Genomic DNA, 70880 nt, shown 5'->3' on the forward strand with positions numbered 1-70880 from the left:
GACAAGTGCCAGTGGTTTTCCACGGTTGCCCGAGCCCCTCCAGTCGAACTAAAGATGATCTTGTCCCCGTGGCCGTTCGCGGTCTGGGGAATTGATTTAGTTGGTACCCTGCCCACGGGCAAAGGAGGAGTTCTCTATACGGTGGTGGCTATTGACTACTTCATGAAATGGGCAGAAGCAGAGCCCCTGGCAACGATTACATCAAAGAGGGTCCTCGACTTTGTGGTTAAGAATATTGTCTGTCGATTCGGGTTGCCAAAGAAGATCGTGTCAGATAACGGAACCCAGTTCGATAGCGACCTCTTCACCAAATTCTGAGAGAGGCACGACATAATTAAAAGTTTTTCCTCCGTGGCCTACCCCCAGGCTAATGGACATGTCGAGGTTGTGAACAAGACACTAAAAGCGAGCCTTAAGAAGAGGTTGGATGAAGTAGCTCCCCCAGGTGTTGTGGGCGTACCGGACCTTGCACCGAACTTTGACGGGTCACACCCCTTTCTCCCTGACTTTCGGGAGCGAGGCCGTCCTTCTTGTCGAAACAAAGATATCCTCGCATAGAGTCCGAGCGTTTAACCAAGACCAGAACGACAAATTGCTCAGCGCGTCCCTCCACCTAATTGACGAAAAACGAGAAGCTTCGCAGCTGCACCTCGCGCATTATCAACAAAAGATCACTCGTTATTTCAACTCAAAGGTCAAGAGACGCGTCTTTAACTTAGGCGACCTGGTGCTCCGAAGAGTCTTCTTAGCCGGTAATTTTGGGACCAAACTGGGAATGACCCTATCAGATAATAGAGGTTGTGAAGGAAGGGACCTTTAAACTAGCTCAGCCTAATGGAGAAGCAGTCCCACAGACATGGAACGCTATACACCTAAAGAAATATTATCAATAGTCATACTTTTGTAAGGCTTAATTATGAAAGCCACCTTGTTTTATTAAAAAATGAGAAGTACTTTTGTATATCGTTGTATGTTTCCGTGTGCATGTAGTATTAGAAGAACGTGTTCCAAGTAACCAAGAAAGATCCCTTTCTGTTTACTTGGGGGGCATATATCCTGGATACAACCAGGTCCTAAAACTTATAAGTTAGTTAAATTAACTAACCAGTGTTTTTCCTAAAGAACACGAGGTGTCGATAAAACTAACGCGAACTAAGTTTTTAAATAAATGTCCTGGATACGACCAGGTCCTAAAACTTAGAAGTTAGTTCAAATGACTAACCAGTGTTTTTGCTAAAGAACATGAGGTGTCGATAAAACTAACGCAAACTAAGTTTTTAAATAAATGTCCTGGATACAACCAGGTCCTAAAACTTAGAAGTTAGTTAAATTGACTAACCAGTGTTTTTCCTAAAGAACGCGAGGTGTCGATAAAACTAACGCGAATTAAGTTTTTAAATAAATGTCCTGGATACGACCAGGTCCTAAAACTTAGAAGTTAGTTCAATTGACTAACCAGTGTTTTTCCTAAAAGAACACAAGGTGTCGATAAAACTAACACGAACTAAGTTTTTAAATAAATGTCCTGGATACGACCAGGTCCTAAAACTTAGAAGTTAGTTAAATTAACTAACCAGTGTTTTTCCTAAAGGAACACAAGGTGTCGATAAAACTAACGCGAACTAAGTTTTTCAATAAATGTCCTGGATACAACCAGGTCCTAAAACTTAGAAGTTAGTCAAATTGACTAACCAATGTTTTTCCTAAAGAACACGGGGTGTTGATAAAACTAACGCGAACTAAGTTTTTTAAAAATTAATGTCCTGGGTACGACCAGGTCCTAAAACTTAGAAGTTGATTAAAATTGACTGGCAATGCTTTATAGTTTCGAAGAAAAAGTCAATAAACTAACGCGAACTAGGTATTTACCAATCACATCATATTAAAAAGAAAAATAAATGATGAAATTCAGGGTAACTGAAATCAATTGTCTCGAGGAGGAAAAACCTCGTGGTAAATTATTACAGAAAAATAAACGAAAAATACAAAAGTACTAGGCCCCCCTAGGCCACTCCGACGAGGTCACCCCTTCGGTCTCTTGCTCGCCAGCAGTGGAAGTCTCCTCAGTCTTAGAAGGCGACTCCTGTTGAAGACGGGCTTTGAACTTCTCAAGGAATGGCTCCCACACCTCGGGCGCCAGGAAGGAGAAGTCGCCATCCTGGTTCAAGGCCCAACAATGGTAGAGCATGGCCTCCATGGAGGAGCTGGAAGACGCCCTCTCTGCCACGGTGGCGGCCTTGGCCTCCAACTGCTTAGCCTTGGCCTCCTCGAGCTCGATCTTCGCAGCGGCCAAGGCGACCTGTACGGCCTTTTTGCTTTCTTTGGCAGCCGTCAAGGCAACCTTGGCACTTTGCTCTTGCTGTTAGGAAGACGCGAGAGCGGCATGAGCAGTTTGGAGCTCACCCCTGAGCTCGTCAATCCTGGCCCTGGACCGAGCTATGCTGCGGTGTAGAGCCAAAGCCGCCTGTAAAGACATAGATAGTAAGTGATAACTCTAGGAATTAGAGTTATTTTTATGCGCTTAAACTTGTAATTTTATCAAGAAAAAGTGGGTTAGAGTGTTTTATAGAGTCTTTATCCTTGTTTTGTGAAATATTAAAATATAATAAAATAATATTATATAATAGTAATTTGCTGGAAAAATATATCCTTAAGTGTGAAATTCTTATTTTGGCAGGTGGTGGTGAAATTTTGGTCATTTGGAAAGAGATTCAAGTGTTCAATGTTTTCAGCAGGAGGAAATGCTGCAGCATTTCAGCAGCATGACGTACAGCCAGCCAGCCTATTTGGATGGCCCACGTGGACACCACTTATCAGCTCACTTTGGGGATTATTTAAATTGGGCTGCTTGGTGAGGACTTAAGTGCTTATTGGGCTTCATTTTGCCTTGGACCCATTTATGGTAAAGAGGACAAAAAGACAAAAAAAAGGAAAAAAAGAATGAGGCCCACGTGACATGAAAGGAGGGAAGTGACCTAGCCCAAGGGGTATCATCTTTTCCAATTAGGGATACACAGCTGAAGAAAAAAAAAAAGAAACCCAGCCGCCTGAAAGAAAGAACACACCCATTTTTGGCAGCCATTAAAGAGTTTAAGGAAGGAGAGAGAGAGAGGATTTTGGAAGGAAGAAGACTAGGAGAGAAGAGCTATTTGGAAGACACTCCATCATACTCTTGGCTTGTTTTTCTTCCCCTTCTTATTGAACTCAACTCTTTCTTGGATTTATTTTGATTTATGGCTGATTATAAGCTGGTTTATTTTGTGTTTAAAGTTATGAACTAATTTTCTTAAAGTTAGGATAATTAAGGAACCTTGTTATGCAATTGTGAAACTTTGCTATTGATGCTTAATGCTAATTGAGGTTTATTCATTCAAGTCATTTTCATGCTTAATATTTACTATTGTTTGATCACCTTTAGTAAATGATTGAAATAATTAAGATTGCTGAAAAGGATTTTAATCATTAGACAAAAGACTTGAATGGTGCATGATTAAGTTCTTAGATCTTAATTTTGTGAGGGTATAGACATATATCTTTACCTTGCATAATCTAATGGAATTGGGGCTTGATAGGAAATTCTCAAAATTAAATTAACTTAGACATAAGTAATTTAATTAGAGAGTTAAACCCATTTGATTTCGACAGAAACTTATGGACTTGATTAGAATTCTTGATTAGTAAACTGTCAGGAATGCCACAGCATTTTCATAGCATTGCTTCCAGGAATTGCAAAACAGGGGGAATTAATTATCCTAGCTTACCATTTTATTGTCAACTGATTTTACATATTGCATCCCATTAGTTTAGGCTTTAATTTCAGCTGTTAGTTATTTTTAATTGCATATAAAAAAAATCAACTTCCAATTTAATTTGAGTTTGGTTCTTTTATTTTTAATCATTTTGCTAAACTTTAATTTCACAATTTTAAGCTTAAAAACAATCCTTGTGGATACGATATTGGGTTCTTATCACCTTATTACTTGTTGACAGTGTACACTTGTACTTAGTATCTATTTTGCACAACAAGTTTTTGGCGCCGTTGCCGGGGATTGTTTAAAGTCATTTATTGTGAAATTAAGTATATCGCAATTTGGTTTCAACTATTTTTTTTTACTAACTTGGGTGATTCTCGTGCGATTTCAAGTTTATACAGTGTATGAATGAGAATCAAGACCCTGAACTACTTCCCATTGATCTAGAAATCGAGCGTACCTTTAGAAGAAGGCGAAGAATACAAAAGTCGAAAAGGGAAGTAGTAGTGATGGATGCTAAGCAAGGGGCTCAACAGGGAGTTGGCCAAAGGGCAGCAAATCTATCAGGAGTTGCTCATGATCCACCAGTGAATATAGCAGAAGTTGCTCAAGATCGAGTAGCTCAAGGGGGAGTGGCTCAAGGGGAAGTGGCTGCCAACAATGGGCAAAATGCAGTTATTGTGGCTGATGACAGAGATCGTGCTATCAGACAATATGCTCTTCCCCTCTTCAATGAGCTCAATCCAGGCATCGTCAGACCAGAAATTCAGGCAACCCAGTTTGAATTGAAGCCAGTCATGTTCCAAATGCTTCAAACTATGGGTCAGTTTAGTGGGATGCCAACAGAGGATCCTCACCTTCACCTTTGCTTGTTCATTGAAGTAAGTGACTCTTTCAAGCTGCCTGGAGTGACAGAGGATGCATTGAGACTAAAGTTGTTCCTATACTCCTTGAGAGACAGAGCCAGAGCTTGGTTGAACTCTTTGCCTTCTGATTCTGTGAGTACTTGGCAAGAGTTGGCTGAGCGGTTTTTGATGAAGTATTTTCCTCCCACTAAGAATGCCAAGCTCCACAATGAGATTACTTCATTTCAGAAACTTGATGAAGAATCTTTATATGAGGCATGGGAGCGGTTCAAGGAGTTGTTGCGCAAATGCCCTCATCATGGCATTCCTCATTGTATCCAGATGGAGACATTTTATAATGGTCTGAATGCCCACACTAGAATGGTGGTTGATGCTTCAGCGAATGGGGCTCTTCTTGCTAAGTCCTATAATGAGGCATATGAAATACTTGAGAGGATATCCAACAACAACTATCAGTGGCCTACTTCTAGATTGTCTACAAGCAGGAAGGTGGCTGGTATTCATGATGTAGATGCCATCACTTCTTTGGCAGCCCAAGTATCCTCTATTTCTAATATGCTCAAGACAATGAATATGGGGATGAATCAATCAGTGGGACAGCCTATGGGGACATAGTTTGGGCAGATGGAGAACATTTCTTGTGTGTATTGTGTGAGGGTCATACGTTTGACAACTGTCCTTCCAATCCAGCAGCTGTGTGTTACATGGGGAACCAAAATAGGAATAGCCCTTATTCAAATTCCTACAACCCATCATGGAGGCAACATCCCAACTTCTCGTGGAGTAATCAAGGGGCTGGGCCTAGCAACTCTTCTATGCCTCCAAGACCAAATTTCCTACCGGGTTATCCCCCACAAGCACCACAACAAAGGCCACAACAACAAGCAGTGCAATCTAGCTCTCTTGAGAACATGTTGAAGGAGTATATAGTGAAGAATGAAGCCATGATCCAAAGCCAAGCTGCATCATTGAGAAACTTAGAAAACCAAGTTGGGCAGCTAGCTAATGAGCTTAGAAATAGACCCCATGGGACATTACCAAGTGACACTGAGAATCCAAGAAATGGGAGCAAAGAACATTGTAAAGTCGTCACTTTGAGAAGTGGGAAGGAGTTGGAGAATTCCAAGGCCAATTCTGGGCATGAGGGTGAGCCCTCTTCAATCCAAATAAATGAGGAAATTAAAAAAGACACTGAAATTCCTAGTGTAGAAAAATCTGCCTCTGGCCAGAATGATGCAGGAATGCCACAGCATCAGTTCCCAGACAGCTCGAGTACAAGACAACCACCTCCATTTCTCCAGCGTTTTCAAAAGCAAAAGTTGAACTCTCAATTTAAAAATTTCCTAGACATTTTGAGGCAGCTACATATTAACATTCCCCTTGTTGAAGCCCTTGAGCAAATGCCCAACTATGTAAAGTTCATGAAAGACATCCTTACAAAGAAGAGAAGATTGGGGGAATTTGAGACAGTGGCTCTCACTAAGGAGTGTAGCTCATTCTTGCAAAAGAAGCTGCCACCACAGATGAAAGATCCTAGGAGTTTCACCATTCCATGCACCATTGGTAATTCTTATTGTGGCATGGCTTTATGCGATTTAGGTGCAAGCATTAACTTGATGCCAATGTCTATTTTCAAGCAATTGGGGATTGAAGAAGTTAGGCCTACTACAGTTACTCTTCAGTTAGCAGATAGATCCCTTGCTCATCCGGATGGGAAGATTGAAGATGTATTGGTAAGGGTAGACAAGTTCATATTCCCTGCTGATTTTATTGTGTTAGACTATGAGGCAGATAGAGAGGTGCCCATTATCTTGGGGAGGCCGTTCCTTGCGACAGGAAGAACCTTAATAGATGTGCAAAAGGGGGAGCTAACTATGAGGGTCCAAGATGAAAAGGTGACTTTCAATGTTTTTAAAGCTATGAGATTTCCTGATGAGGTGGAGGAATGCTCAGTGGTTTCAGTGGTAGATTCTTTGGCATCAAGGGAATTTGAGACGAGTAATGTCGGTGATCCATTAGAGAGGGTATTGGTGTTTGATTCACACAATGAGGAAGACGAGGAGGAGTACTTAGCTTGGTTGGAAGCTAATTCGCAAGGGTCAAGAACAAGAAACCGATTTGATTCATTGGAGTTGTCGGCTAGGGAGTTCAAAGCTCCTAAACCATCCATTGAAGAGCCACCTGAGTTGGAGCTGAAATTTTTGCCATCTCACTTTGCGATATGCCTATTTGGGTCCATCATCCACTTTACCTGTAATTATTTCAGCGGAGTTGAGTCATGATCAAGAAGAAAAGTTGCTCGAAGTATTGAGATAGTTCAAAAAGGCCATTGGGTGGACTATTGTAGACATAAAGGGTATTAGTCCTTTTCTATGTATGCATAAGATTCTGTTAGAAAACAATGAAAAAGGGTCTATTGAAGGGCAAAGAAGGCTAAATCCTATCATGAAAGAAGTAGTGAAGAAAGAAATCATCAAGTGGCTGGATGCTGGCTTTATTTATCCTATCTCTGACAGTTCATGGGTGAGTCCTGTGCAGTGTGTACCCAAGAAGGATGGGATCACAGTGGTGAAGAATGAAGATAATGAGTTGATTCCTACGAGAACAGTAACTGGATGGAGAATTTGCATGGATTACAGGAAGTTAAACAAGGCCACTAGGAAGGATCATTTCCCTCTTCCTTTCATTGATCAGATGCTAGATAGACTTGTTGGGAGAGAGTACTATTGCTTCCTTGATGGGTACTCTGGTTACAATTAGATAGCAGTGGCCCCAGAAGATCAGCACAAGACTACATTCACTTGCCCCTATGGTACCTTTGCATTTAGAAGAATGCCCTTCGGTTTATGCAATGCTTCCGCGACATTTCAGCGATGTATGATGGTGAACTTTACTGATATGGTTGAGCAATTTCTAGAGGTGTTCATGGATGACTTTTTAGTCTTCGGTGATTCTTATGATGATTGTCTGAGTAACTTGTCTAAGGTGTTGGATTTAATTTGATTAGAATTCTTGATTAGTAAACTGTCAGGAATGCCGCAGCATTTTCATAGCATTACTTCTAGGAATTGCAAAACAGGGGGAATTAATTATCCTAGCTTACCATTTTATTGTCAACTAATTTTACATATTGCATCCCATTAATTTAGGCTTTCATTTCAGCTGTTAGTTATTTTTAATTGCATATAAAAAAAATCAACTTCCAATTTAATTTGAGTTTGGTTCTTTTATTTTTAATCATTTTGCTAAACTTTAATTTCACAATTTTAAGCTTAAAAACAATCCTTGTGGATACGATATTGGGTTCTTATCACCTTATTACTTGTTGACAATGTACACTTTCACTTAGTATCTATTTTGCACAACAGTAAGGCACGTGCTGGGAAGAAAGCAAAGAAATTTAACTAAGTAAACTTACCGTGAGGGTCATCCCAGTGAAGACTCCATGACATTCTCGGGGCTCCTCGTCTCGATCTCCCTCAAGTCCCTCGGGGTGGCATTGTAATAATGCTCCACCGTATAGCTTGCAATCTCGTAGACCGTCCCTCGGAAGGCCTCGGGGATTTTCTCAAGGGCCTGGGCATTAACGGGGATGCGCACGGTGGGAGGGAGAACTGGCGGGGTTCCAGTTGGTGCCTCCTGTTCCCGAGTAGGGGATGGAGGTCACGGGGGAGGTGGGGGCATGTTCTCTGTGGTTGCAGGGACCTGGCCCCTCCCCTTGGCGGGAGACTTGGAGGTGGTCACAGAAGGAGGAGTCTTCTTGGCCAGCCGGGGTTTCTTGACCAGTGGCCCGAACGGTCTGGAGGGAGGATTCCCCCCCCCCCCCCTGGAAGATGGATCACAGGACGTTGTCTCCGGGCTATGCCATCTCTTCGCCTGAAACAAAAAGAAGGGAACGTCAATATACATGTAAGGTTACTTTATTACAAGAAAAATCTAAAGGTGTATTGAAAAGGTCCTACCCTCCGAGCTAGAGGAGGAATCTATTGCCACGATCTCCGGCCTCGGAGCTCCTATAGGGGAGTCCAAGTTTATCACTTCACGGATGAGAGGGGGCTCCGGGCCTGGATCCGCCTCAGGACTGGACTCCTCTACATATTGCCTAAGCCTTGGAGCGACTACGCCCTCCAGAAGGGAGGGCCACGACCTAAGGTTGGTCCCGTACTCCTCAAAGAAGGCCGACCTAAAGGACAAGGTGTTGTCTACTACTACGGTGCCCCCAGGACGACCCATATCATGGCGCAACACTAGTTGATCTACACACTGGAGTAGGGTTATGTTAAGGTCTGGGTCATCTCGATGACGATGTACGAGCTAGCTTGGGTTAAACCTAGCAAGCCTTAGGTCTGCGGCAGCCCTGTCTAAGTTCCTAAACAGGTATGGGTTACCTTGGCCGGAGCGGCCGGCTGCTGCCCTGGACTGAAACCGACCCATGTCAAGGCCCTGAGCAGCCTCGGGAGCTTGCTTTCGTCCCACGAGCAACACCTCATCTTCTTCGTCCTGCTCGTCGTCGTCACCGTCTACAGCATCCCCCTCGGGGATAGGCACCAGCTCGCGGGCTACTAGGTGGTTAGCCCGCGTCCTCCTCAAGGCCAGAGTCTGGCCCGGAGAAATTAACTTACACGCCAGCATCGTCTCATCAGATACGAGCTGGCGGTAGTCTTTTTCACTTGGTGGAAGCCCTGCCAAGGTATCGTATTGACCCCCAAGGGTCATTGATTTGGTCATCCTCGCAAAGATGGTTGGACGATGATGTTCAAATTAGTACGCGTGAAAAGAAATAATGCAATATGGTGGTTTCACGAGCTGAGAATAGAGAGAACTTACGAGGATGGTTGAAGTAGTGGTACTCGCAGTTGCAAAACCCCGACGACATGAAGAACTAGTCCTTGAAGTTGTTGGGGTGGCTGGGCAGCTCGATGACTGCAGGAGAGTTGGGAAAATGGGTTAAATAGTAGAACCCGTTGCCTCGCCCCCACTGATCCAAGCTGGCTTTGAGGCAGAAGAAGTAAAGGATGTCCGCTGATGTAGGGACCTCCCACTCGTGCCTCAGGAAGAGGTACCTCAGCCCTGCCGGGCAGTTGGAAGGAAGCCTGCTTCACATAATTCAGGAAATCTGCAAAGTACTGGTCCAGAGGTAGGAAGGCCCCGGCCTTGAGGTGTTCGTCGCTCCAAGCCGCAAACTCCTCATCAAGAGGCGTGCAGCTCCTCTCGCCCTCGAGGGGAGGTCGAGCAACAAGAGCACCTGTCCCAACTTCGATGTTATGGGACAGCAGGATCTTGTTGACCCTCCCTTGGGTCGTAATCTTCGAGACTATCCTCTCTGCCTTGAAGAAGGCGTCAGGTCCCACCTCGACCTCTTTCTCCACCGTGGGACCGAATTGGGGGATGGGAGACTCCGCTGCAATCTCTTTCCCCTTACTTGACTGCTGGGATGACGAGCCAGCTGTGCTCTTCTTGGGTATGTTCTTCCTGGGTCCCATATGGTCGCCAAGCGAACAAGAATGAAGAAAAGTTTAAATAGGCAACCTAAAAATAGAAAAGGGAATATAGCGCGAGAAATGATTTTCGTACACAAGCTGAGGTAATCTCAGCCCGCGCTATGTGAAGCCACGCGTTGCCATGGTCACACGCCCAAGTTTCAAACGAATCCCCGATTGCTCGGGATTTGTGTGTCAGGAGGGTCAGGATAGGCTTGCCTTAGAGGGAAAGTTTTAAAAAGCAAAACCGCCTAGGAAGCGTGACCCCTAAGCTACCTGGTTTTGTACCCTAGAAACCTCTCACCTTCCCTTTTTCCAAACAGGCATTCCCTAAAGCTACCCAGAAATTATCTTGTCATAAACATCGCATTCCTAGACATGTTCTCAAATAGTCGATATGCCTAGAATCAAAACCTATGCACCAAAAACAACCTACAGTGTGCGACTAAGAAAGAGGTTTACCTAACAGAGAAACGAAAAGATCAAAACATGCAACAGGCAGAGGACTTACAGTGTATTTTCCGTGCGAAAGTCACAAAAAGTGTAGGAATCGGAGTCCTGGTGGAATCCTTAAAGCTGGACTGATGAAGAAACTCTTGTGACGAGAGTGTAGGGATTTCTGGGATGATAACCAGAAGAAGAAAAGCTTCTGAGACTAAAAAGAGAGAAAATGAGGAAAAAAATTCAAATGAAGGGTGGCTAATACGGAAGATGGCCAACCTTATATATACGTAAGAGGCATAAAGAAATGAGGACCGTTCGATCAAATTAATGCGAGATACAAGGGTCATAACTCGAGAGGAAAAACGATGGCCGAAGGCAGGCTAGGCCATTTAATGCAATTCTCGGAAACTGAACAGTCGCCAACCACGGCGCTCCACGTGTCCGATACCCACGCAGTGGGCGGGACATGAAGAGTCGAAAGGGAAACTTAAAAGCCCCCACTGTGAAGATTACAGATGACGTCATGGGTCACGAGCAGGGGCTTGGGGGGCAAATGTACGCCCCAAATATCCGCACACTATTGGCGAGCTAGAAAATGACCTAATTCGATCTGTCACGTGTAAATCGTCCACCCGGAGCTGTTTGTTACGGGCCTCCATCTATCTAGCCCGAGCTGATTAGAGATGTTATCCCCAAAATTTGAAAATGATGATGTGGCAATAGAAATGACAAGTGGCAAGGAATAGTGGGGTGATCTGGCTTACAAGTAGCCCAGTACATCAATGAAGAGTTTTGACTGCTTGAGAAGTGTCATGACCGACCAGGTAAGTTGTATCCGACCAGGAGTGACTTTACTGCCTAACACTGGCATGACCGAGCCAAGTGCATCCGAGGAGCACTCCAAGGGGTGTGGTCGGACTTTGGTCCGAGGAGCAGTCCAAGGGGTGTGGTCGAAGTTTGGTCCGAGGAGCAGTCCAAGGGCGTGGTCAGACTTTGGTCCGAGGAGCAGTCCAAGGGTGTGGTCGGATGCATGTCCGAGGTGAGACAAAGGCCTGGTCCGTATGCATGTGTCCAGCATGCATATGTCCGACTAGCACTTGCGTGTGTCCAACATGCATGTGTTCGACCAGAAGACGATATTCATCAACCAAATAGACCAGACTACGTCAAATTCCCAGAAACGGCTTCAACAAGAATCGGTCTGGGCATACGCAGGAATCTCTCATTCTTCACTCAAATTGGGGATTCTGTTGCATTTTGAATATCTTTTGTAATTTAAATATAATACGAATAATAAAATATCCCGATCCTAGGGGGATATCAGTGTATGATCCCAAGCCTATAAATAGATGGCTGATGGGATCAGAAAAGGACTTTTGGCAATTTAAAGTTTTGGTCTGAGTTTTCTAGAGAGAGAAAGTGCATTTTCTTGAGAGAGAACTCTTTTGTATTCTGAGAATTTACACTGAAGAAACTCAGTTGACACTGGTTCATCTGATCTTGAGTGTAGATAAAATAATCAAATCTCTAAGTGGATTAGGCTATTACCAATATATTGGGGCTGAACCACTATAAAAATCGTGTGTGTTATTTATTTTCTTTATTAAACCGTCTGTGTCGTTTGAATTCTCTTGAAGGTTTGTCGTTTTTGACGTTCTCACGTCGTTGGCCAAAAATGAGGTCAACATTTTGGTGCTTTCATTGAGAGCCTGAAGAGAAGAACAGACGGTCCCTGAAGCAATATGGCGCCTAAGAACACCAATGCAGCCTCCAAGAAGACGAGCTCCTTTAAAGAGCATGCTAGATCAGAGGGTCCTAGCGTTCAAGATCGTGAAACTGAGCCTAGAGTCGTGCTCGAGGACGTAGCACCAGAAGTTGAAGAGCTCCAGGAAGCCATGAGCGCCTTTCAGGAGGAGATGGCTCAGTTCAACGCCAGGCAGGAGGCGTTCTCTGAGGAAATGGCTAGGCAGAATGCCGCATTCGAGCAGCAGAAATGGGAGATGGACACTAGGAGTGAGGAGATCCGTTGACAGCAGGAGGAGGCCGACAAGCGACATCGCGAAGCTGCACTCGCTCTGGAGGCAGCTACGCAGCTGACCCGAGCCAATGCCCAGGTTGCACCTGGGGTGGCAGCCACCCTAGAGGCAAGGACCACAGAAGCTGGTCGTAAGAAAACTGATAGACCAGGCAGAGGTGGTAGTAACCCACCTGGTCAGGAGGAGGATGGAGTCCGATCGCGCATTGCCTCAACTCAAAGGGGGAACTCCAAAACCCCCTCAAGGAGCCACCGATCAGAGACTTCCAGGTCAGGGATTCATAAGTCAGGCAGCAAGAAAACACCTCCTGAGCAGGAGCACAATAGAGCTCCTCGTGGCAATGAGACTTCCCACTTCAAAGATGGGCATGGGCGTAATGAGGCTGACAGTCATCACACTAACCATTCGAAGGAGAAGAATAATAATAACCATCGAGGAGGAGAGGATCGACCAGCCCAGACAGGAAGGCCACCACAGTATCCAAACTAGCGCAGTGGCAAGGAGCACGTTCCACCCAGCAAACCTTCCAAGAAGACTCAAAGTACAGTGTTCGATAGGTTGGGAAAGCACACTGCTCAGAAGGACTTGAGGGACGTCATTGATGATAGAAGGAGGACCGTCCCGGTCGAAGGGCAAGAGCCAATCCGTCCTGCCAATTGAGTAGAAATACTCGATGATGGTTTGCCGGATAGGAACACCCGACCGGGCGGTCCCGAAAGTGAGTCCCCAGTAGTGGCCCCAGGCATCCAAGCCTAGCTTGATGCTTTGACAGCAGCAGTCCAGAGTTTGTCAAAACAACCAACTGCGATTGATCCAGTAGACCACAGAAGTGGCAGCCCTTTTTGTGCTCGAATTAGAGCAGCTCAACCACCAGCGAAATACAAAGCACCGGTACTGCAGTTTATACAGAAAAGGCAGACCCAGTAAGACACGTTGGAAAGTATGAAGATCAGATGGAGTTGCTCGGGGTGAGTGATGACTATCGCTGTAGAGTCTTCCCCACCACATTGTCAGACACTACCCAGGAGTGGTACTGGAAATTTAAACCAGACTCCATCACTTCTTGGGAAAGTTTTAGGAAGGAGTTTTGCAGGCAGTTTAGTACTGCTCGAACCCATCCTGTTTATGCCAATCACTTGGTGGATATTAGGCAGGGAAAAGATGAGTCTCTCAAGAACTACATTCAAAGGTTCATGAGAGAAGCTAACCGAGCTACTGCGGTTGGAGATGAGGGGAAGATGGTGGCGATCTCTTCCGGCATTATCTATCGAAGTCCTTTGTGGGACAGCATCCATCGTCATCCAATTTCAACATTACAACAATTTTTAGACCGGGCAGATAAGTATATGAAGTTGGATGATGCAATTGAGAAGGGAGAAAATGGATTGAACAATCCGAGCGGGTCGAATGATCCCCCCAATAATGGTGGGAATGATCAAGGTGGTGGTAAGAAACGTGGGAATAACGGGTCTGACCGCCACAATGAGAAGAAGGCTAAGTCGGGACCAAACGACAAGCCAACTAAGTATGAACCTCGATTCACCAACTACACCACTCTTTCGGCGAGTCGAGCAGAGATCTACTTGGCCAGTCATCAAGAGGTCCCTTACCGGAAACCCCCACCAATCAAGAAGGAGATGAGTAAGAGAGATATGAACAAGTTCTGTCGCTTCCATGGAGACTATGGTCATGACACAAATGAGTGTAATCATCTCAAAGATGAGATAAAGTTTCTCCTCCGGTCGGGGAAGCTAAAAAAGTATCGAGCAGAGAAGACCCAAGGAGAGGGGAGCAACAACAATCCTGGGTTCAAGCGGTAACGATCCCCACCTTTGCAACCTGAACCTGTGGACTTCACACTAGATACTATATGTGGAGGACCACATCTTGCTGGAGATAGCAACAAGGCGAGGGAGAGGTATGCTCGCACCCTTCGTCATGAGTTGGGTGCGGCATCCACCTCCGAAATTATGACAGTAGAGGAGCGACCACCAAAGGACCCAAGATATGAAAGTGAGTCCCTCACTTTCATTGAAGAAGATGCTCGACACGTGAGGTATCCTCACAATGATCCTCTTGTTGTGACAGTCCAAATAGCTAATATGAAAGTGAAGAGATGTCTGGTCGATACAGGGAGCTCTGTAAACATTATTTATAAAACATCCTTCGAGAGGATGAAGCTATCTATCAATGACTTGAAGCCATGCTCTCAAGTCATTTATGGTTTTACTGGAGAAGGATTGTCACCAGCTGGGACAATCAAGTTGCCAGTCACGACGGGGGAAGCTCCCAAACATGAAACCGTAATGACCGAGTTTTTAATTGTTGACTACCCGTCCGCCTACAATGTGGTTATTGGTTGACCACTGCTCACAAACTTACATGCGTTAGTTTCAATCTGGCACCTTTCCATGAAGTTCCCGACCAGTGCTGGCATAGGTTGTGTCCAAGGAGACCAGAGGGAGGCTAGGGAGTGCTATAATGCCTCGGTAGCTAAGGCAAAGAAGGGGGCCAAGGAGAGCAATATGATTGTATGTGTTGAGAGAGAGGAGGTGGACGAGATGGATGTCGACCAGAGTCCTACAGTTGTAATCGATGAAGAGATGTTAGAAGAGTCTGGCCAAGAGAGCACTCTTGGTTTAAAAAAGCAGAAGACCCCATCCGGTGATGAAGTCACCAAATAGGGCGTTGCCCAAAGCGAGGGAAGGGACTTTGATCCTTGCGTTGGGGATTATGAAAGTGATGTGGGACTGTCTGAAGAGTTAGAGGAGGTCCTTATAGATGATAATGACCCGACGAGAGGGGTCAAAATTGGAAAAAAGTTGAAAGCAGAGGTGAGAGCACAACTGATAGAATTTTTGCGAAGGAATCAAGATGTCTTCACCTGGTCTCACAAGGTTATGGTGGGTATCTCACCAACTGTGATCAGCCACATGCTCAACTTGGATGAAAGCTATCCAGCAGTGCAGTAGAAGAGGAGATTGCTTGACAAGGATTGAGCAAAAGCTCTTAAGGAGGAAGTAGAGCGGTTAAAGGAGAATAGGTTTATCGGGGAAGCATACTACCCTGCCTGGGTTTCAAACCCAGTGTTGGTGCCCAAACCCAATGGAAAGTGGAGGACTTGTGTAGATTTTACTGATCTGAACAAAGCATGCCCAAAGGATTGCTTTCCTTTACCAAGAATAGACCAGTTGGTAGATGCAACCTCTAGTCATGAGACATTGTCCTTCATGGATGCATATTCGGGGTACAACCAGATCAGCATGCATCCTCCTGATGAAGAGCATACCAGCTTCCGAACAGATATAGGACTATATTGCTATAGGGTCATGCCCTTCGGACTGAAGAATGCAGGGGCTACCTATCAGCGTTTAGTGAACGGTATGTTTCGCGACTTAATCGGAAAAAGCATGGAGGTGTACGTAGACGATATGCTGGTGAAGTCAAAGGAAGCTGAAGGGCACGTGCGAGACTTAGAGGAGTGCTTTGCAATACTGAGAAAGTACAGCATGAAGTTGAACCCCCTCAAGTGCTCATTTGGAGTGGGTTCTGGAAAATTTCTTGGGTTTATTGTGAACTCCCGAGGAATAGAGGCAAACCTAGAAAAGATAAAGGCTCTCAAAGAAATGAAGTCTCCAGCTAGAATAAAGGATGTACAAAGCTTGACTGGGCGGATTGCAGCTCTAAGTAGGTTCGTTTCGAAATCAACGGACAAGTGTGTCCCGTTTTTTAACCTGCTTAGAGGAGGCAAGAAGTTTGAGTGGACGGCAGAATGTGAACAAGCTTTCCAGGCCATAAAGGAGCATTTGGCCCAACCTCCTGTCCTTTCTAAGCCAGTTGATGGAGAAGACCTCTTTTTGTACCTAGCAGTCACGGAGCATGCTGTTAGTGCTGCCTTAGTACGAGAGGAGGATAGAGTGCAGCACCCGGTGTACTATGTCAGCAAGCGATTGATAGGAGCAGAGTCCCGGTATCCCGTGATCGAGAAGTTGGCTTACTGCCTGGTACTCGCATCACGAAAATTGCGGCCATACTTCCAAGCACACCCCATTAAGGTCCTTACTGACCAGCCTCTACGCCAAGTCTTACAAAAGCCGGAGTCATCTGGTCGGCTACTTAAATGGGCAGTTGAGTTAGGCCAATTCAAAATTAAGTACCAGCTGAGGACTGCTATTAAGGGCCAAGCTTTGGCAGATTTCATCGCTGAATGTACCGGGATCGCTGATGTTCCCGACCAGCAAGAGAGTGTCACTGGGCACAAAGAAGAACTTCCTACTTGGCAACTTTTTGTTGATGGGTCGTCGAATGAGCATCATTCAAGGGCTGGAATTATATTAGTCACACCAGAGAAACACCGAATTCATTGTGCACTGAGATTCGGATTCAATGCTTCTAACAATGAGGCGGAGTATGAAGCCCTCCTAGCAGGCTTGCGACTGGCCAGAGATGTACGTGCCCGGTCAGTGGAAATAAATAGTGATTCCCAATTGGTGGTCTACCAAGTCTTGGGGGAATACCAGGCAAGGGGCCTACGCATGGTGGCATACTTAAATAAGACCAAAGATCTGCTAGCACAGTTCGAGGAGTATACCATCAAACTAGTACCACGGGAGCAGAACTCTAATGCAGATGCTCTAGAAAAGCTAGCTAGTGCAAAAGATGCCGAAACTCTGAATATAATATCGATAGAATACTTGGCGGAGCCGAGCATTGATGAACAAGAGGCCATGCCGATCACGATAGCTGACACCTGGATGACCCCCATCATCACTTATCTTGAGCAAGGGACCCTCCCAGAGGAACGTAATGAAGCAAGGAAGATTATGAGGCATGTTGCTAGGTACATCATGATGGATGGGGTGTTGTATAGAAGAGGGTATTCCTTACCTCTACTCAGGTGCATAACACCCGACCAGTCAAAGAATTTATTAGCTGAGGTGCATGAAGGGTTCTGTGGAGATCATGCTGGGGGGCAGAGTCTATCTAAAAAGATCTTGCGGCAAGGATTTTTCTGGCCTACCATGAACGAGGACTCTATGGAATATGTGAAGAGGTGTGACAAATGCCAAAGATTTTCTAAAGTGCCCAGAGCGCCCCCTAACGTCTTGAAGCAAATGCAAAGTCCATGGCCTTTTGCAGTGTGGGGTATTGATCTGATCGGGAAGTTGCCCAAAGGGAAAGGAGGAGTGCAGTTCGCGGTGGTTGCAGTAGATTATTTCACTAAGTGGACTGAGGTCGAACCATTAGCCACGATCACATCGAAGAAAGTGTTGGACTTTGTGGTTAGGAACATAATATGTCGCTATGGTCTGCCTAAGAAGATAGTGTCTGACAACGGCACCCAATTTGACAGCGACATATTTACCGATTTTTGCACTCGGCATGGCATCACAAAAAGTTTCTCCTCGGTAGCCCATCCACAGGCCAATGGGCAGGTTGAAGCGGTAAACAAGACACTGAAGGACACTCTGAAAAATCCCTGGAGCGAGCTAAGGGTGCTTGGGCCGAAGAATTACCAGAAGTCCTTTGGTCATACAGGGCTAGTGCTTGGACAACAACTGGACATACCCCATTTTCTTTGGCATATGGGTATGAAGCCATGTTACCTGTGAAGATAGACCCACCATCTCATAGAAGGACCATGTACAACCAAGAGGAGAATCATCAATTGTTAGCAAAATCCTTGGACTTCCTCAAGGAGAGAAGAAAGGAGGCAAACCTAAGAGTTGCTGCTCACCAGCAAAAAGTGGCGCGCTACTTCAATTCCAAAGTCCGAGATCGAAAGTTCCAGGTTGGAGATTTGGTCCTCAGAAAGGTGTTTGTCAGAGACCCAGCAGCTGGTGTGCTAGGACCAAACTGGGAAGGACCATATCAAATTGAGCAAGTCTTGCCACCCGGCACCTACAAGCTGGCTCGGTTAAATGGAGAGCTGATCAGGAATTACTGGAACGGTGAGCACTTGAGGAAATATTATCAATAAATACTGCTTACAGAGTAGTAGCTTTGTATCAAGTGCTTAACTTGTTATTTAAGTTTTTTGTTTGTGAACTGGCTATTTGCTAACCAGTCATGTTATTTTGTTTGAAACTCGTTGTTAGACACGTTTTGTCATTTATTATTACGAGTAATAAAAGAGATCACGCGCAGCGTGGTCGAATCTTGCTACAAATTTTGCATGTGTTGATTATTCTTGCTTGGCAGTGTTCAACTGTCATTATGATTTAAACAAAACAGGTCTTCTAAAACTAAATATACATATATACCGGACAATGTTCAACTGGTCGGTATCATGAGATGAATGACCAACGTTTAAATAGTTGCATGTTTTTGTAGTGGTTAACTGCTGAAATATGTTTGTATATTCTATGTGTTTCACGAGTAGTCACTGCTCGGACAAATTCGATCAAGTAGCAAGTGATCAAGGATTTTTTAACCCTCAATCACTTGGGGGGCACATAGAGTATACTGGCGTGCACTTCAACACAGGCAATAAAAGCACGAGCAAAGATATCTGTTTTTGGGCTGACTTGTAAATTTGGAAGTCTAAAAAAGCCATTAAGCTAACTTGTTTGACAAAGCTTAAGTAACTTGGAATTTTAAAAATTTTAAGTTAGAAACAGATATTCGTGTGATAATAAAAGTTATGCTCATAAAATGTTAGAGCAATAAGAGCATGAGGAAGTATATTTAGTATGGACTTATGAAATGTTTAGAATTTCTAAGTTAGAAAACTAAATACTCATGTGAAGGTTTAAGGCATATAGAAACTTTACTATTCATAATAAACTTGTAACGTCTTAAATGTAAAAAGACTTAAAAATTTCAAGCTACCCAAAAAAGAAAAGTAAAGTGCAAGTGCCAAAAAGCTCAATCATACGAGCAAAAGTATAAAAAATAAAACAAACTATGATAAAAACTGGTAGGATTACAATTGGTCGTGCAGGAGCTCTCTGGTAGGATGAGGAGTCACTGGCGTGCTGCTCTGGTAGGCTGATCAACCCCCTCCTCGGCCTCAGCTTCTCCTCTCGCTCGGAATGATAGTGTAGAGGAGGCGGGTGTAGGGCCAGTAGGATTAGCAGCTTCCTCAGCAACCCTGGCCTCACATCTGGCGAGCTCCTCTGCCTGGATCTCGTCGGTCAGAAAATCGAGCTTGAGGGGTTTATTTAGCTTCCACACCTGGTAGAAGCAGTTGAAGCAGGTCTCCTCGTAGTGGGTTAGATCGGCCTCCTTCTCTTGCTTCAGCTCTTCGTTCTCGCTAATTATTCCCTCGTTCTCGCGAGCTAACCCCTTGTTCTCACGAGTCAGACTATCTAGCCGATCAGTCAAGGATTTGTTGGCTTGGGTTAGCTGATCATTCCCATCAGCCAACCCCTTGAGAGACTCCTTTTGCTCAGTTACGGTCGTCTCCGCCTGTTCCAGCTTGGACTGAAGAGCGTCCGTTTTCGCTCGATCCTCCACGAGTTGATCATTTAGGACCTTGATCAACTCCTTGTAATCGAGTGATCGCTGCTGGGCGTGACAGAAGGTCATAAGCGTCTGCATGAAAAACAAAAAGTTACTACAAAGCATTAACGTAGGTAACAATCTATCTTGTGGTAGAGTACTTACATTTGTCATCTGAGCAATCCCTCTATCTAGGACAACATCAACACTAAGTCGAGGAAAAGATTCAAAGCCTTGAATCATTGATGCGTCATGGAGGGTCTGATCAGCTGCCCCCCTGAGTTTGGTCTCAGCAGCTCGGAGTGCCTCGCTTAGGCCGGACGGGCCTGGGGGAGTTAGGCTCGCTGATGGAGGAAGTGACGAAGGGGTCAATTGCGGGATCGTGACTGACCCCTCAGGTTGTCTCCCCTGGTTCGGTGGCACTGCCCTCGGTACCTTCCTCGGGGGAGTGAGACCACTTCCTTCGCCAGACTTCCTTTTTGGAGCAGGAGGAACGATGCAATGTCTGAACATCTCTGAGTCTGCAAAAGAGGAAAACATAAGATTCGTTAGAAAAAATATATATGTATATAATAATATGTAGATAAGTATACTACTACTACAATTTTATTAATCTCGAATCACCAAGTTATTAAACATATTCCTATGACTACTAGACCTGAGTTGAGAATCTGATCAATGAAGTCATCCTCGTCATCCAAAGATGAGCTAAGTTCTCTCTCAATCTGGATGGCTTTTCCTTTCCTGGACCGAGCAGGAATAGCAGATCTGTGATGAGACTCAGTCTGAGGCTCCCTAATGACAAGGTCGCCAGGTCTATGAGAAAGCGGAGATGGCCCAGGAGAAAACTGGTCAGTCACTACCTCCGTGCCCGCATTGGATTGATCAGTCGTGTTGTTCTCCCCAGTGGTACATTCCACCGCCACATTTTGGTCACACGGTATCAGGCCCACCATCTGAAGGTAGTCTGCAGTGACCAATCTTTTCACGTCTTTCTCCTCGGTACTCATGCTAGCCAACGCCTCCGCTCGATTGAACATCCCTTCAGTAGGCAAGGGTTGCTGGAACGGACCCGCATGTGTAAAGGCCAAGTTGTTGGCCTTGATATCTAATGTGAGGAAATATTCTCTGTAATATTTCCCGGGGTTCGACTTGTGGGCGATACCGCTAAGGTATGTAATCCCCTTTTGCCTGTGATAGAGGTGAAAGAAGCCCGTGTTCTTGTGGGTGGGGTTAGTCCTGAAGTCGAACAAATAGTGTACCTCATGAGGGGTGGGCTCGTCCTAACCTTGCAGAAAGTAAAGAATATGCAGTGCGGACAATGCCTGGATCCCATTCAGTGCGATCTGGAATGGGGAGACATTGAAATAATCCGCTATAGACCGGAAATAAGGGTGTAGTGGGAGTTTCGCTCCTGCGTGGATATGGTACCTGGATCAGGCTCAGTATGCTCCACTGGGCCTATTGGCTCTCTGGTGAGGGCCCGGGCATATCACGTTCACCCCACTCAAACCCAAAGCCTGGATGTGTTTGTGGAATGACCCGGGATTAAGTTTTGAAGGGTGGGCAGTGAACCAGGAAGGTTCTTCTTCTCTCCCCTTCCGTGGCTTTTGAATGGCCAAGTTCTGGACCATAGTGGCAAACTTCTGAGAGGGTGATCCTGAAGGAGTTGCAGTGCGGGCATCACTGCGTTCCACCACCTTCTGCACCGCTCTATGGGCAACTTGTGGATCTTGGTCCTGGGGAAGTCTATTAGATTTCTTCACCCTCATCGTCGACTGTGAAGCTTGTTGAAGAAACTGTTCCTCGTGGAGGAAATACAGGGCTGAGCAGGGAAGGATCCGCTTGAAGCGACGAAGGTGGTCCTCTGGAGTACGACTGGTGGACGATTTTGATGAGGAATCGCTGTTTAGAGGAGTCTCGATTGACTACGGGGTAGATGTATCGGAGTCCGTATGGTTGTCACCTCCCCTATAATCAGAGCGATTCATCTACAAAAATAAATAAAAAATGGGGAGGTGAGTAACCATACAGATAAAATCCAAGAAGAACAAAATTTATGTTTATACTTAGAAAAATTTATCTAAGTGGTAAAAATATAGCATGCATGGAAAAAAGATTTTTAGTGCTTAAAGGTGCCTAAGAAATATTTAAAAAGCATGGCATGTAGAATGCCATGCTTGGTCCGGTCGGGTGCCTAAGACGCCCTAGGAGAAGCATCCGAGGAGCCAAGGGGTGCCTAAAGTCGAGTGGTGCGTCTAGTGCCTAGAGCGTGTGGGTCCGAGCGGAGAAGCGTCCGAGCAGCAAGGCTCATGTCCGAGCGGAGACGCATCCGAGCAGCAAGGCTCGTGTCCGAGCGGAGAGGCGTCCGAGCAGCGAGGCTCGTGTCCGAGCGGAGAGGCGTCCGAGCAGCGAGGCTCGTGTCCGAGCGGAGGGGCGTCCGAGTAGCCGCGCATCTGGAGTCTGTCCATCCGAGCGGCTGTGCTGGCATGACTCCTATCTGAGGAGTGTCGGGCGACCGTGCCTAGCCTGTGTCCGAGCCATGCACTTCCGAGGAGCGCCTATGAAGTCTGAGGAGTGCACATGTGGTCCGAGGTCCGATCGGACCACATGTTTGCCCAGAAAAAATAGTGGCCGAACGGCCATATCCCTAAACTTACCCATTTTTCATGCCCAAAACCTCACCAAAAATTCCACTATTTTCCTTGGACCGAAAACAAGACCCAAACCGAAAGGGAAAAGTTCTATATTCCCTATCATAAACATGATATCTCATCCAAACATACAAACACAAGATCAAAATAGGGAAGTGGAAAAGTTTTTCATGTTCTTGAAACCCTCTATGCTATCAAAAACCTCAAAACCCACAATCATGGTTTATGCTAAATTAACCTATTTTTCTTGAAATTCCTATGAAATTGAGGATAATGTTGGGTTACCCATAGTACAAACATCCTCAAACAGCCACCCAACACATTATACAAACATTCTTATGAGATTCATGAACAAATTCAACTAAAAAACTCTCAATGGGGTTTCGGCCACAACATGGTTTTTTCATGAAATTTTTTGAAAAATAACAACAATGTAAAGGCATGGAGAAGAAGACTTACTCAACTTTGGAGAACCTTTGACTTGCTTGGAGATTGCTTGAAGAAATGAAGAGCTTCCCTTGAAGTCCCTTCAAGATTCGGCCAAAGGAAGGAGAAGACAAGGGGTTTCGGCCAAGAGAGAAGAAAGAAAGAGAAGGGTTTTTAAAATGTGATTTTCTTGTGTAAAGAAGAATGTGTAAGTGTAGGGGTTATTTAAAGGAAAAAAAAAGTGGGAGTTATTACTTATTTTTGGACCCTTGGTATTCCTGGGCTATTTTTTCTCTCCACGATCATGGACAGTTATTTGCAGTGATCGTGGTCTGTAAGTTGTGGTCTGCTGCATGGCGGGAAGATGAACAGTTATTTTTTATAATGCCGTCAGCTGTGAAGGAAAAAAGTTTATTATGTGAAGTATCATATAATAAACTTGGGGGGCAAATGTTATCCCCAAAATTTGAAAATGATGATGTGGCAATAGAAATGACAAGTGGCAAGGAATAGTGGGGTGATCTGGCTTACAAGTAGCCCAGTACATCAATGAAGAGTTTTGACTACTTGAGAAGTGTCATGACCGACCGGGTAAGTTGTATCCGACCAGGAGTGACTTTACTGCCTAACACTGGCATGACCGAGCCAAGTGCATCCGAGGAGCACTCCAAGGGGTGTGGTCGGACTTTGGTCCGAGGAGCAGTCCAAAGGTGTGGTCGGACTTTGGTCCGAGGAGCACTCCAAGGGGTGTGGTCGGACTTTGGTCCGAGGAGCAGTCCAAGGGCGTGGTCGGACTTTGGTTCGAGGAGCAGTCCAAGGGTGTGGTCGGATGCATGTCCGAGGTGAGACAAAGGCCTGGTCCGTATGCATGTGTCCAACATGCATATGTCCGACCAGCACTTATGTGTGTCCAACATGCATGTGTTCGACCAGAAGACGATATTCATCAACCAAATAGACCAGACTACGTCAAATTCCCAGAAACGGTTTCAACAAGAATCGGTCTGGGAATACGCGGGAATCTCTCATTCTTCGCTCAAATTGGGGATTCTGTTGCATTTTGAATATCTTTTGTAATTTAAATATAATACGAATAATAAAATATCTCGATCCTAGGGGGGTATCAGTATATGATCCCAAGCCTATAAATAGATGGCTGATGGGATCAGAAAAGGACTTTTGGCAATTTAAAGTTTTGGTCTGAGTTTTCTAGAGAGAGAAAGTGCGTTTTCTTGAGAGAGAACTCTTTTGTATTCTGAGAATTTACACTGAAGAAACTCAGTTGACACTGGTTCATCTGATCTTGAGTGTAGATAAAATAATCAAATCTCTAAGTGGATTAGGCTATTACCAATATATTGGGGCTGAACCACTATAAAAATCGTGTGTGTTATTTATTTTCTTTATTAAACTGTCTGTGTCGTTTGAATTCTCTTGAAGGTTTGTCATTTTTGACGTTCTCACGTCATTGGCCAAAAATGCGGTCAACAAGAGAGTTAACTGCTACTCAGAGGCATCGTGTCAGCAGTGTGAGTGTCATGAGCTGGCGCCACATTAAGCTCGAAATGCGGCAGAGATCTGACACCCGAATCCTTGTAAAGTCAACCACGCAATATAAACGTGCATATATCAGACATCACATGTATGTTTTATTCCTGATTTCTTGGATACGCAGTATAAACGTGCGTATTCGGACATCCCGTATCTGATTTGGTCCATGCGGCCCATTACCCATCCTTACCTGGTTATTAGACCTCACTTCACTGCAAGGTTTAGGAATTAATCATCAGCGTCACAAAGATAACGTAAAGGGTAAAGAGATCACGGGATGACCCCATTACCAACCCAGATATCTTCTTCCTATAAATACCAAGACCCTGGGTAGTGCAGGGGGTTGGCATAAGTTTTGTAAAGAAACACTCTGTAAGAAATAGTCAAGAGAAATCAATAATATCGACTGGTGGACTAGAGAGATTTTAACCTTCGAACCACCCAAAAAGAAAGGAGTGACCATCTTCCCCTGCTATTAGTTTCTCAAGTCTAGAATATAGTTATTTTCATATTACGGTTCACCAATTTGCACTAATCCATCCTACTTATTTGTATAATTACCTGTTGGCGAAGAATCGCGTCAACACTAGGTATAAACAACGTGCATTTGCACGTTTGCTTAGTTTTATTTAGAAATTATTATAATTTTTTAATTATCATTTAAATTTTAAATAAATACGCAATGTCATATATTATAAAAGCATGACACAAACATATTTAAAAAAACTAAGCCAAAACTTTGTCTATAGTTTTAAAAGAAATAAATAATATCATACTTTTCATTTAAAAAATTCGTTAAATTAAGAATCTGTTAGATACACCATTTTTACATATATAAATATGATGCATTCTAGTTTCAAAGTAAATTATTTGATATTGTTTATTAGTTTGAAATTTAGTGTTCGTAATAATTTAAACTTTGGTATTTTTTATGTTTTTATTTATATATTATATATGGTGATTTTAATTTTAAAATTAAATATTTTTTTTCTAATTTTCTTTTTAGAAAAAATATTCAATATAATAAAATATTATTAAGAAATTCTAAATTAAAAGTATGAATTTAAAAAATTTATTTGATCAAATTTTAATTATTTAATTAAAAAAATTAAAGTGAACAAAATTTATATATAAATATATATCATTTAATTAATGGTTAGAGCAATTAAAATAAGTAATTTCTCATAAAAAAAATCTAAACGAAAAAAATAAGAAATATGTATATATATGTCTTATGTCACTATTACATATATGTTTGGATAAACAAAATATATTAAGTGACAAAATAAATAATTAATAAAAGAAAGAAAATAATAAATTTAAACACATAAATAATTTTTTGTTATAGTTTTTAAAACATAATTGATAGAATAATTTAAATACTTTAATATGAAATTTTAAAATAATATGATGAGAAATTAATATGGCACATTTATTATTTTTTAAATTTTATTTTAAATTTATTTATCTTATTTAGATGACTTTATTATTTTTTAATTTATTTACTTTATGTAGAAAACTAATAGTGGTAAAAAAAAAAAAAAGTGTTAAATCTAAGGAAACCAACAACTTACATTAAACTTACTTTTATAATATATAAAGATATATTTATATTTATTGTCTTTATAATATAATAATTAGTAATATGTCATAAATGAGTTATAAGTGTGTCAGAAACAGGCTACATGTGTTATAAACAAGTTAATGAGTGAATAGGTTGACTCTTTAATAAACGCGTTTTATTGTGTTAACTTTTTTATAAACAGATCCACTTTGATTTTTATTTTTAGACATAATTAAAAAATTAGTATTGTATTACATTTTTTACTCTTACATGACTACATATACATTATTATTTATATATCTTTAATGTTTATATTATTTTATGTACATAATTACACTATTATGTTTTAAAAATGTTATTATAAATATACACATATCATACAAAATTATAAAAATATTATATTTTTATTTCTTCAAATTTAAAACAAAATTATTGTGTTTTTAAGAAAATATATTATCATCCCAACAAAATATTATATCACCAATATCTTGGCATAGTCATAATAGTTTAGTGTTGAGTGTGATGGATGGAATAATTTGAAAATGTAATTTTTTTTTCTTCTAAAAGTCGCTTACAAAATGGTATATTTTGCAAAATAATCCAACTTATCTATTGCAAAATAGACCAATTTGAAAACGTTTTTCAAAAATAAAATTGTGATTCATTTTGTTAAATTATAATTCAACAATGCTCAACATCATATTCGATCATGTATTAATACTTCTTAATCTAATCCTATTCATTTCACATCTATTTTTCAAATTAATATGACTCAATTTTCGTAATTTGGTTACTACGTAAATGATTTGTTGTTGTTGGCTTTTTTGTTGAGATGTATAGATGAAACACCTTATTATATTAAAAAAATTCTTTTATATGGTCAAGCGGTATTTTTTTTTCATTTTTACGTTTTTATTGTTATTCTTTCAGATTTACGATTCACTTTCATGTATGCAGCTCTCGACATCGTGCTCAACCATGCCTACGAGGAACACCTTACTATGAAAACCCATTTGCGTACCATCGGAAAGAAGACCCAGAAGTCGCCGAACATGTCGTCCCAGCATCGGTGATCGACCAAACCACAATCTCCATTGTACGGACTTGGACCCCATAATCTGGTAACCAAAGCTGGAAAAGACAATCTTGGGCTATTCGATGGCAACGCTCCCTGAACTGAAGAAGACGTCTTGTGTTCTCTTCAACGGGAAGCTTCCTTGTCGTCGGAAAATGAAGAAGAATCAACCAGTGGCGGAAACCCTGCCGGAGACAGTGTCCTCAACTCATCGGGCTCCGTCGACAACTTTGCAAGACTCGTCGGCAATTTGTCGAGCTTCGTCGGCAACTTGTCGAGCTTTGCAACAACTTTTGAACTAGCCTGGTAATGGTCGGAGTGGAGGTGAAGATGCTTAGCTATGACGACGACCATGATGATGTGTAGCTATGACGATGGTCTTCTATTACAATGACTCATTTTACTGCATATTTCTCTAGTGTGTGAAGTAGAAGATGAAGATGGTTTGGCTTTGGATTAGAAACAAAACCACGTTGCTTTTAGAAGGGTTGTATGTGGTTTTTTTTTTTTTTTTTTGAGTTATCCAACTAGTGGGTATGTACAGTTATGTTATCTTGTGGCTGCATGAGCTAGAAGTGCTAGTGTTTTGGTATCTTGCGCCATGAGTTTTTTTACTAGAAATATTGTATGTTGCTTAGTAGATGAACATGCTATAGCTTTGAAGTTACGTGAATCCAAAATTTTGTTGATTATATATATATATATAATATGAAAGTCATGAGCTGCATATTTTTTTGTTGTCTTTTTTTTTATGAGATATTATTATTATTATATGACATTGTAGAATGAATTTTAGTAAGACAGTGTATGATATTTATCATAAGTGGTATTTTTAATTTCTGGTAATATGTATTTTATTACATATATTGTTTCATAAATTATCTAAATATGTACCCAAAAAAATGTTGTTTTTTAATTTATGTTGGGTTGATTCTACAACACACACAAATTTATATATATATATATATAAAGATGATTGGATTTGACATATAAAAAATTCATTTCCATTAGTCATGCATGAGCATGGAGTTACTATCTTTTGCCAACTCCATAAAATTTAAGCATGAACACTTCTAATACACTTGGCATCACACCATCTTGAAAATGTGGGGAAGCCATAACCGAGAGCTAAACTCTTCTACGTGTTTGATCTATGTAATATCAGTAGACATTGATTCACACAACACAAGAAAGCACACCAAGTAAACTTAAAATGGAATAGCATATTGTTGCATGTTAAATAGCACAATTATGAAAATTTATAATCTAAACAATTGTTAGTTCTAAGTAGTAGAATTATGTATAGTTGTTTTCATGTTGTTTTTAGTTGTTTAAGTTTATATATAGTTGTTATATTGTTGTGTTAATGTCTAATTATTGTTTACTTGTTTATAGATATATTTTGATTTTTTTTTTTTAAAAACATGTTAGTATGCAATGGGTTGACTTCTAGTTATTGTCCAATTATTGTTTTTTAATGTGTTAGTATGCAGTGGATTAATGTTTAGTTGTTTTCCAATTGTTGTTGTTGTTTTTTTAGTTTATTTTGGATATATGTTCTGTTGTTTTGAAAAATATTTGAGTTTATTTTTTACACATTTTAAAATATAGGGAAAATTGTTTTGAGGTTGCTTTTTTTATTGTTTTTTAGTTTATTTTGAGTTAATACAATGGATTGATGTCTAATTATTTTTTCAACACTGTATTGTTGTGAGATTGTTGTGATGTTGCATTTAAGTTGTTTTTTTTTAATATTGTATTGCAGTGTGTTGCTTTTTTAAAATGTAAGAATGAATTTTATAATGTTGTTTTTGTATTGTTTTTTGTAGCTGCAATGGGTTGCATTGTGTTGTTGTGAGGTTGTTGTCGTGTTGTTTTTTTATTGTTTTTTAAAATTATATTTTGTGGGTTGATGTTTAGTGTAAATCGTATTTTTGTAATTTTGAAACATTAAAATCGTATTTTTGAAAACTTGAGTTAGTAAGAATGTAAAAAAAATGAATGACCGTAAAAATGTAAAAAAATCATTAAAAGTGGATATTTATAAAAAAAAAACCCATTTTTTTTCCTTCCATGAATTCATATTCTCTTTTGGTCTTATTTCTGTAACTATTTTTAAAATGATAAATACCATTTTGGATCATGTGTTTTGCAAAAGTTACCCATCGGATCATGTGTTTTGTTAAATAATAATTTGGACTCTATGTGTTACAAAATATAACAAATTAATACCCTGAGCCTAATTTTGGTCTTTTTTTTCAATATGACCAAAATACCTTTAGGTTTTATTAATTAATAAAATAATTAATTATATATTTTAAAATAAAAAATAAAATAAATTATTTTTAAATAAAAAAAACTATTTTCAGTAATAAAAATTAACACAATAACATTATTAAAAATTAAAACTAATTCTGAATCTGATAAAATTAAAAACTAAAAATTAAAATATATTTCTCTTGAAAATCGATTTCTCTTCTTCTTCTTATTCTTCTTCTTTTGCAGGTGCTCGTCGATCGATTTCTCTTCAAAATCGGTCTTCTTTTCTTGTTGTTGTTGTTGTTATTCTTCTTTTGCAGGTGCTCGACAGTTTTGCTAGATCTGAAGCCGATCTAAGAAGAGCTTTGTATGACGGGCGTGCTGGGTGCTCGGGAATGGACAAATGGGCTGGGTGCAGGTCCTCAGTGATGGATGGAGCGATGATGAAGGGACTGGTGCCATTCAGAGAAATGAGCAACAAGATCTAGTCACAGACTCGTCGGATTTGGGGGGCTGAGCTCGTCTTTGTCAGATTTGGGGGCTAAACGCTGAAGCCATAGTCAATGGCACCGGATATGTGGCTTGCCAGAACTAAGGTGTCTTTGGTACAAGCTTATTTTCAAAATTTCAAAATTTTTAATGTGCTGTATTTTATATTTATTTCGATTTGGATCTTATTTTTATGCTCATTATTGGTTGAAATCTGTTCAAGTAGTGATTAAAAGGATTTAGGGTGAAGATAGTTTTGGAAGATGATGGAGAGGGGTCGTTGGTTTGAATTTGTTGATTAAAATTGTTATATTGATGTTGAATTTTGATTTGAAATATGAACTCAAGAACATGTTTTCAACATGTATTGATGAATTTCTAGGTATCAAAGAATGAAGAATATTTTGTGTTTTAATTATTTGGTATGATTTTTAATTTTTGTTTTTTTATTAGATTTTGATTTTTTTAATGTTATAAATTGAGGATTAAGTTAAGTGTTTAGTTTAAATTTTAATTTTCTTTTGATATAATTATTTTAAAGCTTTAATTAAATAAAATAATTTATTTTTTTATAATTTTTTAATTTATTAAATTAAAATATTAATAAAACTCAAAGGTATTTTGGGCATATTGAAAAAAACATTTGATCAAAATTTGGCTCAAGATATTAATTTTTTCCACTTTACAAAACGTAGGGTCAAAATTGTCATTTAACAAAATACAGAGTCCGATTGATAACTTTTGCAAAACACATGATCCAAAATGGTATTTACCCTTTTTAAAATGGAGAATTTTCATATTTTTTGGATTGTCTAATAAAATTTAACAAAAAAATATGGATATTTAAATTTTCCACATTATTATTATACTTTTTTTTGCTTGGAAGTTGATGTTTATAGGATTTTCATTCCCATAAATTTGCAAAAAAAATATATCATATTTCCAATAATAGTTATGCTTTTTAGATTTTGAGGATAATTTTTTTTTTTTCTTTCTATTTCTTCATTTTGTTTCCTTCCGTTCCATTTCTTTCCTTTTTTTTCCTCCATCTTTTTTTTTTTTTCATTTTTTCCTTCCTTTTTTTTCCTTTTTTTTTTTGTTTTTATTTTTCTTCCTTAAATTTTTTCTTCTTTTTCCCTTTATTCTATTCTCCTTCCATTTTCACATATATATATATATTATATTTTTAATATTACATGATTATATTATTATTTATTTTTTATTATTGTTTTTTTCACAATTTTTTATAATGTATGTAAAAAACAAAAACAAAAAATTCCTCCAACATTTTTTTTTACGTTGTTTCCTTCTTTTTCTTTTCTTCAGATATTGCTTTTTTTATGGTAGGTTAAGCAACTGGTTACCTAATAGAATACCTTATTTATATATATATATATATATATACCTTATATATATTCAAATATGAATGTTCTCATCAAGATAATTTGTTATTATTTTAGGGGTAACTAGTTACCTATATTAGAAGTAACTAGTTGCCATCAGAAATAACTTGTTAGCATCTTAAGAGTAACCATTTACCTATATTATAGTAAATGATTACTACAAACTTAAATGTAGTCTTATATATCATAGCTACATAGCTAGAAAAGATCCCATAGACTCATACATGATGTTAGCTAACTCATCAACAAATCTTTCAATTTGAAGGATATTGTACATATGCTAATAAAACACACAATATAACTCCTAAGCAAAACATTCAAAGCAGTTTATTACATAATGCAAAAATCGATTTACTACCGAAAGGCTTCTGTATAATCATTTGATCAATCAGTGTGTGTTTATTTTTAAAGGTGTACATCCATGCTTTATGAGAATAACATTAATGATATTTAACCATTTTGTTCTTGCAAAAAATTTCATCGACATTGGTTGGGGATCCAAACAAAACAATCTTTTAAAGCTCATACAACTTCATCTTCACATCATTATCAAAAGCTAAAACTAAATATACATTATTAGAAGACTTAACTAATCAATTGATGCACCAAACAAGCTCTCCAACTCAAGTATTTCTAACCCCATCCATTAATAAAAGATAAAATAATAAAAGAAAAATGAAAATGAAAGGAGAAAATAAAAAAGATTAAAACCAGACTTAAAAAAAAAGTGAAAAAAAAAAAGATTCTGAAAAAATTACATAAACTGAAAAAAATAATGTGTATAGTTAAAAAAAGGAAGAAGAAAAGTGGAAAAAAAATATTCTGAAAAAACTAAAAAATAACAATAAGTACAATAAAAAAAAGAGAGATGAAAATACATTGTAAACATAGTAAGGCCAAAAATAAAACTGAAAAATGAAATAAAACAATAATACGTACGGTAAAAAAGTGATTCTAAAAAAAGTTATATAAAAAACAAATAAATAATGATATCAAAACTAACCTCCCAATTTTAAAAAACTTAATTTACAACAAAAGTATGACATAAACATAAATTTATACAAAAATGTGGTAAAAGCAAATCCATAAACATAAGATTTTAGAAAGAAAAAAAAAAAATTTACACAATTTATTACAATAATATTTTATATTACTATATTAATACTGTTAATACTAATTCATTTTTATATACAAATTTTAACTATTTTTAAATTTTAATTAATAAGATTCTTTGATATTTATTTTAAAAACAATTTATTGTTAAACAGGAAATTAGGAATTTGTAATCATAATTTCCCATTTTAATAATCCTTTCACATTGACATTTATTTCAAAAGGGAAATTTTAGACAGTATGTGTAATAACATACTTAATTTTTTTTTAAATGCCACCATAAAATAATCTCTCATATATATGCAATTTTAAAATTTTGGACAAAAATACCCATATCAAGACCCCTCACCTTCTCTCTTCCCAGCCAAACCGAACTCTTTCCTCTTCCCAGCCAAACCAAATTCTTCCCTCTTCCCAGCCAAACTCTCTCATTTCTATCTCATTATTTTCTTTCGGGTCACATTCTCACCATCTCAGGCGAAGCTCTCTCTCTCCCCACAGTCGCCGTCGCCACCGTCTTCTCCATCTCCGGCCACGGTAAGGTAAGACATTCGATTTTCATGTGTTTTTTTAAAAAAAAAATTGAATCGTAATGTATAAATCGATGAAATGGGTTTGATTGTTAATCTTTATTTTGCAAAAAATGTAGCTTAAAATGGGTTTGATTCTATGTGCATTCTGCAAAATCTGCAAAAATTTTGTGGGTCGATGTTCTTTCGATTCCACATCGATTCTCCATCGATGCTCCATCGATTCTCCATCGATGCACCATCGATGACATACAGTGAGTAATCGATGCTCCATCGATGGTATATCGATGCCATGTCGATTCTTTCATAATCGATGCATAATCGATACTGAAGTATAATCGATGCCACATCGATGCCACATCGAGTCCATATCGATGCTGAACATATATGGCATCGATTTGACATCGATACACCATCGAAATAACATCTCAATTGGATGTTCGCATCAGCATCGACATGGCATCGATGGAGCATCGATGTGGACTCGAAAGGCTGCATCGATGTACCATCGAAAGGCCATCGATGCTACATCGATTCTACATCGATTCTACATCGATGCTACATCGATGCCATGTCGATACTGATGCATAATCGATGGCAAACGATGGTTTATCGATGCCACATCGATGCTGAACATATATGGCATCGATTCCATGCTCCATCGATGCTATTTCGATGGTACATCGAGCCCATTTCGATGCTGAACAAAAGATTGAGTATTTTTTATAAATTCAACTAATTCTTTTTTTTTTTTTGGATATTTTGCAGATGCCACCCAAACGTATCCCACCACTTGAGATCTCTATGGAGGATCATTATGTCGGTCGTATGACCTATAGGGGTTCCGGGAGGTTAACAAAATTGAAGAAAAGATTTGAGGAGCATGGATTGTTGGGGAGGGTGAATGAGTCTGTTTTTGGACCATTCTTCACAGCCCCTCCCTTTTCGTTCTCTGGGGCATTGGTTCACACACTACTTTTGCGGAAGGTCAAGTCTCCGCGTGGCGATGAGGTGCACTTCTTGATGGGCCCAAACTTATGTAAGTTTGGGGTGCACGAGTTCGCCATTATCACCGGCCTGAGCTGCTCCTGTCCACCACTTGCCGTTGACATTGAACCTCACATTACTTCCTCCCGCCTAGTTGATACATATTTCAGTGTGGAACCCGAAAAAGACATTCGGTTCAGTATCTTGGAACGAGCTTTTAGTATGTGCGATGTACCTGATGATTTGTACAAGCTCGGTTTGGTTTACTTTGTGGAGGGGATACTATTAGGCGCTGAGAACGACAATGCTATTTGGCGAGATTCATTGTCGATGGTCGAGGATTTAGATTATTTTGAGAAGTATCCATGGGGATCCCTTTCATTCGATACAACTGTGAAACAATTCAATAGAGATATGAAAGCGATTGGTGGTACAATACCAGGTAAGAAGGCGAAGAAGATCATTGAGGCGGAGTCTTCTAAGGGTTTTAAGGTGGAGGCAAAGTACACTTGCAAGGGGTATCCACCAGCCTTGCAATATTGGGCGTACGAGACAATTCTTGATTTACAGAAGGAACACGCCAAGCCCTGTGGATTCAAGTTCCCTAGGATGCTACAGTGGGAGAGCATAGGCCAGCCGAAGCATTTGCATTTGAAGGATGTACTTGCGAGGAGACATGTAAGTTATAAAACATTTAAATAATTCAAGAAATTTTGAATTATACTAATCAACTTATGTCATTTCTAATTTGATTGTTGTGTTTCCATTACAGTTGTCATGCATTTCTATCCTAAGGCCTCGACCAAATGAGCGAGACTTCTTTGATGCCGTATATCAGAGGACAGAGGGGGATGCTCCTAGGTATGCGATGCTGCAGAATATGATCCAGCCTGCACCAGAGGATGGAAGACCTTACGATCCTGAGGCAGAGGCTGTTGCGGTGGTTGAGATAGCCGTTGAGGCTGGCATATTTGTGGAGGATGCCCCGACAGAGTCTGCTCCAGATACTAGTACAGAACCTACTTCTGCTCCTGCTCCTGCTCCTGGGGCTTATGAAGAGGTGTTGGGTGAGATAGCCAGACTATCAGGTGCAGTGGACGATGTTAAGGCCACTCTAGGTATCGTCCTTAAAAATCAAGAAGTCATATTAGAGAAGCTGGCAACTCTAGGTAGTATACCTACTCCTGCACCTACTCCTGCACATACTCATGCACCCACTCCAACAGATGATGTAGAGTACGACATTCTCCCCTCATGTTACGAGCCTTCTGTTGGAGAAGCCACACCTTCTCAGCCAGTGCAGACGGTCTTAGGTACGACTAATCCATGAGTTTTTTTTTGTTTTAAAAAGATTAGATACTAATTGCTCCTTTACAGGTAAGCGTACTAGACAGAGACCAGTAAGGTACGAGGACTATACTCCAGCAGCCAAGAAACCAAAGTTCAAGGACCCAGTTACGATCCTTCCTTTAAAGGTGTTGGATCAAGATATGTTGACAACTTTTAACCGATGGGTACTCGGTGAGATTGATAACAGCAGACCGAGGAAGTTGGAATGTTGTGATAGGACCCCTGTTTGGTTCTTGAAGTTGAAGGTGGCAAAAGAATGGTTGGCAGAAACTGTAAGTCTCTTATGTTTGTTAGAACATTTATCTCATTTTAACAATCCACTCTTCCTTAACGTTACTCTATTTATTTGCAGCATCTCAACGCTGCGAATTATCTTATACGGAGACGTCTTTTTGAGTTGCCGAAGACGTACCCCGTGAAAGCCACCGTACTTGATTCATCATTTGCACAATATATTCCTGCCAGATACGAGGAATTCAAGAAAAATGGCAGGACTTACCAATGGGACTCGGACATTCTTGATTTCCTGAAAGGAGATGCCAAAAAGTACAAGAAGCCTTGGGGTGATTGCAACGAGGTCTACTTCCACTGGTGCATGGAAAATCGGCACTGGGTCCTTTGCGAAATAAATTTCGCTGATTGGATGATCACTGTATTTGACTCAGATCATTCTAACTTTAGCCATAATAAGTTGTCTGAGTTGATGGAGCCTTGGACTAGGATGCTTCCATCTTTACTCAACGCTTCTGGTATGTTTAAAGGACACCCCAAGTTAAAAATAGCTAGACCGAAGATCACCGTTCCAAACTTTGATTGGCGGCGCATGTCCACTGATATTGTCCCACAGTCTAGAACCAGGTAGACGTACTAAATTCAGATTTTCAATAATGTTCTCCTTTAATTTTCAATACACTCACAATAAAGATTTCTTGGTTTCAGCGGAGATTGCGGTGTATTCGCCATCAAACACTTGGAGTTCATTCTTGGAGACATTCCCTTATCATATGCCATCGAGGACAACATTCAGTACTTCAGGGATAAATTATGCATCGACATTTTTTATGAGAATGTGTACCCTTGATGTTAGAACATTTATTTTGATTTCGATGACACACAATAGTATATTTCTCCTTAGTATTGTATATAAAAAATGTCGTTTCGATTAACAAAGTCCATTAATACACAAATATAAAGAGTAACAAAGTCCATTAATACACAAATAAAAAGAGTAACAAAGTCCATCAATACACAAATAAAAAGAATAACAAAGACCATTAGTACCCAAATAAAAAGTTTAACATTGATGCCATAAATTTCAAACACGAACTTTACAAGTTGCCCTATTATGGCCTAGACCTCCACAAGTGCTGCACTTGCGTGGAACAACCAATTTATCTCCATTGGAAGGATGGCGTTTCGTCTTAGGCCTACCTTGTTTCTTCTTTGGACGACCAACCGGGTTTTTCTGCGCAGGTGTTCTCACTGTTATTGTCATAATGTCATGTGGAACAATCCACTCTTCCTCGTTACCAGTAGGATATATAGATTCTGTGTAAGAGGACCTCCATGTCTCAATTTTATAGTAATCTGAACACAACGAATAAAAGTTCACCCCTCGCTTAAGGGATCCAGATAGTGCATGAGCACATGGGATACCAATAATCTGAAACACGCCGCATGTGCATGTCTTATTCAGGAGGTCGACTTCACCATTCAGCTCACCATCTAACACATGGAACTCATGCCTCCCTATTGCATAAGGAATCAAGAATCGAGCTTTCTCAGCCATAACCACCAATTTTTTCTCATAGGTCGGTGCAAGAGTGGTAGTTGTCTTCTCGATAGTTTCTCTCCTATTACAGAACCAGGACTGTAGTGTGAAGCGAATAAATTCGACGAATGTAGTTATCAGAAAGCTCCTAGCGTCCCGCGTCTTATTGTTGAAACTTTCAGCGTAATTGCTTGTCATTATATTATACCTAGTATCCAGGAAAACTAAAATTTAATAGTAACATACATTTAGAAGATTTCAAAAATTAAAATACAATTGACAATGACATACCTATTTCCAGGAAAGTAAGCACGGGACCACTTATCAAAACCCATTCCTTCTAGGTATTGAGCAATGGCTGGGTCTTTTGATTTGATTTTTTCGAAGTTAGCGTGGAACTCGAATTTCCTAAAAGCATATGCCGCATTATACATCAACACATGACAATGATCAGTCTTGAATTTAGCAACCAGATTCATACTAATGTGGTGGTAGCAAGCACCGTGATAGGCATCGGGGAAAATAGTTTCCAAGGCATGTGTAATACTTGCATGCCTGTCAGATACACACGCCAGGTCCTCGACTTCCCCAATCGCTTCTTTTAGCTTTGACATGAAATACTTCCAAGAATCATGATTCTCACTATCCACAATACCAAATGCAACTGGATATAGATGGTTATTTGCATCCAGTGCGACTGCACATAACATCTGCCCACCGTATTTTGTCTTTAAAAAGGTACCGTCCACACATAACACAGGACGACATGTACGAAACCCTCTTCTACTAACTCCGAGTGAGAAAAAGCAATATTTGAATCGATCTTCCTCAGTGACAAAATCTGTCAACGTCCCGGGATTTTTCTGTTGAAGCATGAACAGGTACGATGGTAACTTCTGGTAGGATGCTTCCAGTGTCCCTCTGACATAAGAAAGAGCCTTCTCTCGGCATCTCCAAGCTTTTCCATATGACAACTCAATGCCATAATCATTCTTAATGTCCTCTCTTATGTTGTTTGCCATGTACGCATTCGATCCAGTCTGATATTTTTTCTTTATGCAATGACCAATAACCCAAGGTGCAGCTTGGCGATGGCCTTTATGTCGGAGGTCAAGTGAGCAAGTGTGTTTGTTGGTGAAACGAGTTATCTCGAACATATCAGATTTAGGAATTCTCTTCCCCCTCAATCTCCACCCACAATCAGGATCCTTGCAAGTGATATACCAAACTTCAGTACCTGACTTCTTCACTACAAACTCGAAGTTCTGTTTCATTGCATACAAGTGTGCCTTCGTCTTCAACTCTAACTTGTTCTCAAAAACTTTCCCAACTTCTATTACTCCACAACTCACCCCAGATAACGTGGGGATAACATAAGAGGGGCATGGGATATCTTCAGCAGTATACGCTGGAGAACTCCATCTATTTCCATCATCTTGTGTAGTTGGACGACTGCTCTCTGATCCAGCAGTCCTCCGTCCTTGGATTTCTTGACGACTTGGCAATGGTCGTACATTTAAATTATCTACTTGAACCACATGTAGCATCGACAACTGATCCTCTGAGTTATCATCAGAACTACTGCACCCCTCAACTCTTTCATCATCATCACCAAAAAGGGCAACTGGATCGTCATTGACATAAGGCTCATACTCATACCCATCATCATGCGGGAGATTTGTTGGGGGAAAAAAAGTTTCATTATGACTAGGACCTCCCATGCATACACTTGGCCCAGTAGCTGTTTGTGGAATAGCCGTGCATGATTGATTATGATTTTCCATATTAACACTCGCTCTAGGAGATGGATCAATAAGAGCAATGTTCTTTGCAATCGAACTAACGCATAAAGGAATCCGATGTTTTAAGGACTTTGAATTTTCAAGAATAAGAGCACTAACTCCTTCATCATCTGTGATTTCAATGGGATCTACACTAAAATCATTGCATGTAAACGGCACTTCCAACTTTAAGTCAAACAATGACCTATCCACTTTCAACTTTGAATACAACTTCTCCAATAATTCTATGTAACCAACATCAATTGGTACATGTATTATAGTGTTCGAACCAGCTTTGAAATTCCATTTTTCTCCTTTCTGTTCCCAAACACCGTTGTAAGAAACAATTATATTAACTCTGGAACCTGCAAATTTACAAAAAAAAACATAAGAAAATTATAAAAATAAAGTGTAATCTATGAAGAATCGATGGTAAATCGATGCCTATGAAAATCTGTATTGTAGTTCAAAATCGATGCCACATCGATGACATTTCGATGCATCATCGATGCTGATGGTTGCCATTTCGATGCGATACCATTTCGATGCCTTACCGACGCTGAACCAAATAAACATATATGGCATCGATTCAACATCGATACCACCATCGATACATCATCGATACCAACATCGAAATTATATATTTGCCTCAGTATCGATATAATATCGATGGTGTATCGAAATGCCATCGATGTCATATATGGCATCGATGGCATTTCGATACACCATCGATATTACATCGATACTAACGTCGAAATTTGCCTCAGTATCGATATGGAATCGATGTAGAATCGATGTGGCATCGATGTAGAATTGATGTGGCATCGATGCTGATGGTTGCCCTATGTATGCGATTCAATTTCGATGTAATATCGATGCCACATCGATGCCATATCGATGCCATATCGACGCTGAACCAAATCAACATATATGACATCGATGCAACATCGATACACCATCGATATTACATCGAAAATATCATCTAATTTAGATGTTCGCATTAGCATCGACATGGAATCGATGGGGAATCGATGGAGCATCGATATACTATCGATTTTGGAAATCTCAGATCTGATCCGAAGAATAGTTCAAAAGTTGCAGAAAAAAATACAAACTCAACTGCGGAACAGTTCAAATCTAATATCTAACTATGGCATTTCATATTCATAAGTAAATTAATGAAATGATACTTACCCATGATTTTTTCTCTTAAAAAGGCCAAGAAACTTCCAATCCGTTCCACCTTCGAGCTGTGAAAAAATGGCTGTAAATGAGGGATGAGAGAAAGAGATAGAGAGAGTGAAGTGTTAAATTTGAGTGAGGAGGGGAGGAGGGTATTTGTGTCCAAAATATAAGAGGGGGCATAATATGGGGAGAATTTTTATGTTGTCATTTAAAAAAAATTAAATATATTATGATGCATAAAGGGTAAAATTTCCCTTTCAAAAAAACCAACACAAATCTTTCAAAATCAAAATCAAAACTGTGACTCTTTCAGGTTGGCATTCATACTAATGTTAGTTTATTTCAAGAGTGTATTTTTTTATTGATTATTGATTGTTGTTTATTGTTATATACAAATATGTTTTTTTTCTTCTAAACAAATATGTTTATTATTATTTTGTTTATTTTTCTAAACAGAATAATATATATTTTTTTATTTTAAATTTAATGTCTTGGTTATTGTTGGTAACAATTTTGTATATTTTGATGTTTATGCTCATGATGTCATCTTTAATTTTGTGGATATTGTTTTGTGTGTTAATTTTTTTCCTTTTTATAAATATAATGTTATGTTTATATTTATTTTTATAAATATTTCTTGCTATGAATATGAATATACATGTAAGTTTATGTTTATTTTTCAGAAAACAATGTTTCTTTTGTTAATGTTGAATGAATATATTGTACTTTTAAATAGACTTTTGTAATTGTTATTATTTGCTTTAAATTGGTAGATGTAGTTCTTAAATGTTGTTGATATCAACTTTCATTATAAATTGTTATGTTTACGTTTAGTTTACTTTTTATGAGCACAATGATCTTCACAAATACTATTGTAGTAAATGTACATAGTTGTCATATTTGTGTATCCCATTTTAATAAAATATACGGTAACGTATATGTTAGATAATAACATTATTGTTAAACGTATTTTTCATTTATTTTTATCATGGTATAATAAAATAAACAAAAATATTTTAGTTGGACGGGTATGTTATAATTATACATAGTTGTCATTTTTTTAAACCTTTATCAATAAAATAAAAATAAAAGAATACATTAGAAAAATTGGTTATAATTATATAAACGTTTTTGTAATTTATTGTTCAACGTGTACTTTTATACTAAATAATTTTATGTTTATTTTTTTTAATTGGATTGTTTATTTTTTTCACTGTATTAGTTTATTAGATCAAACAAATTTATTTAGAAAATTTCTTTTATTTTTCTCAAGATGGTTATTCAAATTTCATAAAGTTACAACCGATTGGTTGTGGTATCTTATTTAATTGAGATAATAATTTGTATATTATATAATTAGTATTTGATTTATTAATTAATTTTTTATAATATTAAATATAGGAAGTTATACATATATAAAATAAATTAGGAAAGCAGCTTAATTTATGAGATTGTGTTTATATAATTATGTTTAATAAAATAGTATACATTGTATATAATTTTGTAAATAGTATTATGTGATATTATTATAGTAAATTATTTGTTGTAAGTAAAAAATAGCATAAAATAAGAATTTATAAAACTCTCATATTTTTGCAAACATTATAAAAATGTCATAAATTATGTAATTTACAATTTTAAAAATTGTTTGGAAATACAAGTCCAAATACAAATTCAAATCAAAATGGTTTTGAAAATATATTTTTTTCCCAAATTTATGGGTTCTTTTATAGAATTTACATATACATGTGAAAAATAACTTTGTCAAAAAAATATAGTAATGGAATACAAAAATAAAATATAAAATTATACCTAATATATAAGGACACAATCCCATATTCCCATACTCAAAAGCTAAGCCACCGCCAAGCCAACGATGCTTCTTGCTCTTCTTGCTCTAAGCCCAGCTGCTTCTTGCTCTCCCTCCCATTGTTACTTATTCTCTTCTAAAAGCCATTGTTTCAAATTTGCCATGGCCCAAAGTGCCCAAGGTGAACCCAGAAGATCTACATGTGTGTGATGTATTGTGTGAGAGAGAAATCTATAGAAAGAATCTAAATTTAATTTCAAATCTTCTTCTTCTTAAATCTGCGAAACCATGGAAGGAGAATATATGTATTTTTTGAAATTTTGAAAACACAACACTATAATCAGTTACTAGTTACTATAATTGAAAACATGATACAAATTTTTTTTAAAAATATATTGCAAGTTAACTTTTTGACATGACATTATTATTATTATTTTTATTAAATATGGAAAAGGCATCATAGTAACAAGTTAACAATTTTCTTAGTTATCGACTAGTAACTAGTTAGTTACTTTTGTTACAAAAAGAAAAATGCAGGTTAATTTTTTTAATTAGCTATCACTTTTCTCATATTCAAAGTGCATCGTAACCAGTTACTAATATTTGTAGTAATAAAATAGCAATTGGTTACTAAACCAGGAAACTCAGAAATTAAAATCAGATAAAAAAATGTGATAGCTTGATTTTAATAAACCAGAAAAAAAGCCCAGATTTGACAATCAAGAACAAAAATTAGAATAATTCATTGAAGAAGAAGAACATACACGCAGAGGAAAAAAGTAAAGATGTTGTTCTTTGCAAGGATGGGCCGTTGCGATCTCTTCACTGATTGTGGCGATCGACTTCTCTACAACAAAATGTAGACTAAGAAGAAAAATAAGAAGAAGAAGATGACAAAACAAAACGAGAAAAATAAATGAAAAAATAAGAACAAATATCAAAATTAAGAAAACATATAAAATTACATGAATATCCATAAAAATAATATAAATGAATTAATACTAGATTTTTCAAGTATGGTCTTTTTTCCATGAAATTACAAAAATATAGAAAGATAAATCCTATATTTTTAATAAAAATGAGCTAAGGCGAAAGTTAAAATTTCATATTTATATTAAAAAAAATTAGTTATACTCTACTTACGTAGATTCCTCTAAAATTTCTCTTCTCGCTATCAAAGTAAAAAAATATATAAGTGTTGACGGTGAGAACTCATCAATTAAGTTAAGTTGGAAAAATTATCAAGTCAAGATTACTAATGGAAAAGCTGTAGAAACTTAAACAATTACTCAAGAGCAATGATAGAACAATAATGAAGAATTCAGTCTTTCATTCACACTCAAGCCTTTTCTACAGTAAAATTTTCAACCCCCCTTCAAGTGGTGTTCCAGTTCATTTTATAGTAGGCTCTAATGGCCTTAGGTACATGGTGGTCCAGGAGACCAAGTGGTACATAAGTACTATGTCAGGGGAGTGGCTTCAGAGGTTATGGTCGTACATCCAGTACAGGAGCAGGTGTCAGGAGGATGTCTCCACTACTTGTCTGTACCCATGTCTGATGAGTGGTGGCAGGCATAGTGGCGCAGGTGGTAATGGTGTCGACTCTGACCCTTGGCCGTAGACGTACGGGCCATAACTCTTATCCCAGCAGTCTCACTGGTACTGGTGTCCGTACTCAGTACTGGGTCGTACAAGTATGTCCTATTCGACTCGTACTGGAGCCTCTAAGCATAGGGGTCTTAAGGTGTAAGGAATGGGACCCTTGGTGCATGGCTCTACTTACGTGGCCACTAGGTGACGTAGCTCTCATTCCTTCGCGAGGCCCCCTTGGAAGGCTTATTGATGGCGCGGCTCTCTTGGCTGTTCACGAGGCCGAGTGTGCTGCGGACGCGACCCCCATGAGGCCATGGGCGAGGTCACCATGGGCGAGACCACTCCGGGGCCTAGATGGCGAGGCCACCCCGTGGGCACGGGCAAGGCCACCACGGGGCCTAGATGGCGAGGCCACCCCGTGGGCATGGGCGAGGCCCTCGGACGCGAGGCGGCTGGTGCGAGGCTTGGGCGCCCGGACGCGAGACGTCTGGGGCGAGGCCCTCGGATGCGGGGCGGCTGGTGCGAGATGGTGGCACGGGCTTCGCAGCTGGGCCATGACAAGGGGCGTCGCGCACGGTGGCCGAGCGAGGCCAGGGGGCGTCACGCACGGTGGCTGAGCGAGGCCCATGGCGTCGCGCACGGGTGGCCGAGCGATGCCCACGGGCGTCCGAGCGAGGCCAGGGCAGCTTCGCGTCTATGTCTTGCAAATGGGGGCCATATGGCAATGATCCCATAAGGCACGGGTCTAGATTTGTGGCATGATAGCGTGATGACTTCCCGAGACGGTGGTGGCCCGAAGACCTCACATAAATCTCATATCTTGCCTTGGTGGAATTTAGGCGTCCACACTTGCCCCCCAGTCTAGGAGAGGACCTTTAGGTGCTCTTGTAGACTATTCACCTTGATTCTTATAAATAGGCCTTCATGCATGGCCTAATATTTTCACCTTACTTCTTTGGCTTAGTGGTTTAGAGAACCCTTCCTTTTTCAAGAGGTAAGGGGTTCAATCCCCCACAACCCCATTTTTGCCATAGTTTCATTTGTTTTATTTTTTCACATATGAGCTAGTTTTTTTTTTTTTCTTGTGTCTATTTAGTGACTAACACCTCCTTTTTGCCTATTCTTGTAGGCGTGCATTTTCGACCATTTGGTGCTTTTGGCCCTCGTCCTCCTTTTTTGGTCCCGACAGCCTCCAATTTCTACATCTTGAGGTATGTTCTCTTTTTCCCTGGTTTTTGTTAGGTTCACATAAGCGTTACTCGGGATGGGGTACCTTGGCCTAAGCTTGTAGTGAGTTTGACCGTATGCACGCCCCTCCTCTTTTTTTATTTTTATATATACCCTGTAGTGGGCCATTTAGGGCGTTTGCATCTAGAGATATTAAGCATATTCCTTTGTATTTTGTAGCCTTTCCCTCGTTTATACGTGAACCCCTTTTGATGTTGGGACGAGGTCTCATGGCCAGTGACGGCCCGTCCGACATACCCCCAGGGGCTGAGTTTATTGACCTGTCCTCAGACTCAGAGTCCCCTGAGGGCAATCCTCACCAAGACTATGACTCCTTAAGGCAGGCCCGCATCCGCCACCTTGAGTACATGGCTGAACTTAGGCGTAAAATTTGGGTGGTGGAGAGCGAAATTGACTCGGTGTCGAGAGGAGACGGAGGACCTTCCCCCCCAGACCTTAGTGACCACGTAGCGAGCCTTAGGATGACCTTTTTTGAATTGCAGTGGGAGTTAGAGTTTATGGAGGGACACCTTCCGCCTGAGCCTTCCAGCCCACCTTCGCCTGATGACCGTTAGGGGGCTGCTTATGCTTCTCCTCAGCCCCTAGTCTCAGTTTTTCCTAGCTTAGCACTTCCGCGGCCGCTCCCTCGATGGAAAACTCTTGCTAGGAATAAAAAATGGAGGGTCAAGTGTTCTGTCTCTTCCTCACATTTTTCTTTTGATTTTGCAGATATGCGGAAGGCACGCCGACAGGTATCTACCCAAGAGCAGGACGACGCCCCTTTATTAGCGTCCGAGCTGGTGTCGCGCGTGTCCGACAACAAACTGATGGACATCGTGAATAATTATCGCGTCCCTCCAGATTATGCTCTATACGCCCCTTTAAAGGCATGCCGTGCTGACCGCCCTAGGCTCGGCTTCGTGGCCCTCAGCGAGCACATTCTAAAAGCGGGTGGTACCATTCCGCTGCATCAGTTCTTTGTGGTAGTCCTCAACTACTTCGACCTTGCCCCACTTCAGCTGGCACCCAATGGCTGGCTGACTTTGAGCTGCCTTTTCATTGCATACATGAAACTGTTGAAACGCGCCCCTACGGCCACCGAGGTACATTTCCTCTACAACCTCATGCCCCTCCACAATTCAAAAGGCTTTTACTACTTACAAAAAGCCAACAACGGGGCCTCTTTGATAAAGGGTTCGGTGTCTAACCCGGGGGCTTGGAAGCGGGACTTTTTCTTCGTGGAAGGTCCACTCTCCGTCCGTGAGGATTTCCGGACCACTCCCAGTAAGTACTCTGAGCATCACTTCCTCTCTTCTTTTTTTGTTTTTTTTGTTTTTGCAACTTATGGTTTCGTGCCTTACGCTCACACTGACTATGGCTTGTATTGTGCAGAGCGATTCGCCGAAGCCTCCGTCGTCGGGTTGGAAGCGAAAGACATGAGACGGTTCCTCAATGCTGAACTTGTCAAGAAAGAGGCGGTGCGCCTTTTCACCGTAAAGAATCTGAACCGCCACAAGCTATCTCCCGTCTCTGACCCCAAGTTGTTGTGCACCATCTCTGGGTCCTCGAAGATGAAGGAGACCTTGGCTGAGCCTTGCCCGGATGACGAGGAGGATGAGGAGGGGCCGGAGGAAGCCCCCCTTGACCGTGGGGGATTCCACCAACTGCCTCCATCTCCTGGGGGTGCCCTCCACGTGCTCCCTATGATCTAGATATAGCCCCTCACTCACAAGACCAGCAGGACATTCCAGGGTGTAGTATTTACCCTGACCCTGAGGGCCATGACGCCTTCCCTCAGGCTCCTCTCGACCCTGGATCACCGGGGGTTGATTACGTCAGCCTTGCGAACCCCCCCTGTGGTCTATCAGAGCCTCGGGTTTCCACTTCCACCGCGCCCCCTCCCGCATTGGCAAGCGGGTCGTCTGTCCCCATCCAGCCAGGTGCCCCTAGTACGGATGGGGAGCCCTGGGTGACTCGGATGGCAACGTCGTTCGGGCAGCGATACATCCAGCTTGCCTCGGGCCTCCCTGTATCCGACTGGAATGGCCTTGGGAACGTGGCTCAGACGGACCTTGGGGAGAACCTAAGGCGCTCCATGGCTTGGGTGAGTCCCTGCTCCTCGCGTCGGCCCTATTATGTATAAGTGTTTATGCTTATATTTTTTTTTCTTTGTCACTTATTGCTGCTGTTGCTAACTTTTTTTTTGTGTAGACCTATACGTTGGCTATGCGGTTTGTCGACTCGTCTAACAACCTCTCTGCGTCTGCTGCTGAGAGGAACTGCCTTACAGCCCGAGTGCAGGAGCTTGAGGAAGAGCTTAATGGAACCAATGCTAAGTTGTCAGAGGTCCAGACCAAATTTTCCAACTTGTCATTGAAGAGGAAGGAAATAAGGGCCAAGACTAAGAGGCTAGAAGGCAAGGTTACTCGCTTGGAGCGTGAACTCTAGGAAGCCAAGGCCATCGCGACCACCTCGCAGCAAAGAGTTACCCTGTTGGAGGCCAAAGTCGAGGCCCTCAGGGCTGAACTTCAGTCAGCACAGGAGAGGAGTGCTTCCTTGGAGGCGGAAAGGGCTACCACTGAGCGCAGGTCCATAGACCGTGCCCTCTATAATGTGTGGAGGCAGGATCCTAACTTCGACTTCTCTTCTTTTGGTGAACATGCCGTTGCTCGGGTGGCCCTGTGGAGTGGCCACGTTAGGAGGCCTTGAAGTAGTCTTGCTTTTTATTTTTTATTTTTTTTTTAACTTTGTAATATCATTATCACTGCTACTTTTCTTTTGGTAACTCTTGTACTATCTCAAGAACTCTTTTTTCTAATGTATAAATACATGTGCTGCTATTTATTTCTTGTTCTACTGCATTTGAGGCCCTTTTAAGCCTGTGTTTGAGGCCCTTTTAAGGCTATCACCTCTTTTATTTACCAGGCTGGAGGTCCTTTGGAGCCCATGTGAAAGGGTTCACTGAGACCTCTTTTGGTGCCTCTTGATTACTTTTATAAGGATATTTTGACCCCTTGGGTCCTAGCTATCCTTTTATATATTTTTGCGCGCGCTTATTATTTGTTGCGAGAAGCGTCCTTCTCGTCATTATGCATAGTACTATTTTTACAAGGGTCTCTTTTGAGATCCTTTTTGGCTAGACGGCGTGGCGGCCGCTCTAGACTTATTATTGTTGTTACCATATAATGGCTAGACTTATTATTGGCTAGACGGCTTGGTGGCCGCTCTAGACTTATTATCATCGTTACCATATATATATATTTTTTTGTAAGTCCCTAAGGCCTCTTTGATATTCACAAGGGTAGCTAATCCTTGTGATCCCAGGAGATGCCTTGTAAGGACTCTGCTTAAGGCCCTGATATAGGGGGTCCCTCTGGGATCCCCGTTGAAGGGTCCTTTTTAGGGTCCTCCTGATAGAGGGTTGTTTTCAGGATCCTCTTGGTAGAGGGTCCCCCTTAGGAGTTAGGAGGGCAAGGGGTCCTTTTTAGGATCCTTCGTTAGAGGGTCCCTTTTTAGGAGCCCTTTTTAGGTTCCTTTTGCTGGCTGCATGTTCTTGCTCCCTGTCCTGCCCCCCAAGTGCTTGGTGAAATTTATTTCGGCAGGCACTTTGGCTGATGCTCGTGCAGCGAAGAAAATAAACACAGGAAGTAGCAAACAGTTTCATTCATAGCACGCGGTTTACATCTAACTTTGTAAATAAAAAGGGGGGGTTACATCTAACTAGGAGGCTACCTAGGGTAGCCTCTTTGATTCTTACTTAAGCTAAAATAACGAAGAACAAGCTAAACATAGGTTCTTTTGGCACTAAGAGCCGAAGCCTTGCTGGTAGCACTTCTCGAGAGGCTCCGTAACCTGTGGGTCCAATCTTGTGCGGATCTAACTTGTGTGGGTCGCTTCTTCATGCACAGCCATTGTCATTGGCATGGATGGTTTGGTGGCTGCGCAGAGGGACATGTTATAGCATTCCCTCGCTTCCTTCTGCTCCCCTTTCACACATGCTACTCCCCCAGGGGTAGGGAATTTCATAGCTAGGTGATACACAGAAGTTATCGCCTTCAATTCTCTCAGAGAGGGTCTCCCTAATACCGCATTGAAGGCTGAGGTGCAATCTACCACGACGAAGTTAGCCATTACGGTGGTTTTCCTGGGTTGCTCCCCCATGGTGAAGGCTAATTCGATTGTCCCCAGGGGTTGCATCGAATCTCCCGTAAACCCATACAAAGTCGTAGTGCAAGGCTTTAGGTGACGGAGGCTCAATCCCATCCTTTCCGGCGCCTGTCGATACAAGATGTCCACAGAGCTCCCGTTATCCACCATGACCCGATGTACCCTCATGTTAGCTAGCTGGGCGGTTAGCACCAGGGGGTCGTTATGAGGAAAGTGCACCCCCTGCGCATCTTCTTCAGTGAAAGTTATTGAGTCATTCTCGCCTTTGAAGCTCTTCGGGGGGCGTTGCTCCAAACTTAAAACGTAATGTGGTGGACTTCGTCGGGCCTCCTTGGCATACCTGTCTTGCCCTTTCCTAGAATCGCCTCCGAATCCTGGTCCTCCAAAGATGGTCCTGACCTCTCCTTGCACTTCCGGGGCCACCTCACGTGCCCGCGGCGGGGACACTCCTCCTTCTGGCTTCTGGTTATCCTTGCGCACATACCTACCCAAATGTCCCCTGCAGATGAGTTCCTCAATTTCTTCCTTTAAATGGATACACTCTGCCGTGGTGTGACCGGTATTCTTGTGGTACTGGCAGTATCTACTAGGGTCCCTTTTGGACCGGTCCTTTCTCATTGGTGGGGCCTTTTGAAAGGAACTCGATCTTCATTGGTGAGGTAAATGTGCTCCCTGGTATCTGTGAGGTCTGTGTAGTAAGTGTAAGCCGCTTGCCTGTGATCATTCCCCTGTTTGGTTTTCCTCTGGTGGTCATCTCTTGATCCATCGTATGCCATTTTCTTCTTTGCTACATTCGACCCGTCGTTAGTTGGGGGCTTCGCGTGGGGCTCCTCCTTTCCTGACTTTAGGTTTGCATGGCCATCCTCCACACGTATGTACTTCTGCGCTCTCTCGTAGAAGTCGTCTAAGTCAGTGACCTCCCTCTTCAGCATGTTGTCCCACAACTTGCTTCCTGGGAGCACCCCGGCTGTAATGGCCATTTTTAGCTCTCGGCGAGTCAGGCTCCCCACTTTCGCGGCCTCCATATTGAACCGGTGAATGTAGCTTTTCAGGCTCTCATTCTCCCCTTGCTTCACGTTGGCCAAGCTGGTACCTGGCATCGTGTAATCCCTCACGGCATGGTGCTGTTGGAGGAATTCGTCAGAAAACTGTTGCCAGGACCTGATGGACCCTGGCCTTAATCTCTTGAACCACTTGTAGGCGGGTCCTTTCAAAGTGACGGCGAAGCAGTGGCATCTAGCTCCACTTCCAATCCCTCTCAGTTTCATCAGATCGTTAAACGCATCTAGGTGGTACTTTGGATCCGTGTTCCCTTCGTAGGGGGTCATGTTGGGTTCCTTAAAGTTGGCAGGGAGCCGGATGGCCTGAATCTCCCTCACGAAGGGTGACTCATGGTCGAATTCTTCCTCATAGACCTGGCCGCCTGATGCGGTGACGATCTTGCTTCGCAGGCTCTTCATCTTCGTGTCCAGGTCCTGCCTCCTCTTGTTTAGAGTGTCCCTCAAAGCAGACGGGCTAAGATCCGCCTTTCCCTTGCCCTCTTGAGGGGCCATAGGGGGCGTGGTCCCTTTTCCCGCCCTCTTTTTATCGAGCTTCTCCCGTAAATCTGAGGGTGCTCTTTTAGAGGTGACCTCGTCCTCATTGTGAGGGGCAGCATTGGTCCTCGGCGCGGGTTTCTGGGCCTGCTTAGGCGGTTCAGGGTGCTCACGTTGCTTCGCTCGGGGGGTGTTACTGGTCGAGTGTCGGGTTCTCCCATCATCTACTGGTACAGTGGTCTCCACCCCATCCTTGCCCTTCTCCTTCCTCTTAGGCAAGGTCACGCTCGACTTACCCTGTAACAGGCCGTTCATGACCTCTAGCATGTTCTCCAAGGTGGTCTCCAACCTTTGGTTCTTACGGTGGAGCTCACGTATTTCCTCTTCATAGAACCGAGACTTCGAACTTGAGCTCACGGAATGGACCCGGGGATGCTTATCATAACTACGGGCAGCAGGGCCCGGGTCCTGCCGGCCGGAGTTCGGTACCTGCGGTGGTTTTGGAGGAGGGAACTCATTAGCATTTCCCGATGGTGCTCTTGGAGGACTTTCTCCAGGTGGGGCGGCCGGTGACGAGGCCACTCTATCACCTCCGTGAACCTCAGGGTCCTTCGGGGGCTCCACGTCTCTAGGTGGAGGAGCGTCCTTCATGGAGGCCTTCAGCTGGACTCCGTTCAGGTGAACCTCTACCTCTCGTGGCTCCCTCAGTCGCTTTGAATGTCTTGGCATTTTCTTCTTGTTGGAAATAATGGTGGAACAGTAGCTTGAAACTAACGTTCCCACAGTCGGTGCCAAACTGTTGACGGTGAGAACTCGTCAACTAAGTTAAGTTGGAAAAATTATCAAGTCAAGATCACTAATGGAAAAGCTGTAGAAACTTAAACAATCACTCAAGAGCAATGATTTTACAATAATGAAGAATTCAGTCTTTCATTCACACTCAAGCCTTTTCTACAGTAAAATTTTCAACCCCCCTTCAGGTGGTGTTCCAGTTCATTTTATAGTAGGCTCTAATGGCCTTAGGTACATGGTGGTCCAGGAGACCAAGTGGTACATAAGTACTATGTCAGGGGAGTGGCTTCAGAGGTTATGGTCGTACATCCAGTACAGGAGCAGGTGTCAGGAGGATGTCTCCACTACTTGTCTGTACCCATGTCTGATGAGTGGTGGCAGGCATAGTGGCGCAGGTGGTAGTGGTGTCGACTCTGACCCTTGGCCATAGACGTACGGGCCATAACTCTTATCCCAGCAGTCTCACTGGTACTGGTGTTCGTACTCAGTACTGGGTCGTACAAGTATGTCCTATTCGACTCGTACTAGAGCCTCTAAGCATAGGGGTCTTAAGGTGTAAGGAATGGGACCCTTGGTGCATGGCTCTACTTACGTGGCCACTAGGTGACGTAGCTCTCATTCCTTCGCGAGGCCCCCTTGGAAGGCTTATTGATGGCGCGGCTCTCTTGGCTGTTCACGAGGCCGAGTGTGCTGCGGACGCGACCCCCATGAGGCCATGGGCGAGGTCACCATGGGCGAGACCACTCCGGGGCCTAGATGGCGAGGCCACTTCGTGGGCATGGGCGAGGCCACCACGGGGCCTAGATGGCGAGGCCACCCCGTGGGCACGGGCGAGGCCACCACGGGGCCTAGATGGCGAGGGCACCCCGTGGGCACGGGCGAGGCCCTCGGACGCGAGGCGGCTGGTGCGAGGCTTGGGCGCCCGGACGCGAGACGTCTGGGGCGAGGCCCTCGGATGCGGGGCGGCTGGTGCGAGATGGTGGCACGGGCTTCGCAGCTGGGCCATGACAAGGGGCGTCGCGCACGGTGGCCGAGCGAGGCCAGGGGGCGTCGCGCACAGTGGCCGAGCGAGGCCAGGGGGCGTCGCGCACGGGTGGCCGAGCGATGCCCACGGCGTCGCGCACGGGCGTCCGAGCGAGGCCAGGGCAGCTTCACGTCTATGTCTTGCAAATGGGGGCCATATGGCAATGATCCCATAAGGCACGGGTCTCGATTTGTGGCGTGATAGCGTGATGACTTCCCGAGACGGTGGTGGCCCAAGGACCTCACATAAATCTCATATCTTGCCTTGGTGGAATTTAGGCGTCCACAATAAGAAATATTATTGGTGTTTAAAGTTATCTTGGGTATTTAATGAATGGGGTTTGGACTCCATTTTTGGGTTTGTTTAGTCTTATTTCCAAAATCACCAACATGTATGCATAACATTACAATCAGACAACTCTGGTTGTGGTGGCATAATGACAAATGATGATCTTTACTAAGGTTCTCTTTTAGGCCATCCAGAAATTGATTCCCACCAACCGCAGCAAGGTTAAACCTGCATTTTTAGGTTGAAATGCCCATAATGCTTGGTGGACTCTCTGGGGAGCCATTGCAAAAATATGAGCAAGGTCAAAAATACTTGCTTAACTTCACAAATGTCATTTAGTTTGTATAATCAGTAAAAGCAAATTTCACTAAATTAAAAAGTTATGGAAAAACAAAGATGGTATAGATCATTAATTAGACATTAAGTGAAATAAAAGGTAATAAATGAAAAATGAAACTAGGCTTTTCTTTCTACTAATAAAGAAAAATAGCAACTAAATTATGATATTATTAAACCACGTGAGACTAAAAATGATTATTTGAAAATCTGATCTCTCTCTCTCATTGGACATTATTCTAAGAAAAGACAGTAGTTTGAAGGTGGAAGGAAGCGAGCCCAGTAGTTTTCATCGACGTGTCACTTGTGGCGAGTGCCGAAGTATCAATCCGGTTGAGCGATTTCCCTCCACAAAAAATACCTGAATTAACTGTCACTATTAACAAATACTAGTGGTCTAAATTTGAAGAACATTATTCCTCCAATCCAAGTAAACCATTACATACTAAACTACTCTAATACTAATATCTATTCTCCGAACCCCAACGGCCATGGCCGCCACAGTTGCAGCTGGAGCTGGAGGAGTTGGTGTGGGTCTCACCAAGCTCCATCCGTACAAATCCAAGCCCAATATTACTTCTCCGTTTCTGGGTAAGAAGCTTACACTCAATTTCAATAGGATTTCAATAACTGATCCCAAAAGATTTCGAGTTTCTTCGGCCGTGGGAGGCGGCGAGCTGATCGATGCGGTCCGGGAGCTATTTCTCGGCGTCGGTGTGGGGTTGCCCTGTACGGTTATGGAGTGTGGGGATATCATATATAGAAGCACTCTTCCCAAACCTGATGGTTTGACGCTAACGGCACCAGGGGCGGTTTTGGCCTTGGGTGCTCTGTCTTACCTTTGGGCCACTCCCGGTGTGGCTCCAGGTTTCTTTGACATGTTTGTTCTTGCGTTTATTGAGAGGGTTATCAGACCCACTTTCCGGAAGGTCTGTAAAGTGTGAATTTTGATAGAAGTCTTTGATCGGATTTTTGTGTGTTTTGATAGTGGTTTTTTTCGTGATAGGATGATTTTGTTTTGGGGAAGAAGTTGGGAGAGGGAGCTTTTGGAACGGTTTACAGAGTTTCATCGACTAAGAATTCGTCTTCCAAGGTATGTATATGTAATATTCGACGAAAAGCCTCTACGCAATATGTGCATCAGTTTGTTGTTGTTGTTACTGGGGTCTGAGTTGCAAATATTTGAATTATTTTTCATCTATTTATGACTTTTATTCTTAGTTCAAAAGTTAATTTATGTAAATCAAATTTCAATTTTTACATAACCTAGTAAGTTATTTTTGTTTTGCTTATGAACTTGTAGCTTGTTTTAATCTAGCAAATTACACAGACGAAACGTCAATGTTCATACTTACGAGTAGTGAGTGTCAATTTTTCTCTTCCCCGCTTTTGTTCTAAATTTGTATGGTAGAGATAATAATGATTGATTAAATTTGTGGTTTTGCTGGTCATTAGAAGGAGGGAGACCTTGTTTTGAAAAAGGCTACTGAATATGGGGCAGTAGAAATTTGGATGAACGAGCGGGTGCGAAGAGCTTGTGCAAGCAGTTGTGCTGATTTTGTATACGGCTTTTTTGAGGTGTTGCTTCTATAATGACCTACAATACTAAATTAGCTTTGATTATTCAACTAAGATAATAAATCATTTTCTGCTTGATCAATTTGTTTTTACCCTTGAGCATTTAATCCCATTATTATAATTGTTGTCCTGAAACTGCTACAGACCTCTTCAAAGAAAGGGTCTGAATATTGGCTTATATGGCGGTTTGAAGGAGAGTCTACTCTTGCAGACTTGATGCAGAGTAAAGAGTTCCCCTATAATGTTGGTGCTTCTCTCTTAAGCCTTTAAATTAGCTATTACTGCTGTGAATCAAATACATTTTTGAGTTTTCTCTGCCAATTTAATATTGTAAGGTTGTGGATAACTAAATATTGATCCATCAAAGTATTTAATTAACTATCTAAACACTGAGTTTTAACTTTTTAAATTTAAATTTTAGGTAGAGACGATGATTCTTGGAGAAGTTCAGAATTTGCCTAAGGGATTGGAAAGGGAAAACAAAATTATTCAAACAATTATGAGACAATTGTTATTTGCACTGGATGGTCTCCATTCAACTGGGATTGTGCATAGGGATATTAAGCCACAAAATATCATATTTTCTGAAGGTAGTGCAATATCCTTTATATTGGTCAATAAAAGTTAGTAAAGCTCAATTGTTTTCAGATTTGTTGAACTCATGTACCCATTTTACACTGAGCAGGTTCTCGTACATTCAAGATCATTGATCTTGGAGCTGCCGCAGATTTAAGAGTGGGCATCAACTATATTCCAAAAGAGTTTCTTTTGGATCCTAGGTATCTTCTTATTCACTACTTATTTCTAACTAACTTGTGAGACAAATTAAAACATATTTTTCCCTGTGCATTCTTCGTTTGTATATTGTGGTTAGGCATTGGTTTTATTGTATTGGTAAAAAAAAAATCTTTTTAATCTAGATATGGTGCAGATGCCTGTAGGTTATGGTCCTTCTAGGTGTGTTAAGTCGAAGCAGTCCACGAACATGCTGGCTTTTTTACTTTTATCCTTGTTAGATAGATATATGTTTATGTCAATTTTATATTAAAAGAGTATGATTATTTCCTATATAACCAAGGAAAGTAGAAAGTTGACATATAATTTTCTCTGCAATTTCCTTTTTTTGCTTTGGATATAGAAAACATTCTTGCTATTATAAAGTGTTGTAGACTTATATATAGTTCTGATTTAGAAGAACAAATCATAAAAATCGATGCATGCATCATCTTGGGATCATTCAAATTAGGAGTGCTCAGGATCCAAACCAATCCAATTACCCCGAACCTATCCAATTACAATTGGATTGGATTTGAAAAGCTGGATGTTAATTAGATTGGATTGGTTGGCGGATAGGAGTGTGAAAATTCAATTAGGAATCGATTCATTCCAATTATAATTAAAATCTCTTTTAAATATATATATATATATATAATATATTATATGTAAATATATTTATTTAGATTGTTGTTGTTTTTGAATGCTATGTTAGTACTTTGTAGATATTGTTGCTGTGTTCAAGTTATGCTACTATGTAAGTACTTTAGTTATTGGTTTTAAGACATTAGTTTTAAATTCGAATGGTTTTGTTGTAAACTGAATATTTCAACGAGTTAATGTGGTGATTGTAAGTACTTAAAATGGTATTATTACTAAAATAGTGTTTAGTTTTTTGTATGATTTCTTTTGTATGCTTTTTTTTTTATTTGTTAATTATTTTAATATTAAAATTTAGGTTCAAAGATAATTGAATTGGTTAGGGGTAAAAAAGTTGGATCGGATTGGATGAGTACTATTTCAAATGTATTTGCCTAGCTAACTGTAGTAAAGCTTTTTCCTATTCTAAGCACCACAATTCGGTTCTCATAAACTGATTAAATTTTCGAAAAGCTAACTAAGAAGATTGAGGGAACCCAAGAAAGGAGGTTTGCAGATACAATGCTATTATGCTAGTTATAATGGCAAGTTCTTCATAATGGATAGCTAAGATCATAAACCCAAGGTTCAAATCCATATTTGGAATTTGGAAGAAGGGTTACACCTTTTTTTTTAACCCTCAGCAAAAAAAAGTCGTCAGTCTGTAAAATTTGTGCAACTTTCTTGATGATGAAGTGCTTATAAAATATCAAAAAAAACAAAGGTGATAAGAACTTCATCAAGCTATCTGAAGTTCAAAATCCTTGAAATAGCCTAATGATTTACGCTCTTTCTTACTAAATATCAAATATTCAATTTTTACTCAAAAAATTCTTTTTCCTTATATTTATGTGTCTTTTCATCATATATATATAATCTTTTTCTTTCCAGGTATGCTGCACCAGAGCAGTACATCATGAGCACACAAACTCCATCTGCACCCTCAGCTCCAGTGGCAACAGCACTGTCCCCAGTCCTGTGGCAGGTGAAACTTTGAACCATCTCAGCTTTTTTTATCCTCTACGTACTTTTTAGTTCCTTTATCAAAAGAAAACCAAGTTGGTTCGTGGTATTGACAAAATTTTTGTTTTCAGATGAATTTGCCGGATAGATTTGATATCTACAGTGCTGGTCTCATATTCCTCCAAATGGTAAGTGTTAAATGTCGCTGAATAGCTGTTATTACTACAGTTACCTATTACTTTAATTTTATTAGTTGTCATATTCAAAAAAAAGTCATCGTACATCTTTTCTACTATCATTTGTTAACGTAGAAAATTCTGGGATTTTAAAATGATTAAATCAGAACCTAAACTGTTCAATATATGTTCACGTGCATGTCCATATGTACAGACTGCATCCATATGTACTAGTACTGCTACAACTCATTTGGCTGGATCTGCACGGAAATGACAAACAAATCTTCTTCTTCTTGTAGGCATTTCCAGGACTACGAACAGACAACGGCCTCATACAGTTCAATCGTCAGCTCAAAAGGTGTGACTACGACTTGGTTACATGGAGGAATACTGTGGAGCCTCGAGCCTCTGCTGACCTCAGGAAAGGCTTTGAGCTTTTGGACTTGGATGGGGGAATTGGGTGGGAACTTCTTACATCGATGGTTCGATACAAAGCACGACAAAGAACCAGCGCGAAAGCAGCTTTAGCTCATCCTTACTTTAATAGTGAAGGCCTTTTAGCTCTGTCTTTGATGCAAAACCTCAGGCTGCAACTCTTCCGAGCAACAGAACAGGACTATGAAGAAGCTGCCAATTGGATTATTCGGCTAATGGCAAAATCAGGAACTCAGCAGGATGGTGGCTTCACAGAAGCACAGCTCCAAGAACTCAAAGTACGAATACCTGTAACTGCATATAATAAACTCATGTTTCTTTGTTTAAAGAGTCATGTCATGTATGTATGAGTATGGACTTTGGTTCTCTAATCGTTTTAAGTACTTGTGTATTGGTTAGGAAATTGAGCCAAAAAAGAAGGCAAGTGCTCAAAGGAATGCTCTTGCTTCTGCTCTTCGGTTTCAGAGAAAGATCGTAAAGACGCTGAACGAGAGTGTTGATGAGCTTAACAGACGCAGGAAGAGCCTATGGTGGAGTAGATGGATCCCAAGAGAGGAATGAAGGAGGTGGTAAAAGTACATATATATATATATTTTTTTATTTCTTGTAAATTTTGTGTAGCAATCAAAACTGACCAACTTTGATCACAGATCTGATATGTACGATCCTTAAGATAAAAGAAAATTAGCTGGAATCTGATATAAACATTCCTGGAATCTTTTGAACACACGTGTAAATTCTTCCACGGGTTATAAATTAATATAGCACAGTATTTTAAGAATTGAAACCAAGAAAATCATTCTTTACTCTTTATCTTTATATTGATTTTAGAGCTTTAATTAAATAAAACTTGTGTCACTTTCCTTGATACTGCTTTGCTCACCTATAAATAATGACTTGCATAAATTTAGTCTCACTTTATGTTTTCTTCTGTTTGGTTTTTATAACAAGGGGATAAAATAAAGTAAATTAATCTTTATTTAATTTCTTTTGTAGTCTTTGTGACTTTGTGTAAAAAATACTGGCAGCAAGAATTTTTTATTTTCTTTCTCCAATATTTTTTTTTTTGATGAACGAAAAGGGGAGGAGGGGGCTACCAGTGTAGCTCCCCTCTTTGGGCATTATCATGAGAGCTCCATCCAACCCTGCCCAGAAATGTTTGCCAAGACCCTATTCGACGGGTCGCCCCCACCTATGATGGGGTGTGTCACCTGAGCCCCATCGACCAACTAGTGCTAAAGGGATCCTTAGGGAGAGGCTAAAGGTGACTGGGCTGGTGCACTAAGTACTCACATTTAAGACTCCTTGGACTGTCGTTTTACACCGCCAAAAGGAGTCACCCAAATTCGAACCCCTGACCTCCAATAATTTACTTTATCTTTTTGAGATCAACATTATTATAAAAAAATTATTTCCTTTTGAACGTATTAAGTTGTACACCGCTTGATTAAACCTAATCACATGCAACAATTTCAAAGTAGAGTCATCTCAAACACACAACACTTTTACATGAATTGCAATAAATTATTCCAACTTTAATTGATTAGACCAAATTAATATGATATCTTTCACAAGTCTAATCTAATCTTCAATTCAAAAGTAGGACACATTGGATTTGGTAAGATAAGATGAAGCTTCTCCAAACTCAATAATTCAATTTATTTGGGCAACCTTTAATTCTATGATATCAAATTGAATGAAAGCAAGTCATCCAGCTTAGCTATACTTGCACAGATTTCATCACTTTCCTAGCACATTGAAAGGTTTTTAAGACCTGAAATCTCTCATAATGTTATAACCAGCAATGACCTTGCTGGCTTTATAAATATAGTCAACGTGCATATATTATACACATTATTACATTAACATCTCTTTGTACGGCACTAAAAATCTATAAAATTAACACATAATTAAACAATAACATTGTTTATGGAAAGCTAATTTGCTGTCAAAGAAAGGGTGCAAAAATATCTGATGTGCAAGTGAGAAGACAACTGTAATGGGTAATGGAAATAGTACTATCCCAACTGGTTTTTCACATGTTCAAAGTCCAAATATGTAGCGAATTATGGCCATTTTTTGAACTTGATGGGAAAGAGGTGGAAGGAAAACATGTGGGGTAAGGGACTTAGTTTCTTAATGAGAAAGCACCATGAACAAGCGTGGTCATGGAGTATCTAATAAACTATTTGATATTCAGGTCATGGAATGGAGATAAGATAAATATTGATTTACATGTTGAGTATATCACAGGCAACGCCATTGTAAATCACGAGAGCTTCACGTGCAACTCTGACCTTTCTTGTTCTGTACAGCCCTTTTTTTTAAAAAAAGAGTATAAAATAAACCTTACGCGCACACATGAGACACAACTACAAACTAAACCTGGGGCCAAAAGAAATAAAAAAAAAAGGACTTTGATTACAGAGCTTTTCCAGGCATTAAATTTATCACTGTTGTCCCTAGTTTTTCTCTGTTTGAATTCCCAAAGCTTTGGGTGTCTTGTACTCTACCATGAGAATATACTTAATCGTGTGAAGGCCTTGCAAAAGAGGCTTATTCTGACAGAGAAAATCAGTCCAAAAATAACCATATAAGGTAAACAAAACAAGCACTAAATTTGTTAAGTGATTGTACCTAACTTTGATAAATTTTTCTAGTCTCCATTTAATAATATGTTGAAGACACAAACTGAACATATATATCTGTACATATATGTATATTTATATATGCATGTAAACAACACTACTACACCATCTCACCATGTATGTCCCCTCTTTTGAAAAAACAGAGAAAAAAAAAAAGATCACCAAGTGAGCTCCTTAACCGATACTGACAGCTTAAATCTACTCAAAGTAGAATAGAAAAATGAAACTGAGGGGTTAATGTGGAAGTTGGTGCCCTCAAAAAAAGATCATTAGAATGGGAGGAGCACGAGACGAAGCAAGTGGGTTTGCTTGCTTTTCTTTTGGTCAAGCCAAGCATAATTTATAACATTAATTAAACTAAACAATTAATCCGTATATATAATTTAATCAATCACTTAATTGGGTTTTGTGCCTGCTCTTTTATTGAACTCCTCTTCAAAGCTAACTGGTCATCATATTAATGGAATCTTGGTCATCATCATCATCACACACACACACACACACACACACATATATTATCTTGCAACTTCACCACTCACTCTATATCTACATTATAAAAGTTAATGGTTTATTATTGGGTTTATAATACGTACCTTTTGATCCATTTTTATAACCAAAAGGGTTAATATTAATTATGGCATATATATATAGCTCATGCAATTGCAGCAAAACATTTCATTGCTATTCTCTAAATTCTCTCCGTTGTCTCATATATCCACCACTTTCGACAACTCTCTGTCACATATTCTAGCAAGATTTTCAGTCTGTTCTAAAGCCAGCAAGCTCAGGTGGTGGGAGCCTTAATTCAAATTTTCTAACACACCTCAAAAACCACATACGTCACTGTGTTGGATATATTGTCTCAAAGTACATGTAGCTACATGGTTCAGAAAAAATGTAACTGAAAATATTTACATTACTGATTTTCAATAACATGTCAAAAAGGTCAAATAGTATGTTGATTCTTTTTTTTAATTTTTTTTCTCGATATCTTTTTCTAAAGACGTCGTCGACATATAGCCGAATACACGTAGATTAAGTTAATATTTAAACACAATACTGAACTATATGCTATTTTTTCTGTGTGAACACCAAAAACAGGCAATAATTTCCGGGCCATGACATGGACTGATAAGTTTTTTTTAAAATAAAAAAATTTGCTAACGAACACTAACATACAATTTCACCATCAAAACTTCTTACTTCTTAGCCAAAGAGCAAAATAAATAATACTAAAGAAAACTTTTATACCCTTTGTCTCCACAACCACATTGGTTAACTATTTTTTAGAGTAAAAAAGATGATAAGATGAGTTCGTGATATGCTTTAAACTTGCTCTAAGGAGGTAGTTAATATGCTTGCTTATGTAGGATTCAACTAAACCGGGGCCTGATTACTGCCTATGGAGGTGGATCCAACAACAAAATATCAAAGGAAACCAACAAAGAAAACCACTTAATTTTTTTTTTTTGGCCCATCTCTATCAAACAAGAAAACTACATTCAAGGTTCTCTTTTAAGTTAGCATAAAAGTACCACACAAAAAATAATATTCCTTCTTCACAAAAGTAATTAAAGGCAAACTTATACTAACTATAACCACACACAACTTTTATCATCTTTTTTCTTAAATTTTATTTCTTTGGCCGAACAAGAAACTTTCTGCTTTGTATTTTTATAATAGTGGCCGACCCATTATGCCGGTGGGTAATTCCTACATGAAGATAGGATAATCTATTAAGTAAGTATAGGGGGGGAGAGAGAGAGAGAGAGAGAGAGAGAGAGAGAGAGAGAGACTTGGTTGGATTCTTTTATCATTTTTCCAAGTGTTGGAGTATGGATTCCCCAAGTGGGAAGTGGGCCAATATGGGGCTTTGTCTGGTGGGTTTGGGGGCACTTCACGCCCTTTCATGCCCCATCGCATGCTCTTTACTAGACCAAGTATAAGCCAGGACCACACTCCTCAACCCTCTATATAAAGCCTTCCCAACTCTCAGACCCAAACTCACCAAGTTATTTGCAAGCTCAGTACTCACATCTTCACATTCATAAACAACATTACCGGTACCAACCCTACTATTCTTTCAAAGAGAAGATATATATAAAACCACCACAAGTTATATATATCATAATGAAGATGACCAGTTCAGCCACCATGGGAGGATCCAAGAGAAGGTTATCAAGCAGAGGTCTTGGAGGAGCCCTTAGGGAGCAAAGAGCAAGGCTTTACATCATTAGGAGGTGTGTTGTCATGCTCCTTTGCTGGCATGATTGAAGCAAAGTCCTTCTTAGTCTGAAAAAAAAATCTCAGGCAAAAAGCCAGGAGGATTCTGGGTTTTCTTTCTTTTTTTCGTTTTTTTTTCCTTCTCTTCTTCCTTTTTTTTGGGGGGGTAAAGTGTAAATAGAGATGGCAAATACTATGGGATGGGAGAGAAGTAAACGAAATTTTTGTATGGGATCAACAACTAGATGTACATCGAATAGCATGGATTAATTAAAATCTCCATATTTATAATATATTGAGCTATAATTATGGTTATTGGTGTTAGATCATCTTTCAGTATACTTTTATGTGTTTGCTCTGGTCAAAATTTGGTGTCACATAATGAATTATGCACATGAGTAAAACTGAGATTTCAACCATTGAGATTCCATTTCTCTCTCTCTCTCTCTCTCTTTAATTCCTTAATTCTCATATAATGTTTTTAATTTGTTTCAAATTATGGATATTATGAGGATTAAACCATCGATTGTTAAGAATTCAGAATCCAACCTTGAAGGTCAAAAGACCATATTCCTGGTGGTATATCTTCTTTTATGTTCTCTTTTTAGCTCATATACTTCACTTGTATGAATCTTCCAAAGATGTTTGGGATTCATAAAGATGAATCCTTCCACCAGAGAGAAAAGGAAAGAGAATAGAGTCCCTTTTCGACAACAATGGTTTCCTTCCTTCTTTTCTGCTTAGAAATTTCGAAATAAAATCAAGAGGACAATAGGAATGAATATGAGAGAGAAAATAAAAATTAATTAGAAATAAAATATTCATGCTACTTTTTTTGTCAGCAAGGCAACAAATTAACTTTTAGAAAAATCTTTGATGTTTCATTAAAGCCATGTATAGATAATAATGTTAAAAAAATGTACTAATTAAGATAGATTCTGTTAGAATTAATATGAAAGTAGACATATGAACAATTCTATATACATGTAGGTGGAATTAATATATGAATGAACATATGCAAAAAAGAATCGAATATTGTATACCTCCAGCCATTGCTATTGATAACCTCGATCTAGCTTTAGATCTACAAAAGAAAAGAACAGAAATTAGAACGAGCACACGGGCTTCCAAGCTCTCACTAACTCTTTTAGATGGAGTTACTGAAAGTCAGAATGAGTAGCGAGCTTGGGGACCGGTACTCTATATTTATAGAGTGAGACCTACCATCAGAGTCTCTGCCACAGATTGAGATATTTCCTCAATCAGTTGGGATATGAAAAATCGGGTAACAACAAATCAGGTAACAAACAATGTTGACCATTAATTAGAATATTTTGTCAATAAATTAAATATTGAATATATTAAATCAATTAGTTGATTTTATATACCAAATAAATAATATTCTAACATTCTCCCACTTGGTCAGCATTTAAATTAATGTATTACTTAAGCCCGGCGATCATCCCTGTTAGATAATAAACACATGAATCATGGCGATAGGTCCTCTTTTTATGACGAGTATTATCTTCCATGTATTACAATATATTTATTACATAACAATGTAATTTATGTGGCTATGTACTTAAACGAATAAACCTTATGTTTATTCAGGTCCTATGAAAGTAAAAAATTTTCAAATAAAATTAAGATGCGCATAAATATGAGAAAATATCAAAAATAAGAGTTTCATTGATAATAACTTCAGTTTGTACAATAAATTTACATAAGGGAACCAAGTCCCATGTTCACTACATGATCCTTGAATTTATGAGGTGGCAAGCCTTTCGTCAAAGGATCAGCAATCATCAATTCAGTGCTAATGTGTTGAATGACCACTTTATTTTCTTTAACACGTTCTCTCACGGCTAAGTACTTGATGTCGATGTGCTTGCTTCGACTACCACTCTTGTTGTTCTTAGCCATGAATACAGCAGCTGAATTGTCGCAGAACATTCTCAATGGCCTAGATATTGAATCTACAACTCTAAGGCCTGAAATGAAACTCTTTAGCCATACACCATGCGATGTAGCCTCAAAACACGAAACGAACTCGGCTTCCATAGTAGAAGTAGCAGTCAAGGTCTGTTTGTTACTCCTCCATGATATAGCTCCACCGGCAAACATAAACACGTAACCAGAAGTTGATTTACGTGAATCAGTACAACCAGCAAAGTCTGAATCTGAGTAGCCAACTACTTCCAGTTTGTCGGTTCGTCTGAACATGAGTTTGTAATCCTTAGTACCCTGAAGATACCTCATAACTTTCTTTGCAGCTTTCCAGTGGTCTAATCCCGGGTTACTCTGAAATCTTCCTAGCATTCCGACAGCAAAGGCAATGTCGGGTCGTGTGCACACCTGAGCATACATCAAGCTTCCAACAGCAGAAGCATATGGGATGTTCTTCATTTCTTCCTTTTCAAAATCATTCTTTGGACACTGGCTCAAATTTAATTTATCACCCTTAACGATAGGAGCAACACTTGGTGAACAATCTTTCATCCGAAATCTCTCTAAAACTTTGTTAATGTAGGTTTCTTGAGATAGACCTAAGATACCTTTGAATCTATCTCGATGGATCTTAATGCCAATGACATAAGACGCATCACCCATATCCTTCATCTCAAAGTTCTTTGAGAGAAATTGCTTCACCTCATGTAGCATGCCCTTATCATTGGTTGCAAGAAGAATATCGTCCACATATAAAACAAGAAAACAAATCTTACTCCCACTGACCTTCTGGTATATACATTGATCCATGACATTCTCTTCAAATCCAAAAGAAGAGATGACATCATGGAATTTTAAATACCATTGGCGGGACGCTTGTTTTAAACCATAGATGGACTTCTTAAGCTTGCACACCAAATGCTCACCATTACTAGAGGAGAATCCTTCTGGTTGTTTCATGTATACCTCCTCCTCTAGGTCACCATTTAGGAAGGCAGTTTTCACATCCATCTGCTGTAGCTCTAAATCGAAATGAGCAACTAATGCCAGGATAACTCTGAGGGAATCTTTCTTAGATACCGGAGAAAAGGTCTCCGTGTAGTCAATTCCTTCTTTTTGAGTGAATCCTTTAGCAACGAGTCTCGCTTTGTGTCTCTCAATGTTGCCTAATGAGTCTTTCTTTGTTTTGAAGACCCATTTACACCCAATAGCCCTCGCCCCATTAGGCAACTCAACAAGATCCCAGACTCCGTTGCTTTTCATAGAATTCATTTCTTCATTCATGGCATTGTACCACAGTTCCGATTCTTTGCTATTCATAGCTTGTGAAAACGTTTCTGGATCATTTTCGGCTCCAATATTGTAGTCAGATTCTTGCAAATACACAATGTAGTCACTAGGTATCGCCGATTTTATTATCCTAGTGGATCTTCTTAAGGCTACACCAGCAGGCTCTTGAGGAGCGGGTGGTTCAGCTTGTTGTTCAACAATTATAGGCAACTCTTGAACAACTCGATCCATTTGAACTTCATCATTGACTTGTGGATCTTCAACAATTGGCTGTGGTGGTTCAACATCCATTTGGACTGCAGGGGTGTTATCGACCACAATCAATCTTGCTCTTGAGGTGGAGGGTTCTAAAGGATCTTTCTCAGAACCTAAGTCCTTGGATTGATCACTCCCACTAATCAAGGCATTTTCAAGAAATTTTGCATTCCTTGATTCCACAATCCTAGTGCTATGAGATGGACAATAAAACTTGTAACCTTTAGACCTTTCAGCGTAACCAATAAAGTATCCACTTATGGTCCTTGGGTCCAGTTTCTTTTCTTGTGGATTGTATACCCTAACTTCAGATGGGCATCCCCAAATGCGTACATGTTGCAAACTCGGTTTCCAACCTTTCCATAATTCAAAAGGAGTTTTGGAGACTGCCTTGGTTGGAACTCGATTTAATATGTACACGGATGTCTTTAGAGCTTCAGTCCACAAGGATTTAGGAAGTTTAGGGTTGCTGCTAAGCATACTTCGCACCATGTCCATCAATGTTCGGTTTCTCCTTTCTGCAACACCATTTTGCTCGGGTGTACCGGGCATGGTATATTGGGCAACAATCCCATTTTCTTGAAGAAACTTTGCAAAAGGACCAGGTGCTTGTCCATCTTCAGTGTATCTACCATAATATTCTCCACCTCTATCTGATCTCACTATCTTAATTTGCTTGTTGCATTGTTTCTCTACTTCAGCTTTAAATATCTTAAAGACATCTAACGCTTCGCTTTTGTTATGAAGTAAGTAGATATACATGTAGCGTGAGTAATCATCTATGAAAGAGATGAAGTATTTCTGACCATATGAGTCCATGTCTGGACTACATATATCAGTATGTATGATTTCTAATAGGTCAGAACTCCTATGGACACCACTTTTCTTAGACTTGGAGGTATGCTTTCCCTTAATGCAATCCACACAAGTATCAAAATCAGTAAAATCTAAGGTATTGAGTACCCCATCATTTACTAACCTTCTAATTCTATCAATATAGATATGTCCCAATCTCCGGTGCCATAATGTAGAGGAATTCTCATTCATAACACATCTTTTATTGCCAGCGTGAACGTGCATAGTATTATAAGCGGTATTGTTTTGTAAATTAAGGCAGTAAAGACCATCAGACAAAATACCATTTCCAACACATTCAGATTTATTATATAAATTAAAAGATTTGTCTGAAAATGTAAAGGAAAAACCAAAAGGTACAAGTCTTGAAACGGAAATCAAATTTCTAGAGAAACTTGGTACATAAAATGTCTTTTCTAACTTTAAAACAAAACCGCTACTTAAAACTAAATGGCACGTTCCTATAGCCTCCACATGTGAGCCCATCTTGTTTCCAGATAAGATGCTTTGCTCACTTCCCACTGGCTTCCTTAGGTTTTGTAAACCCTGTAAGGAATTTGAAATGTGAATTGTCGATCCAGAATCAATCCACCATGTGTTAATATTAACATTAGCCATATTAGATTCATAACATACGAATGAAATTGGATTACCATTGTCGTCCATCCATTTCTTGAACTTGGCGCATTCCTTTTTCGCATGTCCCTTCTTTTTGCAGAAGAAACATTTGATGGAATCCTTCTTTATATCACCTTGGGGAGGCACTTTATTTTTCCCCTTGTCCTTCTTGGATGGTTTGCGTTTCTTGCCTTGGGTGGCCATGTGAGCACTTTCACCTTGTTCCTGCAGGAGCCTTGCTTCTTCTTGAGCACACATGGTTATCAGTTCATTGATACTCCATTTGTCCTTATGTGTGTTGTAGGAAATTTTGAAAGGCCCATATTGAGGTGGAAGATGGTTAAGGATGTAGTGGACCAGGAAGGTTTCGGGAATGACTACATCGAGTTTCTTCAGTTGAGCAGAAATGTCCCTCATCTTTGAAATATGTTCTCTAACTCCTTTGACACCAGTGAGTTTTGTGGATGAGAACTGGTGGATGAGGTTGTTGTAAAGTGGTTTGTCCGAAGTGTCGAACTGCTCATCGATCAGTTTGATCAAGTCTTTGACTTTCTCAGGTTGCTCCACCGATCCACGCATTCCCAGAGGGATCTTGGACATGATGAACATGATGCTGAGGCGATTGGACCGCTCCCATTTCTCATATAGTGCGATCTGAGCAGCAGTGCTAGTCACAGTGATTGCAGCAGGTTCGTCCTTCCTTATTGCGTAGTCCATGTCGGCGCAGCCTAAATGAAGAAGAACTCGTTCCTTCCAGATTTTGAAATTATCACCCCTAAGCTCAGGAATTTCGGTAAGGATTTCAGCAAAACTAGAGGATGATGAAGAAGCTGCATGAATAGGATTACAAACTTAGATTTAGAAGATTAAGGCTTAATGAAGTCATGTTTTACCAATGTATAACATGCTGAAGATTGAAATTTTATTAAACAAAAATTGCCTGTGGGCTAAATTTTTAATTTAATAAAATTGGATGTAAAGGATGATAGATTATTCAAACGAATTATTTGGGATAAAGTAAGGTTTGAAACTTCTATCTTTATTAAACTTTATGATAAAACTATTAAATTAATTATCATAACTCCTGTGGGTAAATTAAGAAAATTAATTTAATATATTATCCTAATTAATTATATAAATATAATAAAATCCCTGTGGGGTAAAATTGTTATATTTATATAATTAATCACAATTTTGTCCATTATGTGATCCTTTCAAATTAATATATAATTTTATATAATTAAAGATGCTGTGGCTACTCCCTAATTATGTAAAATTATATGGTTCACTAGACATTATGTTTTAGGCTCTAGGAAGACCTAAGAACAATTTCGTTATAACATAATAGGCAATCACAGAGAGTAGTGCTCCTAGTGTGGTCGTCCGAAGATCATTAAAAACCGTTCTAGATTGAGCATTTGTCTCAGTTTCATGCGTTCTTATGTCAACCACAAAATTGTTTATGAATTATTCATAATTTTATTCACCCTAAATGTTTTATGAATATTTTATGAATAAATTATGGAGATTAATGTGCTAAATATTATTCAACCTATCTTAATGTTTTGAATATAATCTAAATATATCTAGCACAATAATGGAATATATACATAATGTATTTAAAATTATAAAGGCATACATATAAAATTAAAGATAATTATACTAAAAATAAATTTTGCATGAATAAGAACAAAATAATCATACAAATTAGTATAATTAATTATATGTACGAAAATACAATAATTCTATATATATATATACTTAATGGCAGAGAAATTCATGCTAAATAAAACAATAAAATCATTTATTAATCCGGTGAATTAATAAAACAATTGCACAAACTTAATTGTAAAAATTAATTACATTCTTAAAATAGCACAATTATTTAATATTTCATGAATAAAAGAAATATACCATACACCAAAATCAAGTAATTGCACATTTTAATTAATTTCCAAATATATAATTTACCAAAATTATATGTTTTAATTAAATTGGCAAAATAAAATTTATTGTCCAAATAAGCATTAAAATGAATAAAATAACAAAATTCCAAAATAAATCAAAAAATTAATTTTCTTCATTTTCTTCATTTTTTTAAAAAAAAAAAAAAAAATAATCTTAAGATGTCCTAATACTCAAATAGATCGAAAATACATATTTGAATTAAAAATAAATAAATAAATAAATAATTTCAACTTAAGGCCATGAACGTGTATGTATATGGTCATTGTTTTGTTTTTAAACTAGTTTCTCAAATAACAAATTATTAGAAACACTTACCAAAGATTTCTAATGCAACTAAATTGAGAAACAAATTTGAATTAACAATTCCAATTTTCAACAATATATGAAACTATATACACGAATATATAATATATGTGAATAGATGAAGACATAGGCACATCTATAAATCATGAAAAAAAATATATGTGTATATATGCATACAAAAATAACAAGGCAGAGATTAACCTAGCGACTGATACCAAATGTTAGAATTAATATGAAAGTAGACATATGAACAATTCTATATACATGTAGGCGGAATTAATATATGAATGAACATATGCAAAAAAGAATCGAATATTGTATACCTCCAGCCATTGCTATTGATAACCTCGATCTAGCTTTAGATCTACAAAAGAAAAGAACAGAAATTAGAACGAGCACACGGGCTTCCAAGCTCTCACTAACTCTTTTAGATGGAGTTACTGAAAGTCAGAATGAGTAGCGAGCTTGGGGACCGGTACTCTATATTTATAGAGTGAGACCTACCATCAGAGTCTCTGCCACAGATTGAGATATTTCCTCAATCAGTTGGGATATGAAAAATCGGGTAACAACAAATCAGGTAACAAACAATGTTGACCATTAATTAGAATATTTTGTCAATAAATTAAATATTAAATATATTAAATCAATTAGTTGATTTTATATACCAAATAAATAATATTCTAACAGATTCTTCTTCTTCTTTTTCTCCTTTTGTCATTGAGTAATAAGATTGATAATTCAACATAGAGAAAAGTAAAAAAAAAAAAGTTGATTAATAAATAGTGATTAAGCATTGCATGCATGTAGAAACTGAAAAGGTAGTAGTAAAAAAAAATCAAGACTATTTTTTTCCTCTAAAGTTTTGAGTTAATTAAGGTGATCCATAATTGGGAGTCAAAAGGGTTCTCCTCTCAATGCTTTAAAGATGGTCAAATCATAGGTTTATAAAGATTAGTTGATATATAAGTTATGTGATCAGCTTATACAAATGAAAGATTAGAAAAAAGAAGATTATTAAAGTGATGTGGTGTGGAGTGGAGTCTATAAGCAGTCCTCCATAATTGGAGCAATCATATCATATGTATGACCAGCCCTTACAAAAGAATTAATGCTCATAGAAGTGAAGAGAGGAGAAGAGGTTAAGGTAATGGACCCTATAAACACCCATAATTGGTGCAATCATGTAGGACCAATTCTCTTATCATTTGAACTGAAGATAAGATGAGTCACTTTAACAAAATAAAAATAAAAATGAAACTGTTTAAACCAAACCG

At 39.8% G+C, this 70880-nt stretch overlaps 7 protein-coding genes and 1 non-coding gene across 10 annotated transcripts; 5 read left to right on the forward strand and 3 right to left on the reverse strand.

Annotated features, from left to right (window-relative positions):
* Positions 1–4816: 4816 nt before the first annotated feature.
* On the reverse strand, positions 4817–4923 carry LOC133827666 (small nucleolar RNA R71). The gene has a single exon (XR_009890317.1). It is a non-coding gene; the product is annotated as a small nucleolar RNA R71 (small nucleolar RNA).
* Positions 4924–5322: 399 nt separating this feature from the next.
* LOC133824268 (uncharacterized) lies at positions 5323–7378 on the forward strand. The gene is made up of 2 exons (XM_062257139.1): positions 5323–6871; positions 6966–7378. The coding sequence occupies exons 1-2, from the start codon at positions 5323–5325 to the stop codon at positions 7376–7378; spliced, it is 1962 nt and encodes a 653-aa protein (XP_062113123.1).
* Positions 7379–32950: 25572 nt separating this feature from the next.
* On the forward strand, positions 32951–35698 carry LOC133824271 (uncharacterized). The gene is made up of 5 exons (XM_062257142.1): positions 32951–33097; positions 33854–34750; positions 34845–35385; positions 35450–35646; positions 35690–35698. The coding sequence occupies exons 2-5, from the start codon at positions 33854–33856 to the stop codon at positions 35696–35698; spliced, it is 1644 nt and encodes a 547-aa protein (XP_062113126.1). The 5' UTR covers positions 32951–33097.
* Positions 35699–35767: 69 nt separating this feature from the next.
* On the forward strand, positions 35768–36592 carry LOC133822771 (uncharacterized). The gene is made up of 2 exons (XM_062255212.1): positions 35768–36280; positions 36362–36592. The coding sequence occupies exons 1-2, from the start codon at positions 36018–36020 to the stop codon at positions 36501–36503; spliced, it is 405 nt and encodes a 134-aa protein (XP_062111196.1). The 5' UTR covers positions 35768–36017; the 3' UTR covers positions 36504–36592.
* Positions 36593–36737: 145 nt separating this feature from the next.
* LOC133824272 (uncharacterized) lies at positions 36738–37211 on the reverse strand. The gene has a single exon (XM_062257143.1). The coding sequence runs from the start codon at positions 37209–37211 to the stop codon at positions 36738–36740; it is 474 nt and encodes a 157-aa protein (XP_062113127.1).
* Positions 37212–53369: 16158 nt separating this feature from the next.
* Positions 53370–58277, forward strand: LOC133822772 (serine/threonine-protein kinase STN7, chloroplastic). Of its 3 annotated transcripts, XM_062255213.1 has the most exons (11): positions 53370–53860; positions 53938–54024; positions 54250–54291; positions 54387–54509; positions 54654–54752; positions 54931–55099; positions 55195–55288; positions 56814–56907; positions 57017–57073; positions 57361–57774; positions 57896–58277. In XM_062255213.1, exons 1-11 carry the CDS (start codon positions 53423–53425, stop codon positions 58055–58057), a joined length of 1779 nt encoding a protein of 592 aa, XP_062111197.1. In that variant the 5' UTR covers positions 53370–53422; the 3' UTR covers positions 58058–58277. The 3 variants fall into 3 exon arrangements, with proteins under 3 accessions (XP_062111197.1, XP_062111199.1, XP_062111198.1); XM_062255215.1 differs by lacking the exon at positions 54250–54291 and having other exon boundaries at positions 53371–53860; positions 54390–54509; XM_062255214.1 differs by lacking the exon at positions 54250–54291 and having other exon boundaries at positions 53373–53860.
* Positions 58278–61938: 3661 nt separating this feature from the next.
* On the forward strand, positions 61939–62660 carry LOC133822773 (small polypeptide DEVIL 4-like). The gene has a single exon (XM_062255216.1). The coding sequence runs from the start codon at positions 62275–62277 to the stop codon at positions 62416–62418; it is 144 nt and encodes a 47-aa protein (XP_062111200.1). The 5' UTR covers positions 61939–62274; the 3' UTR covers positions 62419–62660.
* A 4462-nt stretch (positions 62661–67122) lies between these two features.
* LOC133821170 (uncharacterized) lies at positions 67123–69963 on the reverse strand. Its single transcript, XM_062253635.1, has 3 exons — positions 69927–69963; positions 67368–68162; positions 67123–67260 (listed from the first exon to the last, which is right to left on the reverse strand). Exons 1-3 carry the CDS (start codon positions 69934–69936, stop codon positions 67226–67228), a joined length of 840 nt encoding a protein of 279 aa, XP_062109619.1. The 5' UTR covers positions 69937–69963; the 3' UTR covers positions 67123–67225.
* Between the last annotated feature and the right edge of the window lie 917 nt (positions 69964–70880).

The sequence above is a fragment of the Humulus lupulus genome, chromosome 3 (genome assembly GCF_963169125.1).
Source record: "Humulus lupulus chromosome 3, drHumLupu1.1, whole genome shotgun sequence".
NCBI lineage: Eukaryota > Viridiplantae > Streptophyta > Magnoliopsida > Rosales > Cannabaceae > Humulus > Humulus lupulus.

Bases quoted from the DNA above. Each gene is read 5' to 3' on its own strand.
- LOC133824268 (XM_062257139.1), top strand. From the start codon at position 5,323: ATGGGGAACCAAAATAGGAATAGCCCTTATTCAAATTCCTACAACCCA. The intron at 6,872-6,965 runs GTAATTATTTCA...GGACTATTGTAG, and splicing joins GTCCATCATCCACTTTACCT to ACATAAAGGGTATTAGTCCT.
- LOC133824271 (XM_062257142.1), top strand. From the start codon at position 33,854: ATGCCACCCAAACGTATCCCACCACTTGAGATCTCTATGGAGGATCAT. The intron at 34,751-34,844 runs GTAAGTTATAAA...TTTCCATTACAG, and splicing joins ATGTACTTGCGAGGAGACAT to TTGTCATGCATTTCTATCCT. The intron at 35,386-35,449 runs GTACGACTAATC...GCTCCTTTACAG, and splicing joins GCCAGTGCAGACGGTCTTAG to GTAAGCGTACTAGACAGAGA.
- LOC133822771 (XM_062255212.1), top strand. From the start codon at position 36,018: ATGGAAAATCGGCACTGGGTCCTTTGCGAAATAAATTTCGCTGATTGG. The intron at 36,281-36,361 runs GTAGACGTACTA...TCTTGGTTTCAG, and splicing joins GTCCCACAGTCTAGAACCAG to CGGAGATTGCGGTGTATTCG.
- LOC133824272 (XM_062257143.1), bottom strand. From the start codon at position 37,211: ATGGCTGAGAAAGCTCGATTCTTGATTCCTTATGCAATAGGGAGGCAT.
- LOC133822772 (XM_062255213.1), top strand. From the start codon at position 53,423: ATGGCCGCCACAGTTGCAGCTGGAGCTGGAGGAGTTGGTGTGGGTCTC. The intron at 54,292-54,386 runs GTGAGTGTCAAT...GCTGGTCATTAG, and splicing joins AATGTTCATACTTACGAGTA to AAGGAGGGAGACCTTGTTTT. The intron at 54,753-54,930 runs GTTGGTGCTTCT...TTTAAATTTTAG, and splicing joins GTAAAGAGTTCCCCTATAAT to GTAGAGACGATGATTCTTGG.
- LOC133822773 (XM_062255216.1), top strand. From the start codon at position 62,275: ATGAAGATGACCAGTTCAGCCACCATGGGAGGATCCAAGAGAAGGTTA.
- LOC133821170 (XM_062253635.1), bottom strand. The intron at 67,261-67,367 runs GTAATCCAATTT...AATTCCTTACAG, and splicing joins GAAATGGATGGACGACAATG to GGTTTACAAAACCTAAGGAA.